Consider the following 63,928-nt stretch of genomic DNA (forward strand, 5'->3'; position numbering starts at 1 on the left):
CACGCCTATAATCCCAGCACTTTGGGAGGCCGAGGTGGGCAAATCGCTTGAGCACAGGAGTCTGAGATCAGGCTGGGCAACGTGGCGAAACCCTGTCTCTACAAACAATACAAAAATCAGCCAGGTGTGGTGGTGCACGTCTGCAGCCCCAGCAATTTGGGAGGCTGAGGGTGGGAGGATCGCTTAAGCCTGGGAGGCAAGGTTGCAGTGAGCCAAAATTACACTGTTACACTCTAGCCTGGGATATAGAGCCAGACCCTATCTCAAAAAAAAAAAAAAAAAAATATATATATATATATATATACACACACACACACACACATATATATATAAACATTTTGAAATGCATCTACTGACAGCATTTTTTCTGATTTAAAATTACTGCAGGTGTCAATTATCTGTCTGAAAATCCAAAAATCAAAATAACTTTTAAGAACTATATAGTCATTCCAAACGTTACACACACATTTCATTCACCCCTTCTGTGTGCCTGGCATCATGCTAGTCACTGGGAATACAAACGTGAAGAACCATGATCCAACCGAGGACAGATAGACACTTGACCCCATGCTTACAGGATAGTGTGATAGGCAATGAGTAAAAAGAGGTCAGGAGGTGGGTGGGTGGGAGTCTGGGAAAACGTCCAGGCACTGCCAGTGTTGGAGCTGAGTCTTGGAGAATGCATATGTAACTGAGCGGATGGAGCAGGGCAACATGGCGGATTCCAGGCTGAAATAGCACACGCACAGAGAGGCTTCAAGGGTACGTGTATTGGGAAACGCTGATGCGTGGAGTACAGTAGGAAAACGAAAGGAGATGAAGCTGCGAAGGCAGAATGCGGCCAGATGGCACAAGGTGTTTGGACTTTGTCCTGTGGCAAACAGGGAGCCCATGGAGATTTTATGGAGGTTTTGAGCAGGAGAATGAATGGTCAGGATTGTCTTATCAATGGATAACTCCGCAGTGGGGTGGAGCATGGCCTGGAAGAAGAGAATGTAGGGCAAAGAGACCAGTTCCACAGCTGTGGAAGCCAACAGACGTGCCCAAGGGACACACAAAGGCAGAAGTCTAAGGGATCCAGCTTTTCCGGGAAAAAAAAAGAAGAAGAAGTCCACAGGGTTCAGTGAGATTTGGTGATATTGAAAATAAGAGACAGGAAAGAGCTAAGACAATTTTAAGACACTCAGCTGAGGCGTTTGGCCCAGAGGTGACCCTTTAACCGAGATCATGGCAAGTTGCTAGAGAGGGGACAATGTGCCTGAGGTGCCTGCAGAACTTCCAGGAACATTTGTCCAGTTGGTTTCCAGAAATAAATGTCTGGAGTTCAGAATAGAGTTCTGGGCTAGACATCCTCCCAAGCGCAAAGGAGTCCAGGCAGAACACAAAATGTTGCATGTAGGGGGTGTGAATCTGGGCTAATTCAACATCGCTAAGACATTCGGAAGTCTGAAGCACACCTCTCTGTCCAGAGGTATCCTTAGTGCGGACAGCATGAGCTCGGGAACCAGGATAACTGGGTCCCAATTCCAGAATTCTTACTCCACACCTTATATACTCCAGTATGGTGAGGGCAAGCAGAGTTGGGGGGAAAGGAAGCACAGCTGGAGAGAAAGAGGTGTAGGCCAGGAGCGGGGTGAAGCTAGCACCTGCAGGAATTCCTTCCAACCTCCTTCTTGCCCCATGGTCATCTTCCTCCTGCTCAGGAAACACCCTTCATCACGTAGCAGAGCTGCTCAGCCTGCCTCTTGAGGTCTGGGAGGTTGAACACAGTCAGCACCACCATAGAAAGAGCCATGGGCATTTAGTAAGTGAAAATGTCAGTGGTTTAGTTAGTGCTGCATCATTTCTGGGGCTCACTGCAAAATACAAATGCAAAGTCTCCTTTAAAAAAAAAAAAAAAAAAAAGGTAGCCAGGGACATGGTGGCTCACATCTGTAATCCCAGCACTTTGGGAGGCTGAAGCAGGCGGATCGCTTGACCCCAGGAGTTTGAGACCAGCCTGGGCAACATGGTGAAACCCCGTCTCAATGACAACAAAAAAGAATTTCAAGACTGTGATAGTAGAGCCTTAAACCAAACACCGAGATGTTCTAAGTGCAGGAACCGGTGCATTGCCCACAAAGCTGTCCCTGCCTTTCGGCTCTGAGGCCCAGGGTAATGTAGCCATTTAGAGTCTGGACTTAGGAATCAGCTAGAGCTGAATTTGAATTTGCTTCTGTCACTCGCCAGGTGTGTGAGCTCACACAGTTTCATTTCTCCAGGCTTTAACGTGCTCCTCTGTTAAGTGAAGCTAATAATATTTGTTTCGTGATGTTCTAGGGAGAATTAAAGGTAAGCATGTGTATACAGTGAACCTGACTCATGTACTAGGAGCTCAATACCTGATAGGATTTTTCATCCACTGCTCAGCTCCACCTGCTCTCAGAAGCAATAGTGATCTCCACGGCAGGGAAGCAACAGGTCCTTAGAAGACAGTCAGTGGTAGTCCTGGCTTGTCTTGGTGAAAAATGTTTTCAGACTAAGGCACTCATAAAATGACATGCTTCGGACACTTTTTGTAAATATAGCAGCAAAACAGGAAACAAGGCAATGTTAAAGGAAGCCTCTCTCACCCAAGAATGAACTTGCATTCATCATGTTTCATTGCCCACATGGTACTGGGAGGCACATGTATGTGGTGCTATAAATAACATGTTCTACCAGGAAACCTTGGCTGGTGCAGAAATGAGTGGTCCATCTACTGAAAGGGATTAGATAGATGTCGTACATTGAAAACTTGTTGATTTCATCTCCAGGATGCTTATTTAATCCCTATGAACTTAGGCCATTATGATGAAAGGATTAAAGAAACCTTGTGTGCTTCAGTTAACTGGCAGACAAATACAGATTTTAAATGTCCTTGTGTGCTTTAGTTAACTGGCAGATAAATACAGATTTTAAATGTATTTTCCTAAATGTCTTGATTTATAAGCTGTAAGAGTTTATCCAAAGCACGTTAGGACCTCTGTGGCAGGCCAGTGGGGAAGCTAAACATGTTGGGATATGCCAAGGAAGGGCCAAAATTAATTGAACTGCAGTACTAGCACAAACAAGAAAGATGACCAGAACTACAACATGCAGGGTCCTAAGAGAGCAAACTGGTTTGTCCTCAGTCCGCAGAAATATTCCAGATTTCTACAGTACAAGAGTCAACTCAAGGTGCTTCTGTTAATCTCTAGAGTCAAAAGTTCTGTGTATACACACAGCTGATTTATGAGGCTCAAGTCAATCCAAAAACCAGTTGTCACAAAGACTAGCTTATGAAATGAACATTTAACTGGCTTCCCAGTCCTCTGATCAGATAAACCAACCTAACCTCCTAAATATCATAATTTCATTAATAAAATGAAATTTGGAATCTTTAATAGATAATATCTTTATCCTAGGAGTAACTCTGTCGTCCCTCATCTCTGGGAAGTTATTAGGACAAATATTTTAGGCAGTTGGAAACTTTGAGGCCCTTCAAATGACACTACAAAGGCATCAACCTGGTTTATGTGTGCAAAAGTCAAACTTGGGCAGATAGATCCGTAGTGGATATATGTCATGCATTTTCTTTTTTTTTTTTTAATTTTTTTATTTTTTATTGTCATGCATTTTCAATCTCCTTCCATGTTAGGGCATTTCCAAATCTACGAGCCCCGCTTTCCCAAGGTGGAAACCGGCCTCCTTCCTCTGCAACGAGGGCAAAAACATGCGTTTTTAACCTGAACCAATCAGATTTACCTGCATACCTTACCAATCAGATACACCTGCATGCCTTACCAATCAGATACACCTGCATGCCTTACCAATCAGATACACCTGCATGCCTTACCAATCAGATACACCTGCATGCCTTATGTTTCCAGTTGTGTTACAAAACGTTCCAAACAGGAATAATGTGGACAGAGAAATTCGGAGACGATGGAGGCAGAGGCAGTTTGTTCATCTCTCTGAATCCCCACAAAACAAACAAACAAACAAAAACAGATAAAGCAACTGGAAAGCAAAACCAAGATACCGTGAACAATTACAACAAAATCAGATCAAAACACTTTCCCCACAGACCCCAAAATACAAGCTCATGAGGATACAGCACCGGTAGTCACATCAGCTGCATCGTCTCTGTGGGAGGAAGCAGAGCAACACAAAAGGGTGTTCCAGTGGGTCTGAAAACTGGAGAACCTGAAAGTAGCCATGGTATTTAACGGAGAGCTCAGTGAGGCCATCTGGGAACAGCAGCTGAACTGGAAGGGCTTTCGCTGAGTAGGTGAGTGTAAGAGGCTTTCAGTAAGGATCAATGGGTCTGCAGAAATCCTGCTCCTGTAAACTCGAGAAACCAGCAAGTCAGGCTCCCTTTCAGGACAGGACTCCCCGTTGAGACACTTCTGGGAGTGGAATTTTTTTAAAAAGGACAGAGGAAAGAGTCCAGTTAAAAGTGAGCAAGAAGAAGAGAATCAGGAAATCTTGGGAAACGAAACTAGCACATTTTTAAATGCTACATGAAAATAGCTGAAAGGCCAGGCGTGGTGGCCCACGCCTGTAATCCCAGCTCTTTGGGAGGCCAAGGCGGGCAGATCATGAGGTCAGGAGTTCAAAAGCAGCCTCGGCCTCCCAAAGTGCTGGGATTACAGGTGTGAGCCACCATGCCCGGCCTCATATTCTATTTATTTTTCTTTCTCTTTGATTTTGTGCGTGTGTGTGTTTGTGTGAGATAGGGCTTGCTCTGTCACCCAGGCTGGAGTGCAGTGGCATGAACATGCCTCATTGCAGCCGACCTCCTGGGCTCAAGTGATCCTCCTGCCTTAGCCTCCTCATGCAGTTGGGACCATAGGCACGTGCTACCATGTCTGGCTAATTTTAAAATTATTTTGTGGAGATGGAGAGATGGGGTTTCCCTATGTTGCCCAGGCTGGTCTCGAACCCCTGGGCTCCAGTGATGCTCTCATTTTGGTGTCTCCAAGTGCTGGGATTACAGGCTCAATCTTGGCTCACTGCAACCTCTGCCTTGTGGCTTCAAGTGATTCTCCTGCCTCAGCCTCCCAAGTAGCTGGGATACAAGCACGTACCATGCCCAGCTAATTTTTGTATCTTTGGTAGAGACAGGGTTTCACCATTTTTACCAGGCTGGTCTCAAATGCCTGACCTCATTGAGTGATCCGCCTGCCTCGGCCTCCCAAAGTGCTGGGATTACAGCGGTGATCCGCTGCTCCCAGCCCCCATGTATTTTTGAGGACAAAGATTTTCAGTACAAAAGAAAAGATTCTTAGATTTAATACAGAAAAGGCAAAAGTTAAACACTTAATCTAGATCTGAATTGGAAATACTGGTATAAACCCATGCATTCTTTAATCTTTCACCTTAAAATATATATAATTGTGTATATATGCACACATATACACATGTATGTATACACACATACATGTGTATACATACCAATCAGCCTGAAACTTTTTGTCATACCAGATAGTGAGGAAACCATTAAAGACCACCAAGAGCTGGGTTCAGTGGCTAATGCCTGTAATCCCAGCACTGTGGGAGGCCCAGGTGGGAGGATTGCTTCAGCCCAGGAGTTCAACATCAGCTTTAGCAATCTGGTAAGACACCATCTTTACAAAAAAAAAAAAATTAGATGGGCAGATCACCTGAGGTCAGGAGATCGAGACCAACCTGGCCAACATGGTAAAACTCCATCTCTGCTAAAAAATGCAAAAATTAGCTGGTCGTGGTGTGTGCTCATGTAGTCCCAGCTACTGGAGAGGCTGAGGTGGGAAGATCCCTTGAGATCAGGAGGTCAAGGATGCAGTAAGCTCTGACCACCCACTGCACTCCAACCTGGGGACAGAGCAAGACCCTGTCTCTAAATAATATTTTTGAAATAAAAATAATTCTTAAAAATAAAGACCACAGCCCAGGCGCAGCAGCTCATGCATGTAATCCCAGCACTTTGGGAGGCTGAGGCAAGCAGATCATGAGGTCAAGAGACTGAGACCATCCATTTCTACTAAAAATTCAAAAAATTAGCTGGGCGTGGTGGCACGGGCCTGTAATCCTAGCTACTTGGGAGGCTGAGGCAAGAGGATCGCTTGAACCCAGGAGGCAGAGGTTGCAGTGAGCCAAAATTGTGCTACTTTACTCTAGCCTGGCGATACAGCGAGACTCCGTCTCAAAAAACAAACAGAAAATAAAGACCACAAAAGTCATGTCAAAAGAACTCAAGAACCAAATTTAAGTGGTTTCCACTAGAAAAAGATAGAACAATTTGAGCCTCAAAAATGAACTACAACTAGGGCTGGGCACGGTGGCTCACGCCTGTAATCCCAGCAGTTAGGGAGGCGAAGGCAGGCAGATCACTTGAGGTCAGGAGTTCAAGACCAGCCTGGCCAACACGGCAAAACCCTATCTCTATTAAAAATATAAGAAAAGTAGCTGGGCATGGTGGTGCTTGCCTGTAATCCCAGCTACTTGGGAGGCTGAGGCAGAAGAATCACTTGAACCCAGGATGCAGAAGTTGTGGTGAGCCGAGATCATGCCACTGCACTCCAGCCTGGGTGACAGAGCAAGACTGTCAAGAAAGGAGGGAAGGAAGGAAGGAAGGAAGGAAGGAAGGAAGGAAGGAAGGAAGGAAGGAAGGAAGGAAGGAAGGAAGGAAGGAAGGAAGGAAGGAAGGGGGGAGGGAGGGAGGGGGAGGAGGAGGGAGGAAGGGAGGGAAGGAGGGAGGAAGGGAGGGAAGGAGGGAGGAAGGAAGGAAGGAAGGAAGGAAGGAAGGAAGGAAGGAAGGAAGGAAGGAGGGAGGGAGGGAGGGAGGGAGGGAAGGAGGGAGGAAGGAAGGAAGGGGAACTACAAATGACTGAAGCTCAAATACGTTTTAATACATGAAGTCATATTGATTTTCTTTTAAAAAAAAAATGAACTGGCCACCTTTAAAGGATGACAGGGTGATACAGAACCAACTTTCATGAACTTGAGAACTAATAAAGGGAAAGAACCATTTATCTTGCCTTTCTATTATAACCTGACTAACCTGTAACTAAAAATAGCTAAGGGGAAGAGTGTCTTTATTAAACTATTCCAATTTCCAAAAAAAAAAAAAAAATGTAAACAGGCTGGGCACAGTGGCTCATGCCTGTAATCTCAGCACTTTGGGAGGCTGAGGCAGAAGGACTGCTTGAGCTCAGGAGTTTGAGACCAACCTGGGCCACACAGCAAGACTTCATCTCTACTAAAAAACATGTTTTAATTAGCCAGGCGTGGTGGCACTCACCTGTTGTTTCAGCCACTCAGAAGGCTGAGGTGGAAGGATCTCTTGAGACCAAAATATTGAGGCTACAGTAAGCTATGTTTGTACCACTGCACTCTAGCATGGGTGACAGCAAGACCCTGTCTCTAAAAAAAATAAAAATAAAATAAAATAAGAAGTTTTTGTTTTAAAAGAAACGGCACAATTACAATATCACCATTTTGTAACTGCCAAGGAATTAATGGGTCTAGGCAATGATTGCCCAGAGCTGCTATCATCAAAAAAATAAAGACCACCAGATATTAGTGCCTTCTGATAAAAGAATGTCACAGGTGATGCTGCGTATGTCATAATGGATCACATTATCACATGTGCAATATGAAATTTTCTCAGATTGGAGATGATCACTTGGTTAAGGTGGTGAATTCATGTGATTTTGACCTGGAAAAGATTATTTTTAAAAATAAAAAAGATGTTTTTTCAAAAACGTAGGAAGTCACCCAGAATCTATTCTGGCAAGGTGGCAGAGCACAAGGAAGGGAGATGTCTACCTTTCAAGGGTAACTTGGCAGAGGTTCTCACAGCAGTGCCTCACACCCAGTGTTGGCAGCAGTCAGTATTCTACTGGAACAATCTAACAATGGGATCAATGTAATTCAGCTATTGTTTTTAAGAACAAAGCTCTCCTGGAAATTTTCTGAGCTACTTAATTGTTATTACTAGACTTTTTTTTCCTAGCATGGATTCTGTTGTTTGTAACTAAAAGACCCTGACTGATACAGGATCCAAAAGGTTGAAAACTGTGTGTGTGTGTGTGTGTGTGTGTGTGTGCCCTCACATTCAAATTAATGAGTCTCCAAAATGCTATTGATTTCTCCAAATGCATTTTAAAAACCTAGGTTGAATGACAAGAAGTTATTTGACTTGATTGATGTTTGTCTCGGAAAGCCTTGAGGAAGACAAACAGAAGCTTGGCTGTCCTGGAACTCTGTGTATTTGACAACTGTTGGAGTGCATGGACAGTAATCTTTGATTTTATGTAAGTCTGACAAGAGAGTGAGCATGACAAGCCTTTCTCAGAAAATTCTTAAAGAATCGTTTGTTCTCAGCAGGGCACGGTGGCTAACACCTGTAATCCCAACACTTTGGGAGGCCAAGGTGGGAGGATTGCTTGAGGCCAGGAGTTCAAGATCAGCTTGGGCAACATAATGAAACCCCATCTCTAGAAAAAAAGTTAAAAACTTAGCCGGGCATGGTGCTTCATGCCTACAGTCCCAGCTACCTGGGAGGCTGAGATGAAAGGATCACTTGAACCCAGGAGTTAGAGGCTGCAGTGAGCTATGATCACACCACTGCACTCCCACCTGGGTGATAAGGCAAGACTTTGTCTCAAAAAAATGAATTTATGTTTTATTATTATTATTTAATTAGAATAAAATAGAGATGGGATCTCGCCATCTTGCTCAGGCTGGTCTTGAACTCCTGGGCTCAAAGGATCCTTCCCTTTGGCCTCCCAAAGTGCTGGGATTATAGGCGTGAGCCACCATGCCCAGCCAAAAAAAAATTTTAATTAAAAAAATTGTTTGTTCTGGAAGCAATTAAGTCTAAAAGCCCACTCAATGTTGCTGTTTATTCCATATTGACATATCTCTTCTGTACTACATTTTCTGGTAGTCTCTACCGGTTATTTTGCATATATATTGTGGTAAACTGTAACAGTGTTCCAAAATATTCACTGCCTTTGCCAGGAGAGAATTCTATTTTCTCTTCCCAGTCCTGTCAGGCTTGGCCATGTGACTTGCTTTGGCCCACAAAAGGTGAGGAGAAGTAACGCAGGTCACCCTGGGCTCCAACAGCCAGTGTGGGTTCTGCCAAGCTCTCTCTCTCCTTGGCTTCTCTCTGGTGTTCCAGATACGACCTTTCAGTCAGCATGAGTCCCAAGGGAAGACGACTTGGAGCGGAGCCTCAGCGCATCCACAATGGTCACAGGGCATCAATATATGAGGGATAACGTGGTAAGACACTGAGATGGGGAACCCCGTACAACCTACCCTATCCGGCCTAATACGGTATTCATTGCTTATGAGTGATAATAGCTACTATTTCGTCAGCACTGTTTGGAAACCAAGCACTTGTGTTCTTACAAAATTATTATGAAGTAGATATTCATTTCTCCCCTTTACAAGTGAGGAAACAAGAGCTGTAGAGGTTAAGGAACTTCAGACCTGATTTTAACCAGCTTTGAGACCTGGGCCTGAGTCTGTCCAATGCTGGGGCTCTTGCCTCATGTTGGAAAACCAGCCACATTGGAAAACCTCCTGCACATCCTCTACAGCATTTGTGATCTCTTCCCTGAGCTCACGGAAGCACCCAGCAAATGCTTACAAATGACTAACTGAAGGGCAATGACCCGAGGACAGCTGCTGAATGTGTGAATGAAGAAATGACTACAGCCAGTTCCTGACTTGCAACAGTTCCACTTACGATTTTTTACTTTACAATGGGTGCAGAAGCAGTGGGTATTCTCTACACACCTCAGCATATGGGGACATGTCTGATAACCCCATCCTAAACTGAAAATACCATAAGTCAAAAGGTTCAATATTTTCGCCAGTCACACTGGATCACGTCTGTAATCCCAGCACTTTGGGAGGCTGAGGCAGGTCATTTGAGCTCAGGAGTTCAAGACCAGCCTGGACAACATAGTGAAACCCTGTCTCTACAAAAAAATATAAAACTTAACCAGGTATGGTGGTACGTGCCTACAGTGCCAGCTACTCAGGAGGCTGAGGTGGGAGGATCACCTGAGCCTGGGAGGTGGAGGCTGCAGTGAGCCAAGATCATGTCACTGCACTCCAGCCTGGGCAACAGAGCCAGACCCTGTCTCAGAAAACAACAAAACAAAATGTACAATATTTTCAACTTAGGATGAGCTTATCCACACATAACCTCATTGTAAGTAGAGAAGCATCTGTATTTGCTGAATACTAATTGAAAACTGCATTAGGTAAAACTGTCTAGAATCTCTCACGTAATGCAAAAAAGATACAGACCATATCTTCAAAAACTAGATAATACGGAGGTGAAATGGACCAAATATAATACTTAGAAGCAGTGTTGGCAGAAGGCCACACATTGGCCAGAGGACTAGACCAAGAGTCTGGGGCCTGCATTCTAATTCCTCCTACAGCTGTGTGCTGTTGGTAATCATTTTAACCTCCCTGAGCCTGTTCCATCACACAAAAAGATACTAATAAAACCAGTTCTAGGCATCAAATGAAACAATATGTGTGCTATGTTATGAATGTGTTTCCCAAAATTCATATGTTGGAAACTTAATCCCCAATGCAACGGTGTTGGGAGGTGGGGCCTCTGAAGAGCTCTTCAGGTCACAAGGACTCTGCCCTCATGAATGAATTAGTGCCCTTCCAAAATGGGCTTTCAGAAGTGGGTTCATTCCTTCCTGCTCTTCTGCTATGTAAGGACACAGATCCCTCTCCTCCAGAGGACACAGCAAGTGCCATCTTGGAAGCAGAAAACAGCCCTCGCCAGATGCTGGAGCCTTGATCTTGGACTTCCCAGCCTCCAGAACTGTGAGAAATAAATGTCTCTTCTTTATCAATTACTGAGTCTCAGGTGTTCTTTTATAGCAGCACAAAATGGACTACAACAACATGTAAGTCACTTTAAATTCTACAGTGAATTGAAATGTCCCAGCATGGGGCCTGTCTGAACAGGAAAGTGGATATGTTCAGAAGAGGACTAGAAAGATGCTTCATCCAAGGGCTATAACCCTTTGTAGTGGGGCACTTGGAGAACATAGATTTTTGAGTTACTGAAGTGTCTCTTTTATAGAATATATAATGCATATTTTTTTTTTATTTTATTGAAACTTCTTGATTTAAGTAGCATGCCACGAATTGCTATAAAGTTATAAAAGATTGAGAAATTAATAAATTGGAGGCATCTCCGGTACAATATAAAATTCAGGACCCCTTGTGAGCGGTCACTTGCTCTCTGTCGCCATGGAGAGGCATGGAATCTGTGTGTAAACATAAAATCTCTATGCACACATGTGTACACTTGCAATTAACGCAAGGGATCTGCAGAGTATGTTTAAACCAGTGTATACACACCTCTCAGTCGTCTTCACCCCAAAAGGCTTTACAACGGAAATGGACTTTGTGCTCTGGGTGACTGAATTCTAGTTTTGGAACTATCCTCAGGCAAGTGGAAAAGGAACTCGCACTTACTGAGTGCCCTCTGCATGTCACAGACTTTACACAGGTTATCTCTAATGCTTATAGCAACCCTTCCAGGTCTGAAGTTTAAGAGGCTTATATAACCTGCTCAAGGTCACACAGTTAGCAGGTGACAAAAGATAGATAACAAAAGCTATTGAAATCCTAGTTTATCTGACCCCAAAGTCTAGGTGCTTCCTACTAGACCAGGGCATTGGCAAACTACAGCCCATGAGCTAAGTCATGCCCACCACCTTTGTTTTTGTACTACCTGTGAGTCAAAATGTTCTTTACATTTTTAAACAGTTGAGAAAAAAAGGATAATAATTTGTGATGCATGAAAACAATATGAAATTCAGATTTCAATATCCACAAATAAACTTTTGTTGGAATGCGGCCCTGTCTATTTATTTACCTATCGTGTGTGGCTACTCTTGCACAACAATGGCAGAGCTGATTGGCTGCAGTAAAAACGATATGGCCAGCAAAGTCTAAAGTGTTTACTTCCTGGACCTTTTACTTTTTTTTTTTTTTTAAGTAGAAATGGGATCTCACTATATTACCCAGGCTGGCCCCAAACCCCTGGTCTCAAGTGATCCTCTTGCCTCAGCTTCCTAAAGTACTGGGATTACAGGTGTGAGCCACTGCACCTGGCCTGCTTCCCTGGATCTTTACAGAAAAAGTGTGCCTCCTCCTGCTCTAGACCCTATCGCCCTGCAGGTGATCCTCTTACAGATGAGAAAACAGAAGTCCACAGAGATTTAATAACCGTGTCCCAAGTTAAACAATATTGGGAGAGATGCAGGTCTGACAAATGAGAAATCCTAAATGGTAAATGTGCTGAGTTTCCAAGAAGATCATAGATGGGTCAGCAAACCTGGCTGACTGCGATGGAGAGAGTGAGTGGAGTGGAGCAGAGCAGCCCAGAAGCTGCAGAAATCTGGGCTCTGGTGGAGAACGATGTGATCAATTTGGGAATTTGAAGTGACAAAGAGACAGAATATCCCGCCAGGAAGACACTGTGGTCTGCATCATGCAGGCTGGATTAAAGGAGAGCACTCAAGACTCACTCCCCAGGGCAGAGTAAATCACCCTCAGAACGTGATCTTTCACTCAGTGAATCAAATAAAAGAAAATGGTAAAAAAAACAAAAAAAAAACAAAAATCGTGGTACAGTTGCAATTAATTTGTTCATAACATAGTAAGATAAAGTTTATAAAATATGATTGTTTTTGTAAAAGAAATTGCGCGTGTGTTTGTGTGTGTATATCCATAGGAAAAAGCAAAGAGAGATTTACATCAGTTTTCCAAAGGTAGCTACTTCTACAGACAGACAGAAAAGATGGGAAGGAAGCTCTCGCGTTCTATTTTATACACAATTATATCATTTGAATTTTTATCTTGAGAACACAATATCTGCAAAAACTTAAAAACAAAATAAGTGATCTATTATCTGTAAAATAAACAGACTGTAAAAGATAGTCACTAGGAGGTAACCCCCAAAAGCCATTCGTTTGATAAAAATCTAAGCAAAGCCTGTAAACCAGTTCATTGCAAGATCTGTAAACTAATTAGCTGTATGATGCCAATACCAGTTTCCTGGTTTTGATCAGTGTATAATATTACACAAGATGTCCCCATTGCAGAGGCTCAGTGATGAGTGCATATGACCTCTTAATACTATTTTTGCAACCTTTTGCTTTTTAGAAGTTTAAAACTGAAAACTGAAAATTTAAAAAGAGCCGAGCATGGTGGCTCACGTATGTAATCCCAGCACTTTGAGAGGCTGTGGCAGGCAGATCACTTGATGTCAGGAGTTTGAGATCAGCACGGCCAACATTGCAAAACCCCATGTCTACTAAAAATATGAAAATTAGCCAGGCATGGTGGTGTGCACCTGTAATCCCAGCTACTAGGAAGGCTGATGCATGAGAATCACTTGAACCTGAGACACAGAGGTTGCAATGAGCTGAGATCGTGCCACTGTACTCCAGCCTGGGCAACAGAGTGAGACTCTGTTTCCAAAAAAAAAAAAAGAAAAGAAAATGTAAAAAGAGCCTGAGCATAGTGGCTCATGCTTGTAATCCCAGCACCTTGGGAGGCTCAGGTGGAAGGATCACTTGAGCCCAGGGGGTCGAGGCTACAGTGAGCCCTGATGTCGCCATGGCATCCTAGCCTGGGTGACAGAGTACAACCCATCTCAAAAAAGAAAAAGAAAAAAAAAGGAAAAGAAAAAAGAAAGACAGGAAGGAAAAAAGAAAGTTTTAAAAGAAAACTACTAGGTGGAACTACATGAAGTTGCAATATTGGACTGTTTTTGACCCACAAGCACGGCAATTTCATACAGTTAACTATACAGTTAATCTAGGGAAAGGTGGAGCTGAATTAACTGTATTTGAATCTGTCTGAAAGAGCTTTGGCAACATATGGAGGCCGTCTGCATGGAGTACGACAGCTTCAATTCAGCAAGCCTCCTGCGGACTTCATGGTTTCGAGGGGCAGCTGTGGTCATGGGATTCCAGTTCCCTCTATTCTGACTCCCCCCTCACTAAGCAGCACTGGTGCTGGGAACATGGGTTCCCCCGTCCCTGGGAAGATACGCAGCTCTTGACATGCAGGCTGACGATCCTTCCCTGAAAAGTTTTGTGAGCAAAAGATATGCAGCTGGAACAGTTCTGAGTAAGTGGACAACCTTATGCTTCAGGTCCTACAAAGCTGAGGATAACCCTTAAGTCTGCGGTAGTCACAAGCCAGCACCACCCCTGGGGGCAGCCGGGCTCTCTCTGACGTGGCTTCTGAGTGGTCAGCACTGACCAAAGACACAACCAGGAGGGTGGACCTTAAAAGAGGTCCCAAAAGAAGTTGGATGCCTCAGTAGCTGCTCCACCAAAGCAGCCACCCTGGTGCTGTGGCAGCCCTTCTGACAGGGCTCCCAAGTGTGTGGAATATTTAGGCCAAAGAAAAAGAGCATATTCTGACCAGTCCCGGTGGCTCACGCCTGTAATCCCAGCACTTTGGGAGGCTGAGGCAGGCAGATCACCTGAGGTCAGGAGTTCGAGACCAGGTTGACCAACATGGAGAAACCCCATCTCTACTAAAAATACAAAAATTAGCTGGGCATGGTGGCACACGCCTGTAATCCCAGCTACTTGGAGGGCTGAGGCAGGAGAATTGCTTGAACCCGGAAGACAGATGTTGGGGTGAGCTGAGATCATGCCATTGCACTCCAGTCTGGGCAACAAGAGAGAAACTCTGTCTCAAAACAAAAGAAAAAAGAATTAAAAAAAGCAAGAAAGCGAAAGCAAGCAAGAAAGAAAGAAAGGAAGGAAGGAAGAAAGAAAGAGAGAGAGAGAAAAAGAAAGAAAGAGAGAGAGAAAGAGAAACAGAGAAAGAGAGAGAAAAACAAAGAAAGAAAAAGAAAGAAAGAAAGAAAGAAAGAAAGAAAGAAAGAAAGAAAGAAAGAAAGAAAAAAGAAAGAAAGGAAGGAAGGAAGGAAGGAAGGAAGGAAGGAAGGAAGGAAGGAAGGAGAAAGAAAGAAAAAGAGAAAGAAAGAAAGAAGAGAGAGAGAGAGAGGGAGGGAGGGAGGGAGGGAGGGAGGAAGGAAGGAAGGAAGGAAGGAAGGAAGGAAAGAAAGAGAAAGGAAGGAAGGAAGGAAGGAAGGAAAGAAAGGGAAGGGAAGGAAAGAAGGAAAGAAAAGAGGAAAGGAGGGAGGGAGGGAAAGCAAGCAAGCACATTCTTTTTTTTTTTTTTTTTTTTTTTTTTTTTTTTTGAGACGGAGTCTTGCTCTGTTGCCCAGGCTGGAGTGCAGTGGCCGGATCTCAGCTCACTGCAAGCTCCGCCTCCCGGGTTCAGGCCATTCTCCTGCCTCAGCCTCCCGAGTAGCTGGGACTACAGGCACCCGCCGCCTCACCCGGCTAGTTTTTTTGTATTTTTTAGTAGAGACGGGGTTTTACCGTTTTAGCCAGGATGGTCTCGATCTCCTGACCTCGTGATCCGCCCGTCTCGGCCTCCCAAAGTGCTAGGATTACAGGCTTGAGCCACCGCGCCCAGCCCACATTCTTTATTAGGTAGAGTTTGACACAAATCTTCCAGGCCATAGAAACTCTGGGACTGGACTGAGGAATAAATGACCCTAGGTTATTCTCCTCAACAGCAGAACACCAATAAAGTCACTGAGCAAATTTGTCAAATACATTGTTTCAGAAAGAGTATCTGCATTTTCAGTTTCAAAGAAAAGAAACTAAACTAAAACTAAAACTAAACTCAATTTTAAGTCTTAAAATTACATGGGGTGTTTATTTTTTCCTTAACTTCTTTTGCCTGTTACCAGTACTAAAAAAAAAATATTTTAGAAAAGTGTTAAATATTTCAGAGAGAGAATAGCTGAAGAAAACAATATCATGGGCAACCACTGAAGTGCTCGTCGGAGAAGAGCATGGAATCAGAAGAGTGCGTTACTTTGCTAGTGCATTGCAAATTTCAGACTGATTACAAATTCATAGACTGGGGGGCTTAAACAACAAAAATTTACCAACTCAAAGTTCTAGAGACTGGAAGTCCAAAATAAAGGTGTTGGCAGAGTTGCTTCTGTCAAAAGGAAAACTGTAGACACATTAAATTTAGCAGCATTTACTTGACCAAAGAATAATTCATGAATGGGGCAGTCCTTTGAAAAAGAAGAGGTTCAGAGAACCCCACCCAGCCTTGTGAACAGAGCTTTTATAGGCCAAAGGCAGGGGGGCAAAGTAGACAAATTACCTGATTGGCTATAACTAGGCATTTGCCTTGTTTGGGGATGGTGTGATTTGTTGGCTGCTTATGATTGGCTGAAACCTATTTGTTACAAAAATGGACTATTAAGTTAGGTTGTGGCTCGTTGTGTGGGAACTCTTAGAGACAGCCTCAGGCCAAAGTCTCCCGCTTGTTGAATGCACTTCTTTTCAAAGGCTGTGAGGGAGAACCTGTTCCATCGCTTTTTCCCAGCTTCTGGTGGTTTGCCAGCAATCTTTGGTGTCTTGTGAAAGCATCCTCTCAATCTCTGCGTTTATCTTTTTATTTATTTTTATTTTTATTATTTTTATTTTTAGAGACAGGGTCTCATCATGTTACCCAGGCTAGGCTTGAACTCCTAGGCTCAGGCAATCCTCCCACCTCGGCCTCCCAAATTGCTGAGATTACAGGTATGAGCCACCACACACAGTCTATTTTTTTTTTTTTTTTTTTTTTTTTGAGACAGGATCTCACTCTGTCACCCAGGCTGGAGTGCAGTGATGCGATCATAGCTCGATGAAGGCTTGACCTCCCAGGTTCAAGCCATCCTCCCACCTGAGCCTCCCAAGTGGCTGGGACTACAAGTGCATGCCACCATGCCCAGCTGATTTTTTTTTTTGTTTTTTCTTTTTTGTTTTGGTAGAGACAGGGTTTTACCACGGTGCCCAGACCGGACTCCAAGTCCTATGCTCAAGATCCTCCCACACTTTGGCCTCCCAAAGTGTTGGGATCACAGGTGTGAGCCACTGCGCCTGGCCTCTGCCTTCATCTTCACATGGCATTCTCCCGTGTGTGTTCTGTGTCCAAATTTCCCTTTTTATAAGGACACCAGTCATATCCCATTAGGCACCTACCCTACTCAAGTGTGACCTCATTTTAACTAATTACACCTGCAGTCACCCTATTTCCAAGGTCACCTTCTGAGGTACTGGAGGTTAGGACTTCAAGATATGAAGTTGGGGGGCGCAAACACCAGGGGCAATGGTCATCATTCACACTGAAGACTCCCGAACTCCTTCTCTTCTATTCACTCTTTTTGTGGTTGTGACACCCAATGACACCTCTTTCATTACATAGGAAATGCGTTACAAGTAGACTCTGAAGCAACAGAATAGCTGCCAAAGGGGTGTAAGAAGTCTGATGGAGAATCACTGAAATGAAATGATATCAGGTCAAAATTTGATGGAGAATCACTGAAATGAAATGGCATTGGTCATAGGAGGTGTCCTGGCCTGGGCATCAGAACACGTGGGCTCTGACTCTACTCCACTGGGGAAATCTGAGCACATCACTGTGCTTGCTAAGCTGCAGTACCCTGCCCCATAGGATGGAAGGGCTAGACAACCCCCATGTCACGAATGAGCCAGCCGCGGCTCAAAGAGGTTAAGTTACCAAATCCACTCGCTGGCTGAGTTGGAACCAGGACAAGAGCCCAGGTAGATATCTTTTGGCCTGTTACTTTGTCCACTGTACCTACATCTTTCTGAGATTCTAAGTCCAATCTCCTGAGCCCTGAGAGTCTAAGCCAGGCCTTTCCAAGGCTAACTACAGGCTTAACATATAAACTTCCCTCAAAACCCCTGACCCACCTCAAGATCGGTAAGTCACCCCATAATTTTTTTTTTTTTTTTTTGAGACAGGGTCTTGTTCTGTCGCCCAGGCTGGAGTGCAGAGGCCTCATCTCGGCTCATCTCGGCTCCATGCCTGGAGTGCAGGCAACCTCCCTCTCCCAGGTTCAAGCGATTCTCCTGCCTCAACCTCCCAAGTAGCTGGGATTACAGGCATGCACCACCATGCCTGGCTAATTTTTGTATTTTTAGTAGAGACGGGTTTCATCATGTTGGTCAGGCTGGTCTTGAACTCCTGACCGCGTGATTCGCCCGCCTCAGCCTCCCAAAGTGCTGGGATTACAGGCGTGAGCCACCGCGCCCGGCCATCACCCCATAATCTTTTTAGAAAGCCTGGTGGCTGGACAGCCTACAATTTCCTTGACTAGCATCACCAAGCCCCACAGAGCTCAGAACCACTCTGGGTGGGACAATTCCTGGTATTGAGTAGACTCTGGGTTTGCCGGTCTCTGTCGATGGTTTTCCATGGCCAGCGCTCACAGATGGCTGTCTGGGCGGCCCACGCCGAAGCCAAGTTTGGGCAGCGTTACAGGCGTGCATAGCGTCAGGCCCAGCACACCAAAGTGTGGTTACTCCCGCTCCTGTGCCCAGCAAGGATTTCCACAGGGGTTCCACACATCCGAAAATGGAAAAAGCACTAAAACCTTAACCATTTACCTTTCCTTCAACCTTCTGCCACGTCCCACACTCACAAACAGCATAAGAAGCCCTTTTTCTTCCTCCCTGTGAGAACAGTCTGAGAATGGTGAACACAGATTGCTGGTTAGCATAGCCACAGGGAGGGAAAATGTCAGATATTAATGTCACTTTTTCATATGGCAGTGTGAGCCTTTGTGGATAATAATAAACTCTTATTTGCAGAGTCAAACACCACAATATGTACATATCCCTAAAGAGTGTTTGCAAAATAGGCAATAATGGCTCGAAATAGACTGTCTCGGAATGGCTAATAAACAATAAGCCTCTTGCCTTTAAAATTAACAACAACAAAAAGAAGCATATTGTGTGTAGCCTACAGTGGGCGGAGTGGGGTGCAGCGGAATGTGTTCACGACTCAGCTCCGTCCTCACCGTTACTTCTAGCGCAGCGGGAAGGCGTGTTCCTGTAAAGCAGCGACAAGAGCAAAACCCGCAAACACTGCCTGGAGAGGCAATGCCAGAGAAATTCAGAATTTTACATCTGTTAAGAACTTTTGTGTCCCTTGAACTCCAGCTTGCCTGGTCCTCGGTGTGCAGTGACTTACCTGAGGTTACACAAGGTAAAGCAGGAAATGCCCACGGAATCTTCCAGTCTGAGGAGGTTACGGTTTGGGGTTTGCTATAGAATATGCCGGGCTTGAATTCAAGAGCCCTGCGTTTCTCCCTAGCTCTGCTGCTGTGTGAGCTCGAATACATCCCTAAACCTCATGGGACATCGCGTTCCTCTGCAAACAGAAGTGGAAGCACCTATTCATGGTGGTGTTGTATGAGACAACGTGGGTAACAGAACTTGGCAAATGTAAAATGACATTAAATGAAATACATCAAGCAATCATATGCGTAAGAAATGCTATATTTTTAAGTGATATTGTTATGATGATTATGACATCTCAGAAAGCCAGTTGCTATCCAAGTTAATAAATACCTCCATCTTTGCAGCATGAAATAATTGCTTCTGGAGTGATAATAATATCAGACATGTATTTAGACCTTTCCTGGTTACCAAGTGCCTTTAATACAACTTTTTGCATTGATTCTCACTGAGGAAACCAGAGCAGAACCAGCACTCAAAGCAGCCTGCAACATCCTCAGGGTCACCAGGTTAATGAATGGCAGGGCTGGACTTCCAACGCTCGGTCAGGCACTCCATCAACAAAACCACATTGCCTCTGGAAAGAAACTGCCCAGGCTGGGCAAACTGGTATCTCAAAGTGTATGCCCATTGTTCACAAAGGCTCATCCGGACCCATGACCATGGCTGGGCTGGTTTGCAACCTCACATGGAGAGTCCCGGAGCGAGGGGCTGAGCGCCCAGACTAGAAAGCAGCCTTCTCCCGTGAGGCACAGCCCTCCCACAGTCACTGGAATGGGAGACGTTGCTCAAGGCAGCAGGAAATGAGGCTCAGCACAGCCTCATGATGTCCCTGATCTCAGATCGTCCTTCCCGCTGTCAACACCTCTTGTAAATCAGTGCAATGATATAAACCCCTGAGCCCTTTCCAGTCCCTGATCCCAAATCCAAATAAGACCTGTACATAGAAGCAATAACTCTCTCCTGGATGAAAGAAATATTCAAAGTACCAAATCTCATATAGAAAACGAAATAGGCCGGGTGCGGCAACTCACGCCTGTAATCCCAACAACTTGGGAGGCTGAGGTAAGAGGGCAGCTTGAGGTCAGGAGTTCAAGATCGGCCTGGGCAACATAGCAAGATCCCCATCTCTAAAAAAAAGGTAAAATAAATATTCAGTATTTTATTTGTGTGTTACCAAGAGTGTGCACACGTAAAACTGTTCAGCTAAATGCACAAATTCAGCTTTTTATTGCCGTATTTTCTCACTGTAAAGAGAATCACAAAGACACAAAGGAAGCCTCTGTGCTCCTCAGTTCCTAGGGCTAAAATTTCAGAGTTATTTCTGGAAGCCCTTTTGCCATTGTCCATCAAGTACTCTAAGTTATCCATACCCATTGGCCCAGTGCTTCTCTTTCATTTACTTATTTGTTTATTTTGGATTCCAGGGGTACATGTGCAAGTTTATTACATGGATATATTACCTGATGCTGAGGTTTGGGCTTCTAACAATCCTGTCGCCCAAGTAGTGAACATACTCCCGGATAGATGGTCTTTCAACCCATGCCCACCTCCGTCACTCCCTACCCCAGTTATTCCCTTTATAAGAATCATGATCAGAAATTCAGATGAAGATATTCATCAGTTATGATTGTGAAGAGTCAGCCATGAAGCTCAGTGTTCGCCACAAGATGTTAACAGCGACTGCCTCCAGCAATGAGGTTATGGCACAGCTATATTTTTCTCTTTTTCTTTACATGTTTCTGTAATTTCCAAAATTATCTATAATGAGAAACAACCCAAATATACATTGATAGATGAAAGGATAAACAAAATTGTAGATGCATGCAATAGAATATCCTTCAGCCTGTAAAAGGAAGGCAGTCGGGTCACACGCTGCAACGTGGATGAACCTTGATGATGTTATGCTCAGTGAAATAAGCCAGGCACAAAAAGACACATACTGTCTGATTCCACTTGTATGGGGTTCCTAGAGTTATCAAACTCATAAAGACAGAAAGTAGAATGGTGATTGCCAGGGGCTAGAGGAGGGGGAGTGGAGAGCTGGTGTTTAATGGGGATGGAGTTTCAGTTTGGGGAGATGAAAAAGTTCTAGAGATGGATGGTGGTACTGGCCGTACAACAATGTGAGTGTGAAATGTGCTTACTGCCACTGAACCGCACACTTAAAAATGGTCAAAATGGCAAATATTATGTATATTGTACCAAAATAAAAAATGGTTAAGGAAAATTTTGTAAATATGTATTTTACTGTGCTAGGAAAAAAAAAAAAGTTGCATTAAGAGAAAATTAGGCCGGGCATGGTGGCTCATGCCTGTAATCCCAGCACTTTGGGAGGCCAAGGTGGGCGGATCATCTGAGGTCAGCAGTTCGAGACTAGTCTGGCCAACATGGCAAAACCTCGTCTCTACTAAAAAAATACAAAAATTAGCCGGGTATGGTGGCATATGCCTGTTATCCCAGCTACTCGGGAGGCTGAGGCAGGAGAATCGCTTGAACCCAGGAGGTGGAGATTTCAGTGAGCTGAAATTGTGCCAGTACACTCCAGCCTGGGAGAAGAGTAAGACTCCATCTCAAAAAAAAACAAAAAACAAAACAAAAACAAAAACAAAAAACAGAAAATTAAATAACCATGCTGACTTTGTCTAGATACTTTCTCTTCCAGCTCCCACCAGCCCTGCTTGATGCTGTGTTCCTATCTGTACAGCAACAGGATGAGTGGCCCAAGACCATGCTAAACAGTGACCTCTGGACTCATCTCAGATGCATGCAGAGACTCTTATTTAGAAAGAAACAATGAAACCTCATTATTTCCTTTTAATAAGTTTCTTTACGTTTTATACTAAGTGTTTTTTTTTTTTTTTAAAGGAAATTCTAAATCTAAATTCAGTGCTTCAGGGGTACAAATATGCTTGCTTAGACCTTTTTTTCATAATCACAAGAATGAGAAATTGAGGATAGCATTACATTACCTACACATTTTCTGTATCATGTCACATCTGTTACATTTAAGTGAGTAGTAATACTTGGCAAATATGTCATGTGCCTTCCTGTTCAATAATCTACAATTTAACAAAAATGATCTGGGCCAGGCACTGTGGTTCATGCCTGTAATCCCAGCACTTTGGGAGGCTTAGGCAGGAAGATCACTTGAAGCCAAGAGTTTGAGACCAGCCTGGGCAACATAGACCACCGAGTCTACAAAAAATTAAAAATAAAAAAATTATCTATGTGTGATGGTACATGCCTGTGGTCCCAGCTACTTGGGAGGTTGGGGTAGGAGGATTGCTTGAGCCTAGGAGTTCGATGCTACACAAGAGCTATGATCATGCCACTGCACTCCAGCCTGGGAAACACAGTGAAACCCTGTCTTGATTGGGCATAGTGGCTCAAACCTGTAATCTTAACACTTTGGGAGGCTGAGGCAGGAGGATGGCTTGGAGCCCAGGATTTTGAGGCCAGTCGAGGCAACACAGCAATACCTTTTTTTGCAAAAATAAAAATAAAAAAATTAGTCAGGCATGGTGGCATAGGCCTGTGGTCCCCGCTTCTTGGGAGGCTGAAGTGGGAGGACCACTTGAGCCCAGAGGTTGAGGCTGAAGTGAGTCATGATTGCACCACGGCACTCCAGCCTTGGCAACAGAGTGAGACCTTGTCTCAAAAGAAAAGAAAGAAAAAGAGAAACCCTATCTCTCAAAAAAAAATAAAAAATAAAATGTAGCCAGGTGCGGTGGCTCATGCCTGAAATCCCAGCACTTTGGGAGGCCGAGGCAGGAGGATCACTTAAGGTCAGGAGTTCGAGACCAGCCTGACCAATATGGTGAAACCCTGTCTCTACTAAAAATACAAAAATTAACTGGGCTTGATAGCATTTGCCTGTAATCCCAGCTAATCGAGAGGCTGAGGCAGGAGAATCACTTGAACCCAGGAGGCAGAGATTGCAGTGAGCAGAAATTATGCTGCTGTACTCCAGCCAGGGCAACAGAGTGAGACTCCATCTCAAAAAAATAAAATAAATAAAAATAAAAAGTAGAATCATACAATGTTTGTCTTTTTGTGACTGGCTTACTTCACTTAGTATAACGTCTCCAAGGTTCATTGATGTAGCGTGTAGCAAGATTTCTTTCCTTGTTAAGGCTGAATAATAGTCCATGTAGATACACACCATGTTTTGTTTACTCGTTCATCCATGAATAGACACCTGGGGTGCTTCCCCCTTTTGACTATTGTGAACAACGCTACTGTGAACCTGGGTGTACAAAAATTCAATACAAATTTTAACAATTGATGAGCCATATGTGTCTAGGAAAATAAAGTAGATGACCTCTATCTCACTGGTCCCAGGAAATCACTTACATCATGGAATCAGAAAATGTTACAGCAGGAAACAATTCTTAAGTCATCGTCTGTATTTATTTACAGATGAGGAAACAGACACGAAGAGACTTAACTAGAATGGTTTGTAAAATGTTCGGTTCCTACGTTTGGGGAGGAGGAGCTGTTGAAAAGAACCCCTCTCCCAGGCAAAATTTTCTACCCAACTTGTCGTGCCACATACCTCAAATTCCCTACACCACAGATTTATTTACTTAGATGAAGGCACTGGTAATTTTACCAGGAATCTCAGGAAAATAAAAATAGCTCCAAGGGAAAGCCATTGTTGACCCACAACCCTTTGTGTTGAAAGACTGGTTTTCCATGAAACAATAAGGTTAGAGTGGGGCTCTTAGGGAATAGAGCCTGCCCAGGGGAACTCAAAGAGGAGGTGGAGTCTCCAGGAATTGTCAGCATAGACATGCCACAAGGAAACAATCGCCTCTTGAAAAGCTCCAGGCATCCAGGGGTAGTCAATCCCCAGAAAAGTCAAGCTAGAGAAGGCCAAAGACCAACTCAGGCAGCATTACAGTGCTGGCTAGCTCTTTACTACGTGTTGTGCTTCATGTCAAAATATAAGACTTCGCCATCAGTGCTTTGGGGCCAGGACTCATTTCAGGATGTTCGTGGCGTATTTCACCAGGCTTTCGCGGTCACGTGAGCAAAGACTCTTTTTTTTGTTAGCAAGAATGGAAAATGCCCAAATGCATCACCAACTGACGAAATAATTTTGTTTCCACAGATTTCAATCTCTCTGGCACCAAAATGTGTTTCATGATAGAGCTGAGGGAATTCTGTCAGCAAAATGCAGGGTTCTAAGACCAAGAGAACTCCATTATAACACAGCTCGTTAGCACAAGCACCTGAACGTTCCTCGGGTCAGAGACTGCTCTCTATAAACACAGCAACCAAGGTCGGTCTTTAGCAGAGTGTGATTTCTACCTCCAGTTCCAAAGCTGTGAAGTGGTTCCTTCTCATGCCTGCAGAAGAACAACAAGATTTGAAAAGAGAATTATGGCAGACCAAGGAAAGCACGCACCTACAAATATAGTTGACAATAACCACAAATGATGGATAGAGCCTTTTGCAATCCCAACATCAAGGCCGATGAGACCAGAAAACCTGCTATTTGTTATAAAATAATAAAACAACATACAGCAACAACTAATTGGCCAATAAGACAAGAGATTTACTGTTATGTCTGCAGGTGAGCCAAGAGAATGGAGAAATTGGGTAATTAAAACAAAGTCAGGCCAGGTGCGGTGGCTCATGCCTGTAATCATAGCACGGGAGGCCAAGGCAGGCAGATCATTTGAGGTCAGGAGTTCGAGACCAGCCTGGCCAACATGGTGAAGCCCCATCTCTGCTAAAAATGCAAAAATTAGCTGGAAATCACTTGAACCTGGGAGGCAGAGGTTGCAGTGAGCTGAGATCGTGCCACTGCACTCCAGCCTGGGAAACAGAGCAAGACTCTGTCTCGAAAATTAATTAATTAATTAATTAAAACAAAGTCAGAGGTGTGGCTTGGTGGCTCACACCTGTAATCCAGCACTTTGGGAGGCCGAGGCAAGAGGATTGCTTGAGCCCAGGAGCTCAAGACCAGCCTGAGCAACATGATGAGACCCCATCTCTACAAAAAATAAACACACACACACACACACACACACAAAATTAGCCAGGCATGGTGGCATGTGGCTGTGGTCCCAGCTGCTAGGGAAGCTGAGTTGGGAGGATGGCTCGAGCAGGGAAGGTGGAGGTTTCAGTGAACTGATATTGTACCACTGCATCCCAGTCTGGGCAACAGAGCCAGACCTTGTCTCAAAAAAAAAAAAAAAAGGAAAGAAAGAAACAAAGAAACCTGGCCGGGCGTGGTGACTCACGACTGTAACCCAGCACACCACTTCAGTTCAGGAGTTGAAGACCAGCCTGGGCAACAGAGTGAAATCTCATCTCTACAAAAAGGTTTTTTTTACAATTAAAAAAAATAAAAGCCAGGTGACGGTAATAAAGACAGTTTACTAAACTAGGAATCAACCACGCTCTGGGGAGAATCCAGAAAACAGTATTTCTGGGGCCCCGCCATTGTGATGCCTATAGTATGTGATAAGTGAAGTCCACAATAACAAAATATAGTAAGTTCACAACAAATTAATGTAAACAATAAAAATAAAATAGCATTACTCCAGTTTCCATGGTGGTAATATTAGGCTTACTTCACTGGCAAGGTAATTGTTAATTGAGCCAACATCTGCTTTCTCCTCTCCCATGGCCCAGTAGGCCAAGCTCATATGACCTATTCCCATATGACCTGTCCTCCCCAGAGGCCTTCCTATCTTGTGTCTCAGCAGCCTAAGGGAGAGCCCACACTGCAATCCTTTTTTATGGATCTTATTACGGAGTGGACAGCCTCCAGAACTGTGTTGGGATTGTCACAGACATCACTAAAGGCTGTCCTCTTTAGCACTTGTAAGCTTGGTTTCATTTTTCCATTAAAAAATAAAAGGTATATACGGCCCGGCATGGTGGCTCACGCCTGTAATCCCAACACTCTGGGAGGTCAAGGTAGGTGGATCACCTGACGTCAGAAGTTCGAGACCAGCCTGGCCAACATGACGAAACCCTGTCTCTACTAAAAATACAAAAATTAGCTGGGCATGATGGTAGGCGCCTGTAATCCCTGATACTTGGGAGGCTGAGGCAGGAGAATCGCTTAACCCGGGAGGTAGAGGTTGCAGTGAACTGAGGGCAGGCCATTGCACTCCAACCTGGGTGACAAGAGTGAGATTCCATCTCAAAAAAAAAAAAGTATATACACAAAACACATTACATTAGCATGTCCCTGCTATAATGACTGTAGAGGGAGGCACGGAATATTCCTTTGACCAGCTTGGTTTATATTTTTCCAGCACCTTTTCCAAGCATTTATATATATGACTTATAACCTGTTTTGCAACTAGAGTTTTTTGTTTAACAAATATGGCTCAGATCCTAGGTCTTCTGCAGGTTTCCCAGAGACTTTTTAGCAGGGACGTGAGAGAGGGTTTGGCCTCTACAGTGCCCCCTCAGAACCTGTCCCTTCAACCTGTTCTCTCTGTCAGGCCTCTCTCACTTGAAGGAAAGTCGCATCAAAGCAAAGGGGCTGCCTGTCTCTACAACATGCTCTGTCAGGAGGGCTGGGCTCCAGCCAAGCCAGAAACCACACTGGAAACCAGAGATCCAAATAAACGTAGCAAATGAGAGAAGGTAACACAACTAGGAGGCCAAAGCAGGACAGGGGAGATCGAGCAGGAGGCCAGGACCAAGGACTCAGAACCAAGAGCAGGAGGAAGACAGACACGGCAGGGGTATCAGGGGAATGATGCATGGGCTGGTCTGCCAGATTTAAAGAGTCCAGGAGGCCGGGGCGGTGGCTCACGCCTGAAATCCCAGCACTTGGGAAGGTTGAGGGAGGAGGATCATTCGAGCCCAGGAGTTCGAGACCAGCCTGGGCAACATAGCAAGACTTCATCTCTACAAAAAATATTTTGTTTTTGTTTTTGCTTTCTACTAAAATTTTTTTTAATTAGCCATGTAGGGTGACACATGCCTATAGTCCAAGCTACTTGGGAAGCTGAAGCAGGAGGATCACTTAAGCCTAGGAGGCCAAAGCTGCAGTAAGCCATGATTACGCCACTGCACTCCAGCCTGGACAACAGAGCAAGACCCTGTCTCATAAAAAAAATATATTTATATATATATATATATATAAAATATATGCAATCAGGAAAGCGAGGAAAGAAGAAGACAGTTTGAGACGGAATCTACTGGATTTGCCCCAGTGAGTCCTGAGGGAAGGACGGCAGCGAGGGGTCCCATGTGACTGACGACAGGGAGAAGGTGGTGCAGTTATAGAAATGCGGAAAGCAGGGCCCAGAGGAAGGTTTGGAGAGATGGATGAAATGAATCTGTTGGATGGGGAAGACAATGGTAGATGTTTTCCCTGTGGTCCTGTCTGCTCCCGACAGTCCTTACTATAGTGAGTTTATGGAGGAAAGGGGCATCAACGTGAGAAAATAGGTTCCTTTATCTCACCAAATAGCCCTCATCCCACCCTGCTTTGGGGCAACATCTTTGCTTACCTTTTCTTATCTCCCACTGGGATATATACTCCCAAGGGAAGCCCATCTGTCTTTGTCACCTCTATAGCACTTTATAGGGGATTCAAAGGGGCTTCAGGTTTGGGAAAACATCCAGATCCATCTTTCACACCTGAGTTAAGGTTTCAGCTCTAGTGATGGTCACAACAGCCGAGGCTCCAAAGCTCTTCTATGCTTTTCAAGGGTCACCCACTCAGAGAAGGCAAGGTGCGGGCTGCTGGAAAGACCTGGCAATGACCAGGGTGGTGGAATCTGTCCAGGATGTCCTGGGGACAGCCACACCACAGAAACGAGGAGGGAACAAGAAAGGAAGGATGGGAAAGGCCATGTATAAGAGACTGAAATAGGAAATTCTGGACCATCTTCATGGAAAGCCTTTACAAAATATAGGTGGAGCTTATGCCTTCAGGGAGAGAAGAAATGATGAACAAAATCCTCAAAGCATAGCAGTATCAGAAGCTGCATGAAAACATTTGGAAACACCATGACTCGTTTTTGGCATGGGAGCAAGGATGCAGGTTGGTAGATTAAGTTAGCATCTTGAGTGGCATTACACGGATGCCTCTCTGGAAGAAGCCTTCACAGGTGGCCCAGAGGCACCTGAGCTCAAGGTCGACCGGGTGACCCATCTGACCAGCAGGGCTAATTTACTGACAAAGAGCAGTGAGAATATACATTTCAGCCAATATCTGGGAGTAAAAGTTAGGGGCAAGAATGGAATCAAGACACTTATTCAGGGCTGGGCATGGTGGCTCATACCTGTAATCTTAACACTTTGGGAGGCTGAGGCAAGAGAATTGCTTGAGCCCAGGAGTTCGAGACCAGCCTGGGCAACATAGTGAGACCCCGTTTCTTAAAAGAAAACAAAATTAGCTGGGCATGACGGTGCACACCCGTAGTCCCAGCCACTGGGGAGGCGGAGGCAGAAGCATTGCCTAAGCCCAGAAGTTCTAAGCTGCAGTGAGCTGTGATTGCACCACTGCACTCCAACCGGGGCAACAGTGCAAAACTATCTCTAAAGACATTTTTAAATTAAAAAGACACTTACTCAGGAAAAAGGAGGCTCTGCCAGGAGGTTGGGCCCAGGCCCTCTAAGAACCTTTGCTCCAGCCTACTCTGTCCAAAATACAACAGTTACAAAAGGAGGAGGATGAAAAAATAAATAAATTAAAAAAACAGTAATAGAAATTTCTCAAAAACAAACAGTTCAACACAAAACAGGGGAAGCTATAATCACTACAAATAGTATCAGTAGAAATAAAGTCATTTCTTTTTTTTTCTTTATTTCTTCTTAAAGAAAAAACAAAAACAAAAACGGGATCCATGTGCAGAACGTGAAGGTTTGTTACATAGGTAGAAGTGTGCCATGGTGGTTTGCTGCACCTATTGACCCATCCTCTAAGTTCCCTCCCCTCAGCCCCCATCCTGCAAAAGGCCCTGGTATGTGTTGTTCCCCTCTCTGTGTCCATGTGCTCTCATTGTTCAACTCTCTCTTATGAGTGAGTTTGGTTTTCTGTTGCTGGTTTAGTTTGCTGAGGATGATGGTTTCCGGCTTCATTCGTGTCCCTGCAAAGGACATGAACTCACTCTTTTTAATGACTGTATAGTATTCCATGGCATATATGTGTCACATTTTCTTTATCAAGTCTATCACTGATGGGTATTTGGGTTGGTTCCATGTCTTTGCTATTGTAAATAGTGCTGAAAGTCATTTCTACTGCCTAGGCTTTTGGAAATGCATCTGAGGAGTGGACCAAAAATGCCAACCCTCACCCTCAGCCCAGTACGTGGGGACTAGCAGGTGGTACCCACAAGTTCTGGGACACCTTGTTTCTTGCAGCACTTCTGCAAGTGCTATGGTGGGACGGCCGTGTCACTTTTGGGGTCAGTATCTTGGGGCAATGATGTGCCTGCATGCAATACTATATTGTGTTGTGATACAATCTTTATTTGTATCTAACCATATTTATTAAAATACAATAATCTACCTTACATCATTGTTTTCTCTCTCAAGGTTCATTCTGCCCCAAACTATTTTTCCCCTTGCTTTTGTACAGTGAGATCTGCAATCTGAATGCCAGCCTGTTGAGGCCATGCCTGTGGCTCTAGTTTTGAACAAGGAAGTGTGACTTGGAACCAAATGTGTTTTGAGGACCTAAGGGAAAGAATTGGTGGAGACTGGGGTAAGGAGAAGGGATCAGGGCAGTCAGAAATGAGCATGGGGCCAGGTACGGTGGTTCACGCCTGTAATCCCAGCACTTTGGGAGGCTGAGATGGGCAGATCATGAGATCAGGAGATAGAGACCATCCTGGCCAACAGGGTGAAACCCCTTCTCTACTAAAAATATAAAAAATTAGCCAGGTGTGGTGACATGTGCCTGTAGTCCCAGCTACTCTGGAGGCTGAGACAGGAGAATCACTTGAACCTGGGAGGCAGAGGTTGCAGTGAACCGAGATTGTGCCACTGGCCTCCAGCCTGGGCAACAGAACGAGACTTTGTCTAAAAAAAAAAAAAAAAAGAAAAGAAATGAGCATGGAAGGACAGTGGCATGAAATAGGCAAAAGGACATTCATTTAATTGGATTCACTTTTGTTAAATTTTTTTAATTTCCATGTGCCCTTCTGAACTGTATTTCTCCTCAGCAGTAAGAACCAAATGTCTCCCACCTCACGTTATTTAATTAATTATGCCACCTCAATCGTAGCATCACGGTTATGGAAAGGCAATCAGGTTAATTCCTAAGTGTGGCATTTTATTTTAAAAATGATAAGCAATCTAGAAAGCTAAATTTTAGCAATATTCATTCTTAAACAATGTTTGACACTTAAATCCAGAAATTTGATTGTTAAAGTTTTCCTAATTACTTCACCAAAATCAGGTTGAAAGAAAACTGCTTTTGTCTAAAATAGTTTTGCAGATGGCAATTGTTAAGTCATTGTTCCATTTTGCACCCTACAATTTCACTGAAAGGCAGACTGATAAAAATCAGCGAGGCCAGTTTCTGAACACTACCCTCTCCTCCAGAGGACACACCTCCAGGGCAATCTGTCCCTTTGGGCCTGCCTTCACAGGACCCCCCAGTACCTACCTCTCCCAGGAAGGTTGGCTAACGTTTGTCCTGAACAGACAAATCTAGAAATGAGCAGCCAGGGGTGCAGACACCCGGCCTTTGCTTTGGAACAAGGGCTACTTCCTGCTTCTGCCAGGAGGAGCGACCCAAGGGAACACACACGTTTTCTTGGAGTCACAGGAAGAGGGGACTCTCAACTTTGAGAGTCGTTCTCACTTCCTCTTTCCTCATTCACTCACATCCGACAGACATTGGTTGCAGGTCTGTGCTCTGCCACACTCTGGGAATAGATACCAAGATGGGTTATCTGGGGCCTCCAGGCTCATGGGGTATGGGGCAGTCACGCCAGGACACAGTTAAAACCCAGTGTGAAGGTACGGGACCCTAGAGAGGCCCAGGCTCCATGTGAGCACATCAGAGCAGTCTAAACAAGATAGGGGTCCAGCGGTTGGAGTCAGGGAAGAGTGCCTGAAGGAGTGACCCTAACTAACACTTACATCCATTCAGCTAGTATTGAGTGATTATCATGTGCCCGACACTGCTCTGAATGCTGAGATAACAGCACCGGGAAGAGACCCACTAATGGATAAAGGAATATGACAGAGAGTCTTCCGGGATCCAGGGAGGTATATATATACTTTTAAACAATAAAATATATAACATATATTTCATTTAAAATAGTTTATATTTATTATAATGATATAAATATAAAATACATATTTTATAAAGCATATATATTAAAGTGTGTGTGTGTGTATACATTTTTCTTAGGGAAGGAGGCTTGCTTTGTTCCCCAGGGTGGAGTGCAGTAGCATGATCACAGCTCACTGCAGCCTTGAACTCCCGGGCTCAAGCGATCCAGCTGCCTCAGCCTCCTGAGTAGCTAGGACTACAGGTATGCGCCACCACGCCTGGCTAATTGTTGAATTTTTTGTAGAGATGGGTCTTACTATGTTACCCAGGTTGGTCTCGAACTCCAAAGCTGAAGATATCCCTGCCACCCTTGATCTCCCAAAGTGCTGAGATTACAGACACGAATCGGTGATTTTTACCCTGAGACCCTAATGATAAGATGGAAGGAAATGCTTTTCTTTTTTTTCTTTTTTTTTTTTTCCTTCCTTCTTTTTTGAAGGAAGTCTTGCTCTATTGCCCAGGCTGGAGTACAGTGGCACGATCTTGGCTCATTGCAACCTCCATCTCCCCAGTTCAATGGATTCTCCTGCCTCAGCCTCCGGAGTAGCTGGGATTACAGGCACACACCACCATGCATGGATAATTTTTTTATTTTTGGTAGAGAGTGTGGTTTCACCATGTTGGCCAGGCTAGTCTCGAACTCCTGACCTCAGGCGATCCGCTTGCCTCAGCCTCCCAAAGTGCTGGGATTACAGGCGTGAGCCACTGCGCCCAGCCTAAATTTGTGTTTTAAAGTGGTCACCCCAGCTGCATGGTCAGCCCAGGGAGTGAGGAGGAGGAAGAGTGCTTGAAGGAGGCAGAATGTGAACAGGCCCTGGGAGAGGCGGCCCTGGCGATGCAAAGCTGTTCTGTGTGGCCATTCTGGTTGCAGAGCATCAGGTGGAATGGAGAGAGGCAAGGCCAGAGACTCCGGCCAGGGCCAAACCAACAAGATTCTCACATGCCACACCTAGGATCTCATGTGCCACTCCGCACATACCATGCCAAACACAGGGCATCATCTGGAGACCTTGAAGCAGGACTGACATGATCACCATTTACTAAACTCACTTGATGGTTTGTGTGTGTGTGTGGACCCCGCCAACATTGTTCAGGCTGGTCTTAAACTCCTTGGCTCAACCAGTCCTCCCAGCTTGGTCTTCCAAAGTGCTGGGATTACAGGCATAAGCCACCATTCCCGGCCTTGATGGCTTTTCTATTGTGGGTAGTGCTGAGGCAATGAATTCCCCTAATAACAAGGACCAAGTGTGTGGAATAAATTCTATCTTTAAAGATCCAAATTTTACACTGTTTTTCAGAGTTACTAAAATGTATTAACATTCTTCACATTCTTCCACATGAAGCAATGGTTTTCTCATTCTCCAGAGCTCAGTGGGTAAAGGAGAGAAGCTGATTATTCCAACTTAGGGTGTATGGATATAAAATATAGACTTATATCAGAAATACAGATTTACATCAGAAATACACTAGTCCTTTAAAAAGAGACGCAGTTATTTCATAAGGATGTAGGTTCTAGAGTCAACATGGCATCCACCTCACCAGCTGTGTGACATGTGGGTCAAGTTGCTTAGCTCTCTGGTTTCAGTTTTCCCATCTGTAAAATGGGAGCCAATACAATACCCACTTTATGGGGTAGTTATAAGGCTTACACAAGTGATATAAGTAAAGGGTCTACACCAGAACCAAGCACAAGGTAAGCATCCATATGTGATTACTATTGTTATTTTATTTTATTTTTATTTTTCATTTATTTATTTTTGAGACAGAGTCTTGTGCTGCTGCCCAGGCTGGAGTGCAATGGCTCACTGCAACCTCTGCCTCCCGGGTTGAAGCGATTTTCCTGCCTCAGCCTACTAAGCAGCTAGGATTATAGGCATGCACCACCACACCTGGCTAAGTTTTGTATTTTTAGTAGAGACGGGATTTCACCATATTGGCCAGCCTGGTCTCGAACTCCTGACCTCAAGTGATCTGCGCACCTTGGCCTCCCAAAGTGCTAGGGTTACAGAAGTGAGCCACCATGCCCAGCCACTATCATTATTTTATTGTTGTTGCAATTTACTTTCTTACTGCATTTCACACTACTGATCACTCACTTCCTTCTTAAACTTCCTTCCTTTGGCTTCTGTGACTCTGGACTCCTCTGGCTTTCCTTCTTTGTTCCTTTCTAGATTGTTTTACTGCTTCCTCTTCATCCTCTCACCCTCTAGGAGTTCCTTGAGGCTCCTCTATCTCTTTCTCAGCAGTTCCTCCACCCATGAGGGTGCTCTATGCAGATGAATCCCAGGCTAATCTCTGTGCTTCCAACCTCCCTGCTGAGTGCGGCACCCATGCTTCCAAACTTGCCGCCCACCCAATGTCACAGGGGCCTCTCAGGTTCAGTGGGGCCAAACTGCTCACTATCTTCCCCAAACCGTTTTCTTCTGAGGTTCTCTTGGTTAGTGCAGTCGCCCGTTTACCCAGACTAGAGTCCCTAGTCACTCTCCCTCTCCCTCGCTCGCTTTCCACACCCAACTGATCAACAAAGCCTGAGCCGGGTCATTTCCCCCGCGTCTTTAGAATACGTCCCCTCCTTTCCTTTTCCATGGCTACCATCCTAGTTACAGCTGTCATTCACCTTAACTGTTGCAACCACCTCAAAATGGTCTCCTTGCCTTTGATATTTATTTATTATCTCAATTTATCTCAAGCCCCAAGCACAATCTGTAATCTTACTTTGTGCTGCCCACAGTAAAAAGACATCATTTAGGCTTGAATTTTCTCAACTCTCCACCTCATCGAGCCTACTCCTACTACAACCTCTCTACATCTATACTTACCCTTGGTTCTTCTCCAGTCCAACCTGATCCCCTTATATGTGCCCCACATTCTAACCCTTTCATCTCCACTCCAGACTCTATTTATCTCGTCCGCATTTCTCTCCCCACATACAGCCACCAAGTCCTGATTCCCGTGGTCAGTACCCAGGTTCATTGCCAGAAACTAAGGGATTCTCATCAGGGCTGAACAATATGCAACTGCCACCAATGCCAGCTGGTCTCCAGAGCTTCATCGAGCATGCAAAAGATAAACAGGGACAGGGTGGTGGCTCACGCCTGTAATCCCAGCACTTTGGGAGGCTGAGGCGGGTAGATCACATGAGGTCAGGAGTTCAAGACCAGCCTGTCCAATATGATGAAACTCCATTTCTACTAAAAATACAAAAATTAGCTGGGCATGGTGGCAGGCACCTGTCATCCCAGCTACTCAGGAGGCTGAAGTAGGATCGCTTGAACCTGGGAGGCAGAGGCTGCAGTGAGCAAAGATCATGCTACTACTCCAGCCTGGGTGACAGAGCAAGATTCTGTCTCAAACAAACAAACAAACAAACAAAAAAGATAACCAGGGATCCCCACACATTTGAGAAAAACAACAGGTGAATAACAAACACTAAACTGATGCATTGAAGAAATTAGACCTTGGGGAAATAAGTACTATAGGAAAGGGGTGAGAACCTTAAGTGTAATTAGTTTCCCAAGACAGATGCACAAGGATGCCAAGCCCATGAATGACTGGCTGCTCAGAAAAAGAAGCCATCAGACTTACTGGAAATTGAAGACTTCCAATAATTGCTGAGGGAAAACTCAGCTGATGGAATGAACCACAGAAGGGTGTCCATGAAGCATGAAATCGTTAAATGGGAGATGGGGCTGATTCTCCCAAAATAAAGTTCAAAAGCTGAAAGAGACTTAAAATACGAGCTAGACATGAAGAAGCATGGAAGACAGATCCATGAGTTACAGCAGCTGTCTTACGGGATTCTAGGACAGGAGAGAGAAGATGCAGGAGAGAAATAAAGAAATTATAGAAGGCTGGGTGCAGTGGCTCACACCTGTAATCCCAGCACTCTGGGAGGCTGATGCAGGTGGATCACCTGAGGTCAGGAGTTCAAGATAAGCCTGGTCAACATGGTGAAACCCTGTCTCTACTAAAAATACAAAAATTAGCTGGGCATGGTGGTGCACACCTGTAATCCTAGCTACTCAGGAGGCTGAGGCAGAAGAATCACTCAAACCCAGGAGGCAGAGGTTGCAGTGAGCTGAGATCCTGCCACTGCACTCCAGCCTGGGCAACAGAGCAAGACTCCATCACAAAAACAAACAAACAAAAAAATTGGCCAGACAATGGCTCATGCCTATAATCCCAGCACTTTGGGAGGCCGAGGCGGGTGGATCACCTGAGATCAGGGGTTCAAGACCAGCTTGACCAACATGGTGAAACCCCGTCTCTACTAAAAATACAAAATTAGCCAGGCATGGTGGCACACACCTGTAATCCCAGGTACTCGGGAGGCTGATGCAGAAGAATTGCTTGAACCCAGGAGGCAGAGGTTGCAGTGAGCCGAGATCATGCCATTGTACTCCAGCCTAGGCAACACAGCGAGACTCTGTCTTAAAAAAAAAAAAAATGTAATTCAAGAAAAGTGCAAGTAAAACAATAGACTTTTGATAAAATCTAAATATGTGCTGTTCAAAATGCTAAACAATTAGCCACATGTGGCTACTGAGCACCTGAAATGTAATGAAGTCTTAACTGAGAGGTGCTGAGAGTGTTAAACATACCCTTAAAACATTTTATGCAAGAAAAAACCACGTAAATAATTTTTATATAGAGTCTGAGTTGAAATGATACTAATCTGAATACTATGGGTCAAATAAATTTTAGATATATTTTGTTTTCTTTTTTTTTTTTTTCTTGAAATGGAGTTTCACTCTGGTTGCCCAGGCTGAAGTGTAATGATGCGATCTTGGCTCACTGCAACCTTTGCCTTCTGAGTTCAAGCAATTTTCCTGCCTCAGCCTCCTGAGGAGCTGGGATTACAGACATGTGCCATCATGCCTGGCTAATTTTGTATTTCTAGTAGAGATGGGGTTTCACCATGTTGGTCAGGCTGGTCTCAAACTCGTGACCTCAAGTGATCCACCTGACTTGGCCTCCCAAAGTGCTGGGATTACAGGCATGAACCACCATGCTCAGCCATAAATTATATTCTTAAAGAAAATTATTATTAAAATTAATTTTGTTTGTTCTTCTTGCCTTTATAATGTGGCTATCAAAAAATTTAAAATTACCTATGCAGCTTGCATTCGTGGCTAGCAATGTATGTCAATTGGACCATGTTGGTCTAATTAATTGTGAATAATATGACTGTGAAGCTTAATGTATTTTTAAAGAAATTATTCCCAAGAAAGCAATGAAATGCCACAATAAACAGACAAATAGCTCAGTTGAAAAATGAACTAAGGATTTGAACATACATTTCTCCAAAAAAGATACACAAATAGCCAAGTACATGAAAAGATGCTCACCGTTATTAGTGAATAGGGAAATGCAAATCCAAACCACAGTGAGATCCACTTCACACCCAGTAGGATTGCTGTAGTGAAAAAAAAAAAAAATGAAAACAACAAGTGCTGGAGAGAATGTGGAGAAATTGGAACCCCACTACATTGATCGTAGGAATGTAAAATGGTGCAGCTGCTTTGAAAAAGTTTGGTAGTTCCTCAAAACATTAAATATGGAGTTAACACATGGCCCATCAATTTAAGACTTAGGAAAATAAAAACATGTATTTGTACAAAAAGTTGTGCATGAATGTTCACAGTAGCATTATTCATAATAGGCAGAAAGTAAAAGCAACCCAAATACCCACCACTTGATGAGTGGATAAACAAATACGGTCTAGCCATACAAGAGAGTATTATTTAGCAGTAGAAAATCAAGTGCTGGGCCAGGTGCAGTGTCTCATGCCTGTAATCTCAGCACTTTGGGAGGCCAAGGCAGGTGGATCACTTGAGGTCAGGAGTTTGAGAACAGCCTGGCCAACATGGTGAAACCCAGTGTCTACTAAAAATACAAAAATTAGCCGGGCGTTGGGAGGCTGACACAGGAAAATTGCTTGAACCTAGGAGGCAGAGGTTGCAGTGAGCCAAGATTGTGCCACTGCACTCCAACCTGGGCAACAGAGTGAGACTCCATCTCATAAAAAAAAATAAATAAATAAAAAAAAATAAAAAAATAAAAAAAAAAATAAAAAAAAAAAAAAAAGAAAAGAAAGTGCTGGTATGTTACAACAAGGATGAACCTTGCAAACATTATGCTAAGTGAAAGAAGTTAATCACAATAGACCAATATTTTTGATGCTTTTTTTTTTTTTTTTTGAGAGAGGGTGTCACTCTGTCACCCAGGCTGGAGTGCAGAGGTGCAGTCTCAGCTCACTGCAGCCATAACCTGCCTGGGGCTCTAGCTATCCGCCCACCTCAGCCTCCCAAGTAGCTGGGACCACAGGCACATGCCACCAGGCCCGACTAATTTTTGTATTTGAGATGAAGTTTCACAATGTTGCCCAGGCTGGTCTCAAACTCCTGGGCTCAAGTGATACCCCTACCTCAGCCTCCCAGTGTGCTGGGATTACAGGCATGAGCCACCGTGCCTAGCTACTATGACACTTTTTATTTGAAATGTTCAGAAGTTCAGAATAGACAAATCTAGAAACAGAAATTAGATTAGTGACTGGGGCTGAAGAGGGTAGAGGAAATGCAGACTGATAACTAATGAAGATAGAGTTTATTTTGGGGATGATGAAAATGTTCTAAAATTGATTGTGGTGGGTGGTGGAGGTTGCACAAGAAACAAATTACAGTTGTTGCTTCTGGGAAGGGAAACTTGACAACTGGGGGCCAGAAGTGTCTATATATATATATGTGTGTGTGTGTATATATATATATACACACACACACACACGAGTGGGTAAGTATATATAAGTGTATATATACACACACACATAAACATATACACACACACATATATATGTATGCCCTGGATGCTTATCTAATTTTGTATCATGCATATATATAACCTATTCACTAACAAATAAATAAAATAATATTTTACAAAGAAATTGCATTTGGAGCCAGGAGTGATGGCTAATGCCTATAATCCCAGCACTTTGGGAGGCTGAGGCCGGCAGATCTCGAGCCAGGAGTTCGAGATCATCCTGAGCAACAAGGCGAAAAACCATCTCTACAAACAATACAAAAGTTAGCCAGGCTTGGTGGTGCACATCTGTGGTCCCAGCTACTCGGAGGCTGAGACGGGAGGATTGCTTGAACCTGGGAGGTCTAGGCTGCAGTGAGCCTGGATGACAGAGTGAGACCCTATCTCAAAAAAATAAAAAATAAAAAAGGAAATTGCATTTGGAATCCCAAGAGTCATAACCAAAGATTCAATAAAAATTCAAAAAGTATTAGAGAACAATATTTATATTGTCATGAATACATATGTAGCTCTAGATGAAAAAGGTAATTTTTGGCCGGACGTGGTGGCTCATGCCTGTAATCCCAGTACATTGGGAGGCTGAGGTGGGCAGATCACGTGAGGTCAGGAGTTCGAAACCAGCTTGGCCATCATGGTGAAACCCCGTCTCCACTAAAAATACAAAAACTTAGCTGGGCATGGTGGTGCTTGCCTGTAATCCCAGTTACGTGGGAGGCTGAGGCAGGAGAATCACTTGAACCCAGAAGGCGGAGGTTGCAGTGAGCCGAGATCGTGCCAGTGCACTCCAGCCTGGGCGACAGAGTAAGACTCCGTCTCGAAGAAAAAAAAAAAAAAGGTAATTTTTAGGACAATAAAATGTCAAAAATTGACTTTGAAAAGGAAAACCAGACCAGGCTAATGGTCAGATAAAAAACTGAAAAGATAGCCAAAATTATATCCCCTCTCCCACAAAAAAGAACATCAAGGGCAGAAGCATTTTACTGGTGACTTCCAGTCCTTCAAAGAACAGGTACTTCTTATAAACTGTTTCCAGGAACAAGAAAATAGCCAGGGCTCCTCCACTCATTTAATAGGGGTAAGTATCAGTGTACACGAATTGGAGGATAACAAAATGGAAGAAAGAAAGGAAGGAAGGAGAGAGAAAAGCAGGGAGGAGACAGCAGAAGCATCACTCCAGTTTTGTTTGACCCACGCTGTTGTCTCTACGTATCTTTTTTTTGTAATGGAACGGAGTTTCGCTCTTGTCCCCAGGCTGGAGTGTAGTGGTGCAATCTTGGCTCACCACAACTTCCGCCTCCCGGCTTCAAGCAGTTCTCCTGCCTCAGCCTACCAAGTAGGGTGCGGTGGATCACGCCTCTAATCCCAGCACTTTGGGAGGCCGAGGCAGGCGGATCACCTGAGGTCCGGAGTTTGAGACCAGCCTGGCAAACATGGCGAAATCCTGTCTCCACTAAAAATACAAAAATTAGCCAGGCGTGGTGGTGAGCGCCTGTAATCCCAGCAACTCGGGAGGCCGGGGTGAGAGAATCGCTTGAACCTGGAAGGTGGAGGTTGCAGTGAGCCGAGATGGCGCCATTGCACTCCAGCCTGGGCGCCAAGAGCAAAACTCCGTCTCAAAAAAAAAAAAAAAAAAAAAATAGAGTAAAAAGCCAAAGAAAGCCAAAGATATGAGTGGGCAAGTGTAGACAGACAGATAGATAGATTGATGACAGATATTCAAAGACACATTCAATAATATTGAAGGAAGCAAAAAATTAAACAAAAATGAAAAATCATTTTTACCCATCAGATTGACAAAACTTTTAAAACTTATAATCAGCCAGTGAGGGTTTGGGAAAATACTTATTTTTGTCTTCACGGGCATTTAAGTTGGTACAACATTTTATGGAACAATTTGAATATACTTATTAAAAATTTAAGGCCGGGCGCGGTGGCTCACGCCTGTAATCCCTGCACTTTGGGAGGCCGAGGCGGGCGGATCACGAGGTCAGGAGATCGAGACCATCCTGGCTAACACGGTGAAACCCCGTCTCTACTAAAATACAAAAAAAAAAATTAGCCGGGCGCGGTGGCGGACGCCTGTAGTCCCAGCTACTCGGGAGGCTGAGGCAGGAGAATGGCGCGAACCCGGGAAGCGGAGCTTGCAGTGAGCCGAGATCACGCCACTGCACTCCAGCCTGGGCGACAGAGTGAAGACTCCGCCTCAAAAAAAAAAAAAAAAAAAAAAAATTATAAGTGCATATATTTGAACTCCAGCAAATCCGCTTCTCTATGTCTATCCAGTAGAAATACTGGGAAATGTATTCAGATGACCATGGTGTTTTCTATTGCTACATAACAAATTACCACAAAATAGCTTCAAAGAATACAAAATCACTGTCCACAGCTTCTCAGGGTTAAGAGTCAGGCACAGCTTAGTTGAGTCCTCCAGTCAGGATCTCAACAGATTTAAGTCAAGGTGTCAGCCCAGTGCGTTTTCTTTTTTAAATTTTTTTACTTTAATTTTTTTCTTTTTAGAGATGAGGTCTTGCTTTGTTGCCTAGGCTTGTCTCAAACTGCTGGGCTCAAGCAATCCTCCTGACTCAGCCTCCCAAAGTGCTGGGATTACAGGTGTGCCCCACTGCGCCCCGCTAGCCCAGTGCGTTTTTTTTCTTTTTTCTTTTTTTACTGAGATGGAGTCTCACTCTGTCACCTAGGCTGGAGTGCAGTGGCGTCATCTTGGCTCACTGCAGCCTCCACCTCCCGGGTTCAAGCAATTCTTCTGCCTCAGCCTCCTGAGTAGCTGGGATTACAGGCACCCACTATCACATCCGGCTAATTTTTGTATTTTTTTTTAGTAGAGATGGGGTTTCACCCTGTTGGCCAGTCTTGTCCCAAACTCCTGACCTCAAGTGATTCACCCACCTCGGCCTCCCAAAGTGCTGGGATGACAGGCATGAGCCACCACACCAGGCCCTTTTTTTCTTTGTTTTAGAGACAGGGTCTCCCTCTGTTGCCCAGGCTGGCGTGCAGCAGGAGTGAACCACTCTGCCAGCCAGCCCAGTGTGTTTTCCTCTGAAGGCTCAGCAAGGGAAAGATTTATTCTGAGCTCCCTGAGGTTGTTGGCAGAATTCATTTTATCAAGGTTATATAGGGTCCCCCATTTTCCTGCTGGCTGTCAGAGAGGGCCTACTCTCAGCAACTAGAGGTCCTGGGAAGGATCACATGACCTGGCCTCATAACTCCCTTCCTTATGCCCCCTCACACTTCCAATCTCTCCCTTCAGGGATCCCCTTTAAAGAGACCCCCTGATGAGGCCAGACCCACCTAGGATAATCCAAGTTGATCAACCCAATCACAGGGTTGTATCCCATCTGTTTCAGTGTCCTGCCTACACTCAAGGAGAAGGGATGACACAGAGAAGGGGCAGCAAGGTGGGTGGGACTCTCAGGGCAATCGCAGAATTCTGGCTGGGCATGGTTGCTCACATTTATAATCCTAGCACTTTGGAAGGCTGGGACGGGAGGATTGCTTGAGCCTGGGAGTTTGAGGCAAGCCTGGGCAACATAGCAAAACCCCATCTCTACAAACAATACAAAAATTAGCCAGGCATCGTGGTGTGCACGTATAGTCCCAGCTACTCAGAAGGCTGAGGTGGGAGGATCACCTGATCTCAGGAGGTTGAGGCTGCAGTGAGCCAAGATTGCACCACTGCACTCCAGCCTGGGCAATAGAGTGAGACTCTTTTATTTTATTATTTTTTTCTTTATTTTATTTTATTTTTTTGAGACGGAGCATCACTCTTTCTCCAAGGCTGGAGTATAGTGGCACAGTCTCAGCTCACTGCAAACTCCACCTCCCAGTTCAAGCGATTCTCCTGCCTCAGCCTCCCAAGTAGCTGGGATTACAGGTGTATGTCACTACGCCTGTCTAATTTTTGTATTTGTGGAAGAGACAGGGTTTCACCATGTTGGCTAGATTAGTATTAAACTCCTGACGTCAGGTGATCCACCCACCTCAGTCTCCCAAAGTGCTGGCATTACAGGCATGTGCCACTGCGCCCGGCTGAAACCTTTTTTTTAAATCTCAGAATTTTGTCTGCCACCACCCATATTAGAGGATGCTCCTGCCAGTAGAGAGTTGGTGAGGATGAAAAACTGGAAACAATGTAGAAATGGTTAAATACGTTGTGAATGCTTACATAGACTATGTACATCTATACTATGGAATATTGGACTGAGTTGTAAAATTGAACGAAATAGATCAAGATGACGTAATAACTAACACAAAAATGGCAAGTTTCAGAATAATACATCCAGTAGGATCCCATGTATGTATTAACAAATAAATGCTAGCTTCCTGCCTCTACCTTTGTCCTCTGAAATCCTCTATTCTGCTGCCAGAGAGGACTTTTCAAAATTCAGATCTGATCAGGCCACCAGCCCCTGCGCCCACCCTGCCCTCGAGGCTTAACATCTAACCTTGGATTCCCATCATTCTTAGGATAAAGCCTAAACAGATATTTATCCTGGCCTGGGATGCGGCCCTAGCTGGTCCCCGCTGCCCCGAGCTCCAGCCACAGCTCTCTGGGTCCACAGTTCTCCCTCTACCACTGAGCCTTACCAGCAACTTCTCTGCTGAAATGCTCTCTAGTCACCCCCCTTTCACCAGGCCCACTTGATTCATGCTTCCAGTCTCAATTCTAGCTGGGCACAGTGGCTCATGCCTGTAATCCCCAACACTTTGGGAGGCTGAGGCTGGAGGATCACTTAAGGCCAGTATTCAAGACCAGCTTGGGCAACATAGTGAGACCCTGTCTCTTAAAAAAAAAAAAAAAAAGAAGAAGAAAAGAAAACAAAATCTCAATTCAAATGACAATCTCCTTTCTCAAGCCCCCTGTCTGCCCACAGACCAGCCAGATACCCTGTCACAAGCTCTACCCATGCTCCCTCACCACTCCCATAGTTAGTAAGCCTTCATTTATGTGTGTGTAGATCAGATCATTTATCTGATTCATATCTGTCTTCCCCAAATGACCTTAACCTCCACAAGGACGGGACTTTATCTGGCTTTGCTTACCATTGTGCCTCCAGTGCTTGCTACGCTATCTGGCACCAAGCAAGGGCTCAATCAGTATTTGTCTCATGACTCTGGCTCTCCTGTCCCTTCTCATCAGATTTTGCACACCTTGCCCATGCACTTTCACATCTCTGGGGCTGGGCATGTCATTTTGTCCTTTCGAAAGGCCTTGCCACTTTTGAATTGCCTGGCAAACTCCTACTCATTTTGTAAAGCCCAGTTGAAATAACCCCTCTTGAAGCCAAGATAAAATCAAGAAGGAGAGACTGGGCATGGTGGCTTATGCCTCTAATTCCAGCACTTTGGGAGGCTGAGGTGGGCAGATCATGAGGTCAGGAGTTCAAGACCAGCCTGACCAACATGGTGAAACCCCATCTCTACTAAAAACACAAAAATTAGCTGGGCGTGGTGGCACATGCCTGTAATCCCAGCTACTTGGGAGGCTGAGGCAAGAGAATTGCTTGAACCCAGGAGGCAGAGGTTGCAGTGAGCCGAGACCGCGCCATTGCACTCCAGCCTGGTGACAGAGTGAGGCTCCATCTCAAAAAAAAAAAAAAAAAAAAAATCAAGAAGGAGAATGCCAAAATGTGAATAATGAAGGGTTGAGATCACAAGTGATATTTATTTCTGTTTTATGCTTCCTAAATGTTTTGCAATGAGTAGCTATTACTTTCATAATTATAAAAAGTAAAATAGACAGATGTTCCAAGATGGCCAACTAGGAAGAGCTCTGGTCTGCAGCTCCCAGCATGATAGACACAGAAGATGGCGATTTCTGCATTTCCAACTGAGGTACCTGGTTCATCTCATTGGGACTGGTTGGACAGTGGGTGCAGCCCACAGAGGGCGAGTCAAAGCAGAGCGGGGCATCGCCTCACCCAGGAAGCGCAAGGGGTGAGGGGATTTCCCTTTCCTAGCCAAGGGAAGCCATGACAGACTGTACCTGGAAAATCAAGACCCTTCTGCCCAAATACTGCACTTTTCTAATGGTCTTAGCAAACAGCACACCAGGAGCTTATACCCCACACTTGGCTTGGCGGGTCCCATGCCCACGGAGCCTTGCTCACTGCTAGCATAGCGGTCTGAGATCGACCTGCGAGGCAGCAGCCTGGCAGGGGGAGTGGCATCTGCCATTGCTGCAGCTTGAGTAGGTAAACAAAGCAGCCGGGGAAGCTCGAACTGGGTGGAGTCCACCACAGCTCAGCAAGGCCTACTGCCTCTGTAGACCCCACCTCTGAGTGGGGTCAGAATGGGGTCAAAATCTGAGAGATTTTATCATCACTAAGCCTGCCTTACAAGAGCTTCTGAAGGAAGCACTAAACATGGAAAGGAACAACTGGTATCAGCCATTGCAAAAACATGCCAAATTATAAAGACCATCGATGCTAGGAAGAAACCACATCAACTAATGGGCAAAATAACCAGCTAACATCATAATGACAGGATCAAATTCACACATAACAATATTAACCTTAAATGTAAATGGGCTAAATGCCCAAATTAAAAGACACAGACTGGCAAATTGAATAAGGCGTCAAGACTCATCAGTGTGCTGTATTCAGGAGAATCATCTTACGTGCAGAGACACGCATAGGCTCAAAATAAAGGGATGAAGGAAGATCTACCAAGCAAATGGAAAGCAAAAAAAGCAGGGGTTGCAATCCTGGTCTCCGTTAAAACAGACTTTAAACCAACAAAGATCAAAAGAGACAAAGAAGACCATTACATAATGGTAAAGGGATAAATTCAACAAGTAGAGCTAACTAGCCTAAATATATATGCACCCCATACAGGAGCACCCAGATTCATAAAGCAAGTCCTTAGAGACCTACAAAGAGACTTAGACTCCCACACTATAATAATGAGAGATTTTAATACCCCACTGTCAATACTAGACAGATCAATGAGACAGAAGGTTAACAAGGATATCCAGGACCTGAACTCAGCTCTGCACCAAGCAGACCTAAGTAGACATCTACAGAACCCTCCACCCCAAATCAACAGAATATACATTCTTCTCATCACCACATTGCACTTACTCCAAAATTGACCACATAGTTGGGAGTAAAGCACTTCTCAGCAAATGTAAAAGAACAGGAATCACAACAAACTGTCTCTTAGACCACAGTGCAATCAAATCAGAACTCAGGATTAAGAAACTCACTCAAAACCGCACATCTACATGGAAACTGAACAACCTACTCCTAAATGACTACTGGGTAAATAACAAAATGAAGGCAGAAATAAAGATGTTCTTTCAAACCAATGAGAACAAAGACACAACGTACCAGAATCTCTGGGACACATTTAAAGCAGTGTGTAAAGGGAAATTTATAGCACTAAATGCTCACAACAGAAAGCAGGACAGATCTAAAATCAACACCCTAACATCACAATTAAAAGAACTAGAGAAGCAAGAGCAAAAACATTCAAAAGCTAGCAGAAGGCAAGAAATAACTAAGATCAGAGCAGAACTGAAGGAGATAGAGACACAAAAAACCCTCCAAAAAGTATCAATGAATCCAGGAGCTGATTTTTTGAAAAGATCAACAAAATTGATAGACTGCTAGTAAGACTAATAAAGAATAAAGGAGAGAAGAATCAAATAGATGCAATAAAAAATGATAAAGGGGATATCACCACTGATCCCAAAGAGATACATACTACCATCAGAGAGTATTATAAACACCTCTACGCAAATAAACTAGAAAGTCTAGAAGTGGATAAATTCCTGGACACATACACTCTCCCAAGACTAAACCAGGAAGAAGTTGAATCCCTGAATAGACCAATAACAGGCTCTGAAATTGAGGCAATAATTAATAGCCTACCAACCAAAAAAAGTCCAGGACCAGATGGATTCACAGTCAATTTCTACCAGCGGTACAAAGAGGAGCTGGTACCATGCCTTCTGAAACTATTCCAATCAATAGAAAAAGAGGGAATCTTCCCTAACTCATTTTATGAGGCCAGCATCATCCTGATACCAAAGCCTGGCAGAGACACAACAAAAAAAGGGAATTTTAGACCAATATCCCTGATGAACATTGATGCAAAAATCCTCAATAAAATACTGGCAAACCGAATCCAGCAGCACATCAAAAAATTTATCCACCACGATCAAGTCAGCTTCATCCCTGGGATGCAAGACTGGTTCAACATACGCAAATCAATAAACATAATCCATCACATAAACAGAACCAATGACAAAAGCCACATGATTATCTCAATAGATGCAGAAAAGGCCTTTGACAAAATTCAACAATCCTTCATGCTAAAAACTCTCAATAAACTAGGTATTGATGAAACGTATCTCAAAATAATAAGAGCTATTTATGACAAACCGCAGCCAATATCATACTGAATGGGCAAAAACTGGAAGCATTCCCTTTGAAAAGCAGCACAAGACAGGCGTGCCCTCTCTCACGACTCCTATTCAATATAGTGTTGGAAGTTCTGGCCAGGGCAATCAGAGAAGAGAAATAAATAAAGAATATTCAATTAGGAAAAGAGGAAGTCAAATTGTCCCTGTTTGCAGACGACATGATTGTATATTTAGAAAACCCCATCGTCTCAGCCCCAAATCTCCTTAAGCTGATAAGCAACTTCAGCAAAGTCTCAGGATACAAAATCAATCTGCAAAAATCACAAGCATTCTTATACACCAATAACAGACAAACAGAGAGCCAAATCATGAGTGAACTCCCATTCATAATTGCTACAAAGGGAATAAAATACCTAGGAATCCAACTGACAAGGGATGTGAAGGACCTCTTCAAGGAGAACTACAAACCACTGCTCAATGAAATAAAAGAGGACACAAACAAATGGAAGAATATTCCATGCTCATGGATAGGAAGAATCAGTATCGTGAAAATGACCATACTGCCCAAGGTAATTTATAGATTCAATGCCATCTCCATCAGGCTACCAATGACTTTCTTCACAGAATTGGAAAAAACTACTTTAAAGTTCATATGGAAGCAAAAAAAAAAAAAAAAAAAAAAAAAAAAAAAAAGCCTGCATTGCCAAGACAATCCTAAGCATAAAGAATTCAAAGTTGGAGGCATCACACTACCTGACTTCAAACTATACTACAAGGCTACAGTAACCAAAACAGCATGGTACTGATACCAAAACAGAGATATAGACCAATGGAATAGAACAGAGGCCTCAGAATTAACACCACACATCTACAGCCATCTGATCTTTGACAAATGTGACAAAAACAAGAAATGGGGAAAGGATTCCCTATTTAATAAATGGTGTTGGGAAAACTAGCTAGCCATATGTAGAAAGCTGAAACTGGATCCCTTCCTTATACCTTATACAAAAATTAATTCAAGATGGATTAAAGACTTAAATGTTAGACCTAAAACCATAAAAACCCCAGAAGAAAACCTAAGCAATACCATTCAGGACATAAGCATGGACAAGGACTTCATGACTAAAACACCAAAAGCAATGGCAACAAAAGCCAAAATAGACAAATGATATCTAATTAAACTAAAGAGCTTCTGCACAGCAAAAGAAACTACCATCAGAGTGAATAGGCAACCTACAGAATGGGAGAAAATTTTTGCAATCTACCCATCTGACAAAGGGCTAATATCCAGAATCTACAAATAACTTAAACAAATTTGCAAGAAAAAAACAAACAACCCCATCAAAAAGTGGGCAAAGGATATGAACAGACATTTCTCAAAGAAGACATTTATGCAGCCAACAGACACATGAAAAAATGCTCATTATCACTGGTCATCAGAGAAATGCAAATCAAAACCACAATGAGATACCATCTCACACCAGTTAGAATGGCGATCATTAAACAGTCAGGAAACAACAGATACTGGAGAGGATGTGGAAAACTAGGAATGCTTTTACACTGTTGGTGGGAGTGTAAACTAGTTCAACCATTGTGGAAGACAGTGTGGTGATTCCTGAAGGATCTAAAACTGGAAATACTATTTGACCCAGCAATCCCATTACTGGGTGTACACCCAAAGGATTATAAATCATGCTACTATAAAGACACATGTACACGTATGTTTACTACAGCACTATTCACAATAGCAAAGACTTGGAACTGACACAAATGTCCATCAATGATAGAGTGGATTAAGAAAATGTAGCACATATATACCATGGAATACTATGCAGCCATAAGAAAGGATTAGTTCATCTCCTTTGTAGGGACATGAATGAAGCTGGAAACCATCATTCTGAGCAAACTATCACAAGGACAGAGAACCAAACACTGCATGTTCTCACTCATAGGTGGGAATTGACCAATGAGAACACTTGGACAAAGGGCAGGGAACATCACACATGAGAGCCTGTTGTGGGGTGCATGGTAGGGGGAGGGATAGCATTAGGAGAAATACCTAATGTAAATGACAAGTTAATGGGTGCAGCAAACCAACAAGGCACGTGTATACCTATGTAACAAACCTGCACATTTTGCACATGTACCCTAGAACTTAAAGTATAATAATAATAAAAAAAAGAGAACCTGGAAAAAAAAGTTTTTAAGGCAAAAAAAAGTAAAATAATCTCTCAGCATCTTCAAAAATACACATTTACTTCATGAAGCAACAAACGAATTCCCTTCTCAGGCCTCCAGATCCCCCTTCTCATGGGAACTTGGCCTTTCTGTTCTTGTCAGACACCCCCTCATAGATGTGTATCTGTCTCCGGGTACTCAGTGTCCTGTACTGGATTGTTTGCTCACAGACCGAAGTGTCCCTCCTAGTCTGAGCTCTTCTTCCCCATCGCCATCAGCCATGGGGTACTCACCCTAGAGAAGAGGTCAGTAAACGCATAATGAGAAAATGAATGGACAACCAATGGGCCTCTTTCCATTATCTCCACTATTTCCAGTTGTCCTGTTTGGGGATGGCCCTGGATCTTCACGGTTCACTGCAGCAAGCAGACACTCTTCCTGCAGGGAGGGTGGAACAGGCTCTGGGGGCACAGACCTACTACAGTGGCTGGGAGGGAGGGAGTCCTTCCAGGGAGGAAGAGGACGGCAACAGCGAGTGTGGCAACAGGCGATGGGAAGTGTAGTCAGCACTGGGGAGGCCCAGTGCAAGGAATATGGTGTCTCGCCAGGCAGGAAGAACCACATAATGAGGAGTCCCAGTGGGAGCCTCTGTTCTGAGCGAGACATCAGAGAGGGACCCCCCAGGGCCCATCCCAGGGCCCTGCCCAGTGTCCAGCTGGTCAACAGGCCAGAGATGGAAACTTGACACTGAATTCTGCGCCCTTCAAACCAATGTTTTCTGAGCAGTTTCCCCTCTGCCCCTTGGCTTGCATGCCTGTCCTCCTCAGCTGCAGGGTCTAAACAATGAAGAGCCCGGCAGCAACAGGGGCAGGAAGTGAAAGGGAAAATGACTGAGTGCAGGGCAGGAAAATCAAGGCATGAAAACACTTTCAAGGGGTGTAAGCTGAAAGTATATTTTGTAAACTGTTGAAATTGGTGCCCCTTTAGTGGGGTGTGGTGGTGCGTCCCTGTAGTCCTAGCTCCTCAGGACGCTGAGGCAGAGGATAGCTGGAGCCCAGGAGGTTGAGGCTGCAGTGAGCCATGATCTTACCACTGCACTGCAGCCTGGGCAACAAAACAAGGCCTTATCATAAATAAATAAATAAAATAATTTTAAAATTAAAAAAAAAAAAAAGGCCAGGTGTGGTATCTCACACCTGTAATCCCAGCACTTTGGGAGGCCCAGGAAGGCAGATCACTTGAGGTCAGGAGTTTGAGACCAGCCTGACCAACATGGTGAAACTCCATCTTTACTAAAAATACTAAAATTAGCCAGAAGTGGTGGCACACACCTGTAATCCCAGCTACTTGGGAAGCTGAGGCAGGAGAATCGCTTGAACCTGGGAGGCAGAGGTTGCAGTGAGCCAAGATGGCACCATTGCACTCCAGCCTGGGCAACGAGAGTGAAACTCCGTCACTCTGTCTCAAAGAAAAAAAAAAAGGAAAGAAAGGAAATTGGTGCCCTCCAGTAAGGCGACAAGTCATATGCAAACGGACCTGCAGGAGTTTGGGAATATCTTCATCCTCAGGTCCCTTCACACAGCTACTGAGCCCCTGTTCTGTGAGGTGGTGAGGACATCCCTCCAGGCACTCCATCACTGCTCCTCTCTTAAAATCTACCATTCTCCATTATGCCTTCATTTAGATAGATCTGACTTCTGGAATCTAGAACCCAGAATTCACAAAATTAAACGAAGACAGAAACTAGGAGCTTGCGGCTAAAGTTATTCAATGGAACTTTCCAAATAAGAACTTTTACCTAACAAGCACATTCAGATTTTCAAGAACATCAGCCCTAGCTGTCATTTAGGGGCCTTCACTGGGCAGAAAACAACGTGCAGTGGGCATCAGGAGGCATTCTGGAAACCAGACTGCACTGGATTGCAGAGGAGCCATCCAAATGACAAACGGGAACGAGGGGAAAAAGCATCTCAGCACTTTCAAAGCAGAAACACAAACTACCGTCCCCACCCTCCTCTCTCCATCTCTAAATGTCTTTAGTAAAATAAATTTGGAATTAGAGTTAAATAAAGCCATCCAAGTACCCCTTCCTCTCCAGTCTATGACACAAGGAATCTATCCACTGACTCAGACCTTGTCTGGAGTTTCTGTCTGTGTGGGGATGTTACCTGCATGGGGATAAGAGAATCAAAGGAAATTTAAGCTACATGTTTAAGTTACTGGGGTTATGCAGAAAGTTGGAATTTTCCTGCCAAATAAAGTAGCTACAAGGGGCTGGGCATGGTGGCTGACACCTATAATCCCAGCACTTTGGGAGGCAGAGGCAGGAGGATCACTTGAGTCCAGGAGTTCAAGACCATCCTGGGCAACACAGTGAAACCCTATTTCCACAAAAATTAGCTGGGTGTGGTGGCGCGTGCCTGTGGCCCCAGTTACTTGAGAGGCTGAGATGAGAGAATCACCTGAGCCCAGGAGGTGATGGCTGCAGTGAGTGAAGACTGTGCCACTGCACTCCAGCCTGGGTAACACAGCAAGGCTCAGTCCCAAACAACAACAAAAAGTAGTTACCAGGGAATTTTCTCTGGGAAAGTTTCCCTTTGGAAGAATTGCATCAGAAAATAATGAAGCCCAAGAAAGGGTATGAGAAGGGTATTCTACGAAGGGAGTGGGCACCGGTGACTCTTTCAGTCACACAAACAATTGAACGCCTAGCAGACAACATTACCATGAGGTTCTTGGGCTTAATTTGAATAAACCACATGATTTCATCATCTTAGGGAATTATAATATAGTTCAATTCTCAAATAAAATTATTCTTAATTGGTTTTAATTTTTTAATATTAGCAGAGGTGAGAAGGCATTAAATCAATCAGAAAGCAACATAAAAAACAAACTTCAAAAAATATGAGAGTTGTCACCTTATTTCTGTGGTTCCTTCCTCAAATGTTGCCACCCATCTAAAAACAATAATTTCTTTTTTTTTTTTTTTTTTTTTTTTTTTGAGACGGAGTCTCACTCTGTCGCCCAGGCTGGAGTGCAGTGGCCGGATCTCAGCTCACTGCAAGCTCCGCCCCCCAGGTTCACGCCATTCTCCTGCCTCAGCCTCCCGAGTAGCTGGGACTATAGGCGCCCGCCACCTCGCCCAGCTAGTTTTTTGTATTTTTTAGTAGAGACGGGGTTTCACCGTGTTAGCCATGGTGATGACCATAGGATGGTCTCGATCACCTGACCTCGTGATCCGCCCGTCTCGGCCTCCCAAAGTGCTGGGATTACAGGCGTGAGCCACCGCGCCCGGCCAAAACAATAATTTCTTTCTCTTTTCTCTCCTTATCCAAATAATTGAGAGCATGCTCCCTCCTTTTACAATCCATGATTCAGGCATCAAATATTCAACCTCAGCCTCAGCTTAAGGATTTGCCTGTGTCAAGCAAAATCTACAAGAATACATCTGTCTCTCTTCCTCTCTCTCTGTCTCTCTCGTGGGTAGGTACACAAGAGTCTCCAATCAGTGGATCATAGTGGATTGACTCTACCCAGCGTCAAAACCAAAAGATGACGAACAAGAAAGTTTCTGCAAATATCAAGTAACTGATACACACATGCACACACACACACACACACATACATACACACCACCAGCACCACCTTCATCTTCAACTGTCGGAACTGCTCCTAGCAAGCTTTGTACTTCAGGGCTTCGAAGACAATGTATATTGTATATCTATATATTTAAAAAAAGACATTTGGAGGTTGCTGATTTAAGATGCAAACATGAAGGCCGGGTGCAGCATCTCATGCCTGCAATTCCAGCACTTTGGGAGGCCAAGGTGGGAGGATTGCTTGAGTTCAGGAGTTCAAGACCAGCCTGGGCAACATAGCAAGACCTCGTCTCTACTAAAAATTAAAAAAAAGTAGCCAGGCATGATGGTGCACACCTGTAGTCCCAGTTACTCAGGAGGCTGAGATGGGAGGATCACTTGAGCCTGGGAGGTTGAGGCTGCTGTGAGCTGTGATTGTGCCACTGTACTCCAACCTAGGCAACAGAGCGAGACCCTGTCTCAAAAACAAAAAAAATAAATAATTTTTAAAAATACAAAAATGAGAAAATGTACCTTTTTGTTTTAGAAGGAGTCTTGCTCTGTTGCCCAGGCTGGTGTGCAGTGGCGCGATCTCTGCTCACTGCAACCTCCACCTCCCAGGTTCAAGCCATTCTCCTGCCTCAGCCTCCCAAGTATCTGGGATTACAGGCACTCACCACCATTCCTGGCCAATTTTTTTGTATTTTTAGTAGAGACAGGGTTTCACCGTGTTGGCCAGGCTGATTTCGAACTCCTGACCTGAAGTAATCCACCTGCCTTGGTCTCCCAAATTGCTACGATTATAAGCGTGAGCACCACACCTAGCGAAAATGTATTCTTAGCTGCTATGGGGCAAAGAACCTTTTCTGGTGGAGCGCAGTGGCTCACACCTGTAATCCCAGCACTTTGGGAGGCCAAGGTGGGTGGACTGCTTGAGCTCAGGAGTACACAACCAGCCTAAGCAATATAGGGAGACCTCATCCCTACAAAAAATTTAAAAATAAAAAATAAAAAAAGAACTTTTACTATTTGTCTACCCTCCCCCAATAAAATATAGGCAGGGATGGTATAATAAGTATTAATATCTGTTGAGCAGTTATCACATGCTACACTTTGCATGGGTTATCTCATTTAGCCCTCACAACAATCCTATGGGCAGATACCATTATTATTCCCATTTTACAGGCAATGAACTGAGGCTTAACGAGTCTGGCAATGAGCCCAGGAGTTTGAGGTTACAGTGAGCTATAATTGTGCCACTGCATTCCAGCTTGGGCGACAGAGCAAGATTCTGTCTTCAAAAAAAAAGAAAAAAAAAAAGGCCTAGTAAGTGGCAGAACCAAGTTACACACCCATACAGTCTTACTTCAGGGCTCATTTCTTTAACTAGTAAGCACTGCTGCCTCCCTGCAGAATGTGGTAATCAGAAGCCTGGCTTGGTCTCAAGACCTTCCTTTTACTTGCCACTAGCTTGTTCTAACACATTGAGTAACATAGAGGAAGATCTTAACATGTTCGACCAAACAATGTTCTACAGGTATTTCCTAGCTCTTCCATTTTGGTTTTCCAGAAGCCTCACATCTGACTTCCCTGAGTCTTAGGGACTGCTGGTAAAGGAAATGAAGCAATCTTTGCAAAGGAGTTTTAAAAAGCAGAAAGGGCTGTGTCAGAGGTTGCAAGCTATTGAAAGGTGAAGCTAAAGTTCTGACCCTTTAGCCTAGCCCTGTGGAGTGAGAGTGGGGTGAGAATGATCATGAGTACATCCCCAGCTCCCAAGGTGATGACAGCAGCTGCAGACCCCATGCTGTACAAACCAAAGCTGCTACTGAGTGCACACATTCATATGCATGATACAGTGCACCTACACAGTCTGTTAACATTTGTGTGGTGACTAATGGATGCAAAGCTCTGTACTAAACATGACACCACCCAGCTTTGTCTTCCAAGAGCTGATGCTATGAGGAGATATGAGACAAATAATCATGCAGATGACTCCCAAATATATAGCAGAAAACAAGAAGAAAGAGCTGTTATTAAAAGCTTGGGGATAACAGGAGAGAGACAAGCAATGGAGATGGGTGAGGTCAGACCAAGAATTGAGATAGTCTTGGGGTGGCAATGACAGGGTTGCTTAACCTCAGATTTTGGTGTAGGCTCAAAAAAAGACAGTGTTGCTGGGGCAGAGTGATCCTTTGGTCTTTTTTTATTATTAGTATTTTTAGAGATGTGGTCTTGCTTTATCGCCCAGGCTGGAGTACAACGGCATGATCATGGCTGACTGCAGCCTTGACCTCCCAGGCTCAAGCAATCCTCCCACCTCAGCCTCCCAAGTAGCTGGGACTATAGGTACACACCACCATGCCGGGAAAATTTATATATATATGTTTATTTTGTAGAGAAGGGGGTCTTCCTGTTTCCTGATATTGAACTCCCGAGATCAAGCAATCCTCCTACCTCGGCTTCGCAAAGTGCTGGGATTACAAGTGTGAGCCACCATGCTCGGCTGGACCTTTGGTCCTTATCGTCATGTTTGAGAGAAGAAGCACTAGTTCCACCTTTACTTTTCTGTTTCCTACTTTCTTAGGGGAATGTTCAGCCTTCTTCTATCCAGAGGAATTTTTACAGTAGTAGGTGTTCAGTAAATATCTGACTGGATCAATGAATTGGGAGGTGGGGGTGTCTTACGTTGGTGCATTTATTCAACACATTCTCATTTATTCAACAAGTCCTGTGGTGGTTTTAAAGTATGTCCACAAATTCCTTGATATGCTGTCCTTCTTCAAAAGGTGGAGGCTAATTCCCCTCTTCTTAGGTGTGAGCTGTATTTAGTCTCTTCTAACAAATTCAATGTTGCCAAAATGGCCAAAATAATGATCCAAGTGAGTCTAGGGCACACTAGGCATAGTGGTCTCCTCTTTGCTCTTTCTCTTAGATCACCCTTTCTGGGGGAACTCAGCTGCCATGTCATGAGGACACTCAAGCAGACATTTGGAAAGGCCCACATAGTCGTAAGTAGCTAAGGCCTCCTGCCAACAGCCATGTGAGTGGGCCATCTTGGAAGATCATTCAGCCCCAGTCAAGCCTTCAGATGACTGCAACCTCATGAGAAAGCTAAGTTGTTCCCAAATTCCTGACCCACAAAAAACTGTGACATAATAAATGCTTGTTGTATTAAGCCACTAAGTTTTAGGGTCATTTGTTATGCAGCCATAAATAACTCTTATAGGCCTCTATCCTACTGTGTGCAAGGCTCCATAAATATAATGGTATATAGAATAGCTCTATCCCTGGCCTCACAGAGCTCAGTCTATTAGACAATACAGACAAAAACCAATTAATATTGAGAGACAAAAGGTCTAATAGGAAGAAAGAGGCCTCAGTGGGTGGGAGTTTAAGGATGGGGTAGAGATGAAAACCACCTAGCCCAGTCTGGGAGGTCATATCTAAATGATCTAAAAGCTTTAGATCCAAAAGATAAGCAGGAATTAGCCAAGTGAAAGCATACAAGGAGAGGGGAGACCAATCCAGGCAGATGGATTAGCATGTACTGAAGACCACATAGGCAAGATGTAGTATGTGAAGTTGGAGAATTACGAGCGTTAAGTGAGGGAATAGAGGAAAAGCTGATGCCAGGTCATACAGGGCCTTGTGAGCCATATCAAAGCATTTAAATTTCATCCTAAGAGCAGTAGCAACCCTTGGAGAGTTTTGAGAAGGTAAGGAGACACATTATCCGAGTTGCATGAATTGGCAGGAGCAAGACTCCACACAGGGAAGAGATGACAGTGGCATGAACTGAGGTGGCAGTGATGAGGTGGAGAGAAATAAAGAGATACGCGCAATTATGGAATGGAACGTGTTGAAGGATTAGGTGTTGTTGGGGGAGGGAATGGGAAGAATGGAGGATGATGCCAAAGCCCCCAGCTTTGGACAGTTGATGGCCAGTGATGCCCTTCTCAGGGATAACACAAGAGGGCTTGGGGTGAAGAGGACAAGTTAGGTGTTGGACCTTTTGAGTCTGAGGTTACTCAAGCAACAAACTTGTTGTGCATACATGTGTACCCAAGAAGAAAGATACAGTCTGAAGATAGAGATTTGGAAGCCATTCACATAGAGCTGACAGTGGAAGCCCTGATAATGAATGAGATCTCTGAAGATGAGAGTGTGTTGAGATGAGAGAATAAATATATCTTTGGAAACCACCAACCCTGAAGAGACGAGCAAAGCATCATTCAGAGACAGAGGAAGGAAACCAAGAGAATAGATTCATTCAAAAGATGACAGCAGCAAATGATGTTGAGAAGTCAGATAAGAACTGTGAAGTGCCCCTTAACTGTAGCAACAAAGACATTGTCCAAGACTGTGGAAGGCAGGTCAATTTCAGTGATGCTCTTTTGAGGTCAACAAAGAGTTTTTTGTTTTTATTCTTTTTTTTTTTTTTTTTGAGGTGGAGTCTCACTCTGTCACCCAGGCTGGAGTGCAGTGGCACGATCTCGGCTCATTGCAAGCTCCACCTCCCGGGTTCCGGCCCTTCTCCTGCCTCAGCCTCCAGAGTAGCCGGGACTACAAGCGCCCACCACCACACCCAGCTAATATTTTGTAGTTTTAGTAGAGATGGGGTTTCACCATGTTAGCCAGGATGGTCTCAAATCTCCTGAACTCGTGATCCACCCGCCCCAGACTCCCAAAGTGCTGGGATTACAGGCATGAGCCACCGTGTCAGGCCGGAGTTCTTAATAATTTTAAATATATTACAAAGATTTATTTTTCTTTTCTTTCGCTTTTTTTTTTTTTTTTTTTGAGACGGAGTCTAGCTCTGTCGCCCAGGCTGGAGTGCAGTGGCCGAGTCTCGGCTCACTGCCATCTCCACCTCCCAGGTTCAAGTGATTCTTCTGCCTCAGCTTCCTGAGTAGCTGGGATTATAGGTACGCGCCACCATGCCCGGCTAATTTTTGTACTTTTAATAGAGACGGGGTTTCACTATGTTGGTCAGGCTGGTCTCAAACTCCAGACCTCATGATCTGCCCGCCTCAGCCTACCAAAATGCTAGGATTACAGGCGTGAGACACTGCGCCCAGCAAACTTCTTTTTTTTTTTACGAACAGATGAAGGGAGAGCTACTCAGCCACTGGCATTGCCCCCCAAAAAATCTCTTTTACTAAGTAGATACTCCTCAGTGAATTAGCAAAATGGCCCTATGTTTTCCCTAAGGCCAACAGAGAGCTCACCAAGACAGGGTCATGTGAAATATAGCAGGAGCCTCCTGCTAAAGACTCAGGAGCCAAAAGAAGCTTCAGTGGAAATGCTTTAAAACACAACCAACTTCACCCAATGTCCTTCCAGAACACAGGAAACAAATTATTTCTTTTCAGAGAAACACAGGGGAGAGGACTGAATTTCCAGTGCTGTCACAAGTATAGGCAGAACCCTGTCCAGAAGGTCCCTAGCATATATTTCTTTCTCCAGACAGCATAGCCTCAATGCCTGAGTTTGATATTAGCTAATCACCCTGCACTCATTACTCAGCCTCCTCAAATCTCCATTCCTTCATCTGTAAAATAAGGGTGAATACAGAACTCACCACAAAGGGCTGAGTAAGGATTAAGATTACTGAGCACAGTGCTTGGCACACAGTAAGAATTCAGGGGAATGTTTTTGCTATAATAGACAGTAAAGTTATGCAAGGAATATTATCACTACTAGATTCAAGTCACCAACAGAAATCTTTCTCTTTGCATTGTTTTTGGGTGTGTGTGTGTGCGTGTGTGTGTGTGTTTTAATGTCTTACGGGTAAAGTGCCAACATCTTAACAAGGTTTGGCATATGTGCAAAAGCCCAATCATTATGCTTATGAACTACAAAAGGGCCTCCCTTTGCCTTGCAACTTATGACTCTGCAGGTTTTTCTCAGCCCTCTCCATCACGACTTGCACCTCCACCACCCCTTTTCTGCCTGCGGCCTTGCTTTTAGAAGGAGGGGATAAGTCTCATTATTTTATTTTATTTTTTAATTTTTATTTTTTTTGAGACGGAGTCTCACTCTGTTGCCAGGCTGGAGTGCAGTGGTGTGATCTCGCTTCACTGCAACCTCCGCCTACCAGGTTCAAGTGATTCTCTTGCCTTAGCCTCCGGAGTAGCTGGGATTACAGGCGTGCTCCACTATGGCCAGCTAATTTTTGTATTTTTAGTAGACACTGGGTTTTGCCATGTTGGCCAGGATGGTCTCAATCTCTCGACCTCATGATCTGCCCTCCCCAACCTCCCAAAGTGCTAGCATGACAAGCGTGAGCCACTGCACCTGGCCTACTTTATTTTAGAGACAGGGTCTCTCTGTCACCCAGGCTGGAGTGCAGTGGTGCAAACTTAGCTCATTGCAGCCTCGACCTCCTGGGTTCAAGGGATCCTCCCACCTAAGCCTCCCGAGTAACTGGGACTACAGGTACACACTGCCATGTCTTGCTAATTTTTTATTTTTTGTAAAGACGAGGTCTTGCAATGTTGGCCAAGCTGGTCTCGAACTCCTGGCCTCAAGCCATCCTCCCATCTTGGCCTCCCAAATTGCTGAGATTACAGGTGTGAGACACCGCACCCGACCTCATTATTCTTATCACACACCCGATGTCTAGTATAGTGCCTGGCATGTTACATCAATAATGCTTGTGGGATGAGTTCATAATAAATTCCAAGTGTATCCTCCCAAATTTACTTATTATAGCAGAGAAATGTTGCTTCTAGGAACAGAAAATGTCATCTATGAGGAGCCAAGGGAAGGTTGGTGAGTCTGAAGAGAGAAGGACCTGAGGCTTGCACCATATTCTGGATGAGGAGCATGGAGATCGCCCTCAAATGAAGTTTGACCAGATAATGAGCAAAGCAACAGAGCAGCCTGACCGCTCAGCAGGAAGAAAAGATAACAGCACTGTGGGGTTTTGTTGGGTGTTTTTTTTTTTTTTTTTTTTTTTTTGCCCTTGCAGGGGAACTCCCTTCATAGGCAACAGAACAGAGAGAGCAGTTCAAGATAAATGTGTCTCTCTTGGTAAATGCTGAGGAGTGTACATTTCTATCACTTCATCAATCAGGAGGTAGAAGAGAGAGGGTTCTGGTGACCAGTGATGATTTGGGAACAGCAAAAAAAACAAACAAACTCCAAACATAATCCAGTGAAAACCCAACAAATTACATGACATTTCAAACCCAGCAGGAGACAAAACACAGACCCCCAAAGAGGAAGTGATGTATTCACCCCAGCCAAACAAAGAGGGCGACACTTTGAAGAGGAAAAAGAAAATCAACCCAAATTCCTTAAAAGAGCATGGAGGTTGTGACTGAGATCCCATTCCTGGCCTCTGAATCCCGTCTCCCACAACCAGGCAAGCCTGGGGTGACCCATGGACTACCATGTTCTGGAATGAACCAAGAGAAATTAAAGCCTCCTCTTTTCAGAGACAAAACTTCATGCAAATGACATCACCTGAAGTCACCATGGAAAAGAATAGATGGAGTGAGGAGGGGACATCATGGAATGAATAGTGGGAAAGGTGACCAAAAGACCTTGAATGATATTCATTCAAAGATAGGCCTCGAGTTGACAATAAAGATGGAATCTTCCATGTAATGCTGCTTTGCAGTAATCAGATCTCTAATCCCAGTTATCAAGAAGAAATGCAAACATTAATGAGGTATTCCCAATGCCTCTAGGGGAATTCCATTTTCATCCTTCATTTAACTGAGAAACTGAGGTGCAGAGAAATGAAGGAAATCGCCTAAAGGATGACAGTGTGAGTCAGCAGCCCGACCAGGAAGCCGGGGCTGCGACTCCTCGCTTCCTGATTTTCTCTGCAAATATGAAGAGCACATTCCCTTCCTCTCAGAATCAGTTTGTGGCAGCAATTCTCTAGCTTAGAAAGGCAACTTTCCAGGAGAGAAGGCACGGGCATTTGGCTCCTGCTGGGGAGGGGCGAGGTAACCTGACATCAGGTCCACAGGTCCACAGAAACTGAAATTTCTTCCAAGATGAGGCTTTCCCCTTCCTTCGCCTGGAAAACCAATTTGTGCTGATGCCCTGACTCCCTCTCCTTAGAGGAGCGTCCTCCCTGCTCACCATTCTAAAGCAGCGGCTGCACAAATTAGCCGCACTCTTTGTCCCTGGAGCTCCAGAATCCGATTGTGTCCCAGCGTGCGCCGCAAGCCTCGATGTGTGCCGTGCATTGTAAAACACTGGCACGTGCTTCTGCAAAGAATTTTCTTCTTCTTAACGGCCACCAGAAAGTTTGTTTGGCCATCCATCCCACTGAAGCAAAAAAGGAGAAGAAAGAGAAGAAAAGGCTGTGCACCGCCTGTTAGAAGCTTCCAAAGCTGAGTGGAAGTTTAACCAATTTCAAGGAAAGCACACACACACTAAACCCCCCACTGTTTGAGGACTTTCCACTTTTGCATACGCTGGAGCTGGACTCCGGAGCAAAGGGCGGCAGTGATTATTCTAGAAGTTATGTCATAGATGGTGTAACATTATCTTCTGCCCACTGGGATCTTATCAGCCATGTGTGCCTGGTCTATTTTGAGACCCATCTGAGCCTGCTACCTGGGACATGGGTAGTGTTAACAAATCAACATATGGCTGACAAGAGTTTAACCTGCCTCGTCTGGTGAGAAACAGTCAGAGCAAACTGTCAGCAGCAGCAGCTGAATTTGTGATATGAAATATCGCTTTCGTGCCTAAAAGCAGGACAGAGAAAGAAAAAGAAAAGAGAAGTAAAGAAATACTGCTTTTTCTTCCAAATAAAATTTAGAGGCACAGTATAAACTGCAACTGTGACCCAAATCAACCAAGTAGGTAAAACACATACACACAAAGACACACGCACATCCTTTTACTTAGATAGCTTTGTTATTCAGCAAGAAGACAAATTATTAAAAAGTTGCTGGGAACAGTGGCTCACTGTGCTGTAATCCCAGCACTTTGGGAGGCCAAGGTGGGCGGATCACCTGAGGTCAGGAGTTCGAGACCAGCCTAGCCAATATGGCAAAACCCCGTCTCTACTAAAACTATAAAAATTAGCTTGGCGTGGTGGCTAGCACCTGTAGTCCCAGCTACTCGGGAGGCTGAGGCAGGAGAATCGCTTGAACCCAGGAGGCAGAGGTTGCAATGAGATCCCGCCACTGTACTCCAGTGTGGCAACAGCGTGAGACTCCATCTCAAAATAATAATAATAATAATAATAATAATAATAAAAAGTTGAGCTCTTTCCACGAGTCAGGGCTGATAGCTGGCATCCTGGGCAGGCAGGCCAGACCCAGGGTGTGCAAAGGCCCTGTTTGTTGCCTTGGTCTTATGTATGGAAGACTTTGGCTTCTCTCTTTGCCATTAGCAGGAATCGAATTCTCAAGGCCTAACCTCACGTTCTATTTTCAGCTATTTCCACAAAGCATGCAGTCTCTTAGTCTGCCTGTCTTCCTGCTGTCCCTCATCCTCCAGGCCGGCAGCAGTGCCGGCCACCTGCCTGTAGCACCTGCTCCCTGCCCTGCTGCCTTACTGCTTCCTTGGGTCCAGAAAGCTGTCCCTTCCTCCCAACTCTCAAATAAACATAAGTGGCTTCCAGGCAGGCACAGTGGCTCATACCTGTAATCCCAGCACTTTGGGAAGCCAAAGCAGGAGGATCACTTGAGGCCAGGAGTTCAAGACCAGCCTGGGCAACATAACAAGACCTCATTTCTACTTTTTGAATAACTTTTTCTACTTTTTGAAAACCTTTTTAAGTGCCTTCCTTTTATTTCTCTACCCAGCGAGTGGTGACGATTTACGTAGTGTAGGGGAGATCTCAGAAGCTGTCAGCCTGAAACTCATGGCTTTTGTCTTCCTAAAGAGAAGGGTTTATTTCTGGCAGACAATCCTACTGGATTTAAAGCTGGGGTGGTTAGAGAGGCTGCTTCTTCATCCATCTCGAAGCAGACATGCTGAGGAAAAAATACACTGAGGAAAATGGCCACATAAAGACTTCATTATTCGTCAGGCATAGTGGCTCACGCTTGTAATCCCAGCACTTTGGGAGGCCGATGTGGGCCGAGATCACCCGAGCTCCGGAGTTCAAGATAACCCTGGCCAACATGGTGAAACCCCGTCTCTACTAAAAATACAAAAATTAGCCGGACATGGTGGCAGACACCTGTAATCCCAGCTACTTGGGAGGCTGAGGCCAGAGAATCACTTGTACCGGGAGGCGGAGGTTGCACTGAGCTGAGATTGTGCCACTGCACTCCAACCTGGGCGACAGAGTGAGACTCTGTCCTAAGAAATAAAAATAAATAAAGACTTTAGCTGATGATAATATGGCTCAGGGTCCTAAAAGGCTCACAGGAAGTGAGAGGTGAGTTCTCTTCAAAGTGCCTAAGAAAGGCTGGGTGGGAAGAGAAACCAAGAAGATTCTCCACTTTTTTAGCCACCATACATGCCAAATAGTGGAATCTTCCAGGGTCCACATGTTACGTATGACTTAATAGCTATTGTGTGCAATGGCCTCTTCATCGACTGCTCCTCAGACAAGTCATAAATAAATAATCGCCCTTTCTTTCAGGAAAGTTAGAAATTCATTTGCCTTGAAAATAATTTCCTCTTCTTTCAGGTAGAGAGACCTATGTAAGTCTTTCAAAGTCTCCCTTTTTTTGATGACTACTTCTAGAAGTAAAAGCCAGAAAGGGCAGAATAATTAGGTTAAGTCACATCTAGCCCCGTGCCATCTGTGCATGGAGTGTGAGGATGATCTCGGTAGCGGTTAAGCCACTTACTAACCTCCTATCCACTGGGAAGTGATGAAGGAAGAAGTGACTAACGATGCTAAGGAGACAGCTGTCCTTATTCGGGCTCAGTTTACAGCAATTCTTGCCTCTGCAAAGATAACCAGGGGTTCAAAGCATTAGTCCTAAGAGCTGGTGAGGAAGCCCCATCTGTGCTAGTTAGGGCTTTGGAGTCACAGACTTGGGTTCTAATTCTAATTCTGTCACTCACTGGATGCATGACCTCAAATTACTTAACCTTGTTAAGTGTCAGATTCCTCATCTGTAAAATATGGAAGAAGAAGATTTGTCTCTCAGGGTTGTTGTGAAGATTAGCATAAAATGCCAGGTGCAGAGTAAGGGCTTAGTAAGTGGCAAATTATTATCGGGGAATAAAATAAATGAAGAGGATTTCATTAATAAACAAGATTCTTCCAACTAATCCCACCTTCAATTATGATTTGGGAGCTCAGTGTATCATCCTTCGCACTAGAACCCTGCTCAGCAATGATGCCATCTGCTTGTTTGCTTGCTGCAATAATCCACGACTAAAGACCCCTAAAAAAAAAAAAAAACCGATACCCTGCTGAAGGGAAAATTACACAGGGCAAGTAGAGAAATTCAGAGTAAAAATTTACTTTGTAGTAAAACCTTCTGAGTCACTATGAACACCATTTGTATTTCTGACAAGTACCACTCGATTTTGTTTTCATGACAGTAAAAAGTTCCAGCAGAGACGT

At 44.3% G+C, this 63,928-nt stretch overlaps 1 long non-coding RNA gene and 1 pseudogene across 1 annotated transcript; both read right to left on the reverse strand.

Annotated features, from left to right (window-relative positions):
• Positions 1 to 23,630: 23,630 nt before the first annotated feature.
• LOC126952262 (uncharacterized) lies at positions 23,631 to 60,741 on the reverse strand. Its single transcript, XR_007724832.1, has 3 exons — positions 60,520 to 60,741; positions 36,813 to 36,880; positions 23,631 to 24,544 (listed from the first exon to the last, which is right to left on the reverse strand). It is a non-coding gene; the product is annotated as an uncharacterized LOC126952262 (long non-coding RNA).
• LOC126954113 (uncharacterized) lies at positions 58,200 to 58,286 on the reverse strand (annotated as a pseudogene).
• Positions 60,742 to 63,928: the final 3,187 nt, after the last annotated feature.

Source organism: Macaca thibetana, chromosome 4 (assembly GCF_024542745.1).
Source record: "Macaca thibetana thibetana isolate TM-01 chromosome 4, ASM2454274v1, whole genome shotgun sequence".
In the NCBI taxonomy this organism is placed as follows: domain Eukaryota; kingdom Metazoa; phylum Chordata; class Mammalia; order Primates; family Cercopithecidae; genus Macaca; species Macaca thibetana.